Source organism: Quercus robur, chromosome 6 (assembly GCF_932294415.1).
Source record: "Quercus robur chromosome 6, dhQueRobu3.1, whole genome shotgun sequence".
Taxonomy (NCBI): Eukaryota; Viridiplantae; Streptophyta; class Magnoliopsida; order Fagales; family Fagaceae; genus Quercus; species Quercus robur.
The window spans coordinates 12,988,961-13,060,453 of NC_065539.1; the positions used below are offsets into that span (position 1 = coordinate 12,988,961).

The following is a 71,493-nucleotide window of genomic DNA, read 5'->3' on the forward strand; positions in this document are numbered from 1 at the left end:
GTGGGTACAAAAAGTGTGTATCAGATAGTACAGTTTGGCAGAACAGAATGTTTCACGGGTGTTTCGCGGGAAGGCCTTACCCGCGCGCTACTCACGAAACACAGCTGTCTCCATCTGTACTGACTCTTCGCATTCCAATCATGTGCAAGGTACATGCTTCACTTCGCGGAATGCTTAGTCGCGAGCTACCCACGAGAAATCTTCTGGCTTCAATTGCTTGAGTCTTCACACTCTCTCTCTCTATCACACAACCCTTACAATCAAATCTCATAATAAATACAGGGTACAAAAGATTGAATAAACTTACAATCAAATTTGGCACGAAATAAAAGCCAACAAAATACATATTTATAAATCACAACTTTACAGGCTCAAATCTAATAAAAACAAAAATAAAGTTCAAACTAAAGGACCACCTACTTTGATATAGTAATAAATTAACTATTCTCTTGAAAACTTAAACCGGTAGGAAATCATGAATTTAATCATTCAACAAGTATTCTAACAAATTTGATTATTAGATAAAATTGTGGGATTAAAGTAATCAATTCAAAAATTAAAATCTTGATTGTCGTATATGTAATTCTTATTATAAAAATGGGTTCTCTTGTAACATATCTTTATCTAGGTATGAATAAGATGAAGCCCTTTGAGCTCTTGTTTCGTGGATATAGGCTTTTGTGGCTGAGCCATGTAAATCTCTAATATCTTCATTCTTCTCTTTTCTCTTTAACATTATCACAAATTTCTACATATTATCAAAGCAAGTTGTCTTGAGTTTGAATTTTGTTTACATTTTATTGTCCATTTGAAAAATTAAAAAAAAAAAAAAAAAAAAAATCTTGTGTGTTGGGCACCATTTATTATGGGGAGTTTGTGCCCTTACGTGAGAGGAGTGTTGGAATATTTGGGACAATCAAGAATTTATTAGGAGCCCCGAAGGTCATCTCATTACATATGTTATATATAGTTTTTCTTAGGAAAAAATTGGCATTTGCCCTTTTTAAAAAAACAATCCAGCATTTTGCCTTCTTTTCCAAACTAATTAGGGAAATGCCCCTCTTTTGAAACTCGATTTTCTCAAAATCAAGTTAAACTCTATAGTGGCGTTTTTAAGGAGGCTATAGTGACGTTTTAAGGACCTATAGTGGCGTTTTGTAACTCAATCTCCATGAAGTTGAGTTATAGGTAAAAAAAAGAAAAAAATTTGAATGTAACTCGACTTTAAAGAGATCGAGTTAAAAAATGTCACTATAGGTCCTTAAAACGTTACTATAGGCTCCTTAAAACGCCACTATAAGGTTTCAGAATTTTTTTTTTTTTTATAACTCGATTTTGAGAAAATCGAGTTTCAAAAAAGGGACATTTCCCTAATTAGTTTGAGAAATGGGGCAAAATGCTATATTTTTTTTTTGAAAGGGACATTTGCCCATTTTCTCTGTTTTTCTTATATTAAATTATTTTCGTTCAAATATGTGTAATTATTATTACTTTCCCCGCTTAAGATGTACGACAACTATTTAAGAGTGCGTTTAAAGGAATTTATTTTCATTTAGCTTATTTGCATAAAAAATAAGGTGGATGAAAATAAGTTGTATATAGAAAAGTGAAACCTTCAAAGGGTATAAACGAATCAAAAATGCTACCTTGTTTATTATTAGCATTTTTCTTAAGGGAAAAATGCTAGTTAATAAAGCTACGTTAATAAAAAGGCTCTGTGCACATCGAAATATTAGAGTACTGTAGTCTGTAAGTTCTAATAAAATTCCTGATAAGCCTGATATGTTGAAAAGAACACGACACTCCCATTGTCTAGCCCACATCGTGACTGCTAAATCTTTAACAGTGAAAAGAAGAAGAAATATTGATTATATATTTATATCACTTCAGTTAATATTAAATGTTGGCGATGATGGCAATTATGGTAGCCTCTAAAAATGTACAACAAAAGACAATGATGAAACTAATGCAAAGGGCTAGAAAAGTTATGATGCAAGTGTCGGTCAGCTGGTCAAGGTAGTGAAATATTACTAATGTAATAACCTCGAAGATTTTAATGGAGAAGAAATTAAAAAAATTTCCTATAAAATTAATCATGCATTGTTTGTATGTTGAGTAGCGGTGTTTATGGGTTAATCTAGATTAGGTTTGTGCCCAACCTGCAATTGACCTGATAACATCGAGTTTTCAATTAAGAGACCCATTGTCAACCGTCTCTCTACTCAAATCAGACAATTTTCGATTTAGGTGGCTTAGGACAGGTTGGTTGGGTCTTCATTGGGGATGGACAACCCTAATTTTGAGAGTCACTAAACTTACTTTTTGGGTGGAGTTGAAATTCTCGTGTTAATACATCAGGTCTAAATTAACCATTATTTGGCCAATTGGCCTTGAGGCATGTTAGAAAAACCAATGTACCAAACATCATAGTTTTGCTCCTTTTGTTTTAAAGTAAAATATTTTTTGAAAAATGTTTTCCCATTTTTAGGTGTTTGTTTGCATGCAAAATGTGGTCAAATTTGTAAAATATTTTTTGTTGACTATAAAATCCTTTATAAAAAGTTGTAAAATGTTTTACCTTTAAAAAATTAGTAAAACATTTTACAAAACACACACAATGGCTTCCTTCCTTCCCTCATTTGGTGGCTGGGTTGCCGATCCAATGGGCTAGGCAACTAATGTTGATGGTCTAGTGGCTGGAGTTATCGTTCCTGCAACTAGTGCTAAAGGTTTGGTAGCTGGAGTCGCTGCTTCGACAACCAGTGTCAATGGTCTGGTCATCATCGGAGACATTGCTTCGATAGAGGTTTGGTCATCGAATGTTCGGCACCAGCAGCTCTAGTGGCTGAGCTACCAGTCTTAATGGTTTGCTTGAAAAAAATTGTATCAAACCAAAACTTGAAAATATTTTACTGAAATGTTTTACATGTAAAATATTTTACTTCGAAACAAACATCATACGTGCATTTGTATACATGAGAAATCCCTTTTTTTTTTAGCTTGAATTCAATTTTTATGATTTTCCATACCAAAAGAAGAATTATGTGAAATATTTTCAATTGAAAATATTTTTGGAAATACATTTTGTTTTTTAGCGTTTAATTATGTCTTGAAAATGCTTCAAAAAAAAAAAAAAATTACGGCCTTAGGTCATATGGGACAAAAAAATCCTCTGAACACAAAATTCATTATGTTCTCACAAAATCTTTGTTGGTTTGGTATTGTAATTTGGTGTTGGTACTTTCAAAAAAATTAGCTCAAATTAGACCTCAATAATCATACCAATCCTAAGAAATCATAAAAACAATTCTCCAAACCCACATAATTGATCTTCCTCTTGGCCACAATGCATGGTGCCCAAGTGACTTATAATGTGTAAAAGCCTGCCACAACACATCCATGAGCCCCTAGAGTCGTTGTCGATTAGGTCAAAAGAGAGATGTTGGGTCTTGGCTAGGTTAGAATGAGAAAGAGGGCTAAAGGGCAATGATGGGTCAAATTGAGAGAGAGAGAGAGGACATCAACGTTGATAAAAGAGGAGACCGTTGAGAGAGGGTTTGTTGATATAATTGTGCTCATCCAAAGGGGTTGGCTAATCAACCAGCTTTTGGGTGTTGTGGGAAGGGAAAGGAGGGTAAGGGAGTTGGGGTTGGCTTAAGTTTATTGTGTGTTGAGGCATAAATTGTTTTATACCCCTTCTATGAGGCTGTATTTTAGGATCAAATTGAAATTATTTTCAGCTTCAACCAGCATTGTCAGCCAAAACGTCCAAAAATAGCAAAAAAAATTTTACTTAGGGTCTGTTTGGATACCACTTATTTTGCTGAAATTGAAAATTTATTACTGAAAATACTGTAAATAAAGGTAAAAATTAACTGAAATAATACAATAAAACTCATAAATAATATCAAAAAATATAGTAAAACATATAAATAATAATAAAAATAAACTGAATAATAGTAAAAATATTAATATCCAAAAGGAGGCTGGAACAATTGGTTAATGGTTGATATAAAAAGGTGTGGGGGCTGGGGAATGGTTGATTTTTTTTTTTCTGGTAATTCTTACTGCTGAATTATTGTGCTCATCTACACCTGCAAGATCTAATGGTAACTTTAAATGAAAACCGTACGAAATGTTAAGGATGAGACCTAAATGGTTCATAACGCACCTACCATATACTATATTTAGAGGTGTACGTGATGGACAGCATTAAGGAAGAGTAATATATTAGCAGCCTAGCCGGTAGTGTATTTAATTGTTGGTGGATTCTTCATTCACTATGAAAGTAAATAACAAAAATAAAGACAGGGAAGAGAGTGGAATTGCAAAGACCGAGACAGAGGAACGGGGGACATCAAAGAAGCCGTACGGGTTATGTTTCAGGCAGACAAGACGGCAACACATATGATATGATAGAAAGATAGAACGAGGTTTTCCTAGGCTTCACCTGTTTTCGATGTTTTCAGTTTTCTACTATTTCTATTTCTTTGCGACCTTTCCAATACGACTCCCTCTGTTACCTTTCATGAATGGCCCCCTTTTGCATTCAGCAAAAACATAAAAAAAATTGCTCCCTTTTTTACCTTCCTACCTGTTACCTTTTAGGTGTTTTTCACAACATTTTTTGTTTTCAACGGCAAATTAGATAATAAAAGGGAAACAGTTAACAAATATTCTAAAAATTAATTCATTTGTTTTTTTTTTTTCATAAAAATTGCATCGAAATTTTTTAAGGACACCGGCTAATTGAATCTATAATAAAATGATGTTAATGCCTTAATTGTGGATTTAGATGAGAATTAATAACTTGACCACTTATGTAAGTAACATTGTTTATTACATTTTTTTGGATAAGTATTTCCCTTCCTATTACCAATGTAGTATTTTTCCTTCTTCTTTCTATTATATCTAAATCACTCTTGATCATAGGTTAAAATGCTATGAATTCAGGGACGGAGCTAGAACTTTGAGTTAAGGGAGGCAATTTTACTATTGGCTATGTGTGGCGGTTTCAACTTTTGATTTTACTACTTAGCTGTTGAGTTTTTTTTTTTTTTTTTTTTTTTTTGTGCGTGTGTATGGGGGTAAGAACAAAGTTATTTTGGATAAAATTAGTTAATTGAGCTTAATTTTGTTTTTAGTTTTACTAGTGATTTTTGTTGTTGAGTTTTTTTTTTTGGCTTGTATATCTTGTTTTAGATTTTAAATCTATAAATTTTTTATGGTCACTAAAATGAGGAAAATGCTAGAACTACAAGTTTTTTTTTATAAATTACTAATGTAATAAGTGTTTACTGGTAAATAAAAAAAATGATATGAGTGGTGTACTTATATGCGAACTAATAAAAATTTGCTATCAAAACAATTTGTAAAAATGTTATAAAAAAAGTTTGTGAGTATAATATTACACTTAAAAGAATCAATGATATTGTTAAAGGAAAATAAAATGTAATTTTATAGAATAAAATTGCTAAAATTAGTACAGACATATATATATATATATAAATATTAAAAAAAAAAAAATCTAGGGGGGGGGGGGGGGGGGCCATTGCCTCCCTAGTCCAAGGTAGTTCCGTCCCTGGCTATGATCAAGAATGATTTAATTGTAACTCTATCACTTGTCAATTGTTATTAAAGTGCTGGTCTAATAGGGACAGAAACCCCGCTTTAAGGGCACCTCTGTATCAAATCACTCTACAATCTTCTGTATCATTAACCCCCTAAAAGCAACTAGGTTTGGTTTAGGCCAGGTCCCAACATGGCAAGGCAGAACTCAATCCCTAAAAATTTGTTTGAATCTATAACGTTAAACTTTTGCATTTGTTTGTTTGAAACCCAGTAATCTGATTTAAAATATGAGAAGAATGCTAAAGTAATTATAAAATGCTTACTAACTTATCTATCAAAAATATGATTAGTTTCATTATAATATAATATTTGAATTACTTTATTGTAATTGATTACATATTAATTTATATAATAATAAAAATTAGTATCCCAATTAGTATCACTCAAAAGATGAACATATGGTTGACTTGATTTCCACTCGTTTTTGTCTGATCTCATTCATTTTTTTGTTCTGTTTTTCATTTGTTTTCACCAGTGAGCAATCTTTTGTGCTGTCATTTCACCAAAAGATTTGGCTATGTGCGAGTTGTAATGAAATTTCTTTGCTCTTTTCTATGCGATGATGCGGTTGGCCCTGTTGCACCTCCCAAGTCCATGGCCCATGCCACTAATAATTCTCAAGAAAACAAAACATACGAAGCCTGATCTTTGTAATGTTTATTTTTCATTTGTCCTTTATTGGTATTTTGATGGTAACATTTTCTTGATTTTTCAAGATATGCCATATAATAAAACGTACATTGCCTTCAATTTCATTGCAAAATTCCTAGCTGTATTCTACTCCACTTCAAAGTCCGTCTCTTTGTTAGAGGAAAATGCTAAAGGTATTACGGGTTTTACAACATAAAATTTATAAATTGATGTCACTTTCTCTTTTACATTTATATGTATCCCTACAGCAATCATTTTGCGACCATATCACTACGTGGAGAAGGGGTGTGTTGCTCATGTTAAGGATATCGTATCAACCTGGTATCATAGACAGAGATGGAGGAGCCATGCATTGAGCCATGGAGCAATTAGAAGCCTAGGTTATTCATAACTAACCTTGTGAATGTTTACCCCTTGTGAGTCAATTTATATGTATCATGCAAGTTATGGATAATTGGAGTCATCTTTTTCAATTTGTTGTTTTAATATATCTTTATTACTTTTTTTTTTTTTTTTTTTTTTGAAACAAACATACACACAAGGAAGAGAGAAAATAGTTCTAACACAAAGGCACACCACAACACCACTTAAAAGCCATGGTAACTTTTAAGGAAGGGTGAGACAAGTTATACTACACACAACACACTCTCTTAAACAATTTTATTTATATTGATCATTTTTATCCTAGTAGGCAAATTTAGGTTGGGCGAGGTGGCAGTCTAACACCTTCCTATATGATAACTTAACCCCTAAACCTAATATGTGGTATGTAGATTAGTACTTTCCCATGTACTTTTTTTTATACTTTCCTTTTAGTCTATAACTAGGAATTTATGCCTTGTTTATTTTTTATTTTTTAGATTGTATCTAAAACCAGAGCCTTGTTATTGTTCAAGTAAATTGAGGTAAATAAAAATATTTTATTTATCAATAATGATGTATTTTTTAAAGATTTTCTTAGCTTTTTTCCTCTTAATAAAGTTAAGTAGCTACTCAATTGTTAGTCCTTTAACTTAGGGGGATAATCATCGATAATTGAATATCCACCTTAAGATTTGGAATAGTTGCAATGGTGGGGGTTTCATCCCTAACTAGAATCACACAAAACAAAAATCGTCGTTTTGTTTTTAAACTGCTCCCAAGTCACAGTTCTCACACCCTTTGAGCATAACACCTCTTATGTATGATGTACATACAAGCATGATAGTTTGTTGGAGTTCCATAAAAAAAATAGGGAAATCCCCATCCGATTGTTGCCATAGAAGTCCATCCATACAAGCACAATTAGGGAAAAACCCCAAAGATACTAAGATACTAGCTGCCATATGATGGAACACATTATCTTTGAGGGGACTCTACCCATGATAATGAGATTTAGGACATGTATGAAGTCATGGACTAAATTAAAAACCCTTTTAGTGAATGATGTTAGGATTTTTAGTGCATTCTATCATTGCCTTGATTTATGACTATAGGTTGTAACTCTAGCTTTTTGTGGAGATTCAAATTTATCACCCTCATGTGAGAAATTGTTATGCAATGTTAAATATTAGCTATGATATATTTCATGTTGAATATAAGCGGAATAGGGAAGCATAAAATAAGAACACAAGAACACAAAGATTATGTGGTTTAATCTTACGACCTATGTCCACAGAGAAAACTCTTAAATGTTATAACTTTATTATATAAGAGTGTAATACAAAAACCTGTATTACAATGAACCATAACATGGGTACATATAGTAGAGTAAACCCTAAACTAATAGACTTCTAGTATAAGTAGGATACTTAACTTGCACACAAAGTAGAATTAGGTTTAGACCTATGCTAATGGGCTAATATATCTCAAACATGCAAATTTACTAGTTAAGGCAATAATTAAAATTAGTAAATCTTCTGTGTTGTATTCAAGATCTCCTATTTTTGTTGTAAAAGACACTTAGACCTTTTCTTAACCAAATTATTTCATGTTTAATTCCATCTTATATAAGCTTTCTTTTCAACCCAAAAAAAAGGGTTATTGTAAAAACTTCACAATGACTATAAAATGACGCAATCTCATCATGTTTGATGGTGCATTTCTCTCTCCCCATTATTTTCTCTCTCACACACTCTCTTTGTCAATGTTGCAAGCGACCCCTCGTAGAGAAAGAAACGAAGGTAATCAAAATTTGAAAATGGGCACAAGAGAGTGGAGGGAATCTGTAAACAAATGCCACACATTCAAACTGTTCGTGCCATCAAGCTGACCGATTTACTTGCTTTCCATTGGTACACGTGTCCGGATTTCAGAAGACCGTGACACGAGCTAGAGTGTGACCATATCACTGTCCAGTGTCCAACTATATACACCAATAAAGTATAACATCACTCTGTCGCGCGTCGCACATTTTTCCATCCCAACATGAACAATTCCGTTGGACACGGTCAACGCCTTTGCGGTCCCAAAAAAACACACACCAATCCCCACAACCCCCTCTTAAGCGCGTGCATTACACATATTTACATATTAATATGGTCATGTTAACATGTGTACTTAGCACAATTGTTAATAAATTATGGGAAATGCTAACGAGTACTCTTATTGGTTAATATGTGCACTTACTCAATTTTAGGAAAGTTTTAACACACTATTATATTAGAAAAGTTTTTCATGACCTATAAATTATATTAGAAAAGTTTTAACACACTATTATAGAAAATATAAAATATTGTCAAAAAAATTATTTATTTTATCGTTTTCCAATAAAATATTTATAAAAATAGTTTCTAAACATTTTTCTATTAATATTAAAGTTCGAGTGGCCTTAGAATATTTGTTTTTTTAGAGAGTTTTAATGTCTTTGTGGTCCCAAAAAACACACCAACCCTGTAACGAGAAATTATAAGGTTCTCATGTTGGACAAGTGACGTGGTCCACCATTCCACTTAAAGACTCTCACCTGTTTAAAATTGTTGAGTTCAAAAATTTTTTAAAACAAAAACTAATTATTGACTCAACAAATTTAAACAAGTGGAAATTTTTTAGTAGAATGGTGGACAAGTGACATGGTCCACCAAATGACTATATAATTTCTCTCCCGTAACCCCCTCTTAAGCGAGAAATTATAAGGTCTACATGGTGGATAAGTGGCGTGGTCCACCATTCCACTAAAAGACTCACACCTATTTAAAATTGCCGAGTTGAATTTTTTTTTTAAAACAGAAACTAATTACTGACTCAACAATTTTAAACAAGTGGGAGTCTTTTAGTGGAATGATGGACAGATGACGTAATTCACTAGACGACCCTATAATTTCTCCTCTTAAGCACGTGCATTACACATATTATATATTAATATGGGTCATATTAATGGATGTGTTTAGGAAAATTGTTAATGAACTATATTAAGAAAGTTTTAACACTACTATTATGGAAAATATAAAAAACTGTCAGAAAAATTAATCGCTTTTTTGTTTTTCAATAAAATATTTCTAAAAATTGTTCCTAAACCAATATCCTTAGAGTATTCATTAACAATTTCCTATTAGTATTAAGGTTCAAGTGTCTTTAAAATATTTGTTAATAAAGTATTTTAGAAAAGTTTTAATATCACTTTTTATAGAAAAGAAAAAAATAAGCTGTCAAAAAATCAAAAAAAAAATTTCTTGGGAAAAGGTAAGGAATGTCTTCATTTGTTAGTAAAATATTTTAGGAAAATTTTTATGGGAAAAAAAATCTAATATTTTGATAACTTTTTAAATTTTCCATAAAAGTGGTATAAATTTTTTCCTAAATGGGTTTATTAAAAATTGCCCTAAGAAAATTGTGTGAGACAAGAGAATGCACATACCAAAAAAAAAAAAAAAGGCAAATGCTCAAAGAGGTCTTGTTTTTGTAAAGAAAAATTTTGCCATGGCATCTTCTGTCCCACTTTTCCTACTCCACCAATAAAACCTTGCCACGTGTTAACATAATTAATTAAATACTATCATTATTGACTTATTAATATTATCACTATTAATTAATGGTAGTATTTAATTAATTAGGTAAATACATGGTAAGGTTTTATTGGTGGAATATAGAATGAAACAGGAAAAATGGGATAGAAGATTTGGACTTCCATTAATATAACTTTATTTTACTTTTCTAAAATGAAAAAAATGTAATTAAGGCATCTATTAACTTTTTAATTAATTTATTTTTTCAACGCCTTGAAACTCCTTTTGCTTTGGAGAGTGAGATTCAAATCAAAAGTGCTAGGCTAGAGCTTTTTTTTTTTGAGACGGTACAATATCCAAGTCTGCCAAAACTATATGATACGCTATGGTAGAGCTTTATTATTATCTACCCCAAAATACCCGATACTGATGATACGGGTATCCTTTTATAATATAATCTGAGGTGATGAACAGGTAAGGAGTGAGCGGGGCGTGCAGTGACTCTTTAATTTCTTATGGATAATATAAAAGGGATATTTGCTTATTTTCTTGCAAAAACTCGGCCAGTGTGCCGTTACAAATACCATACTTTACTTTTTAGTAGTAGTTCATACTTCATACCAGTAATATTCTACTTTCCTGCGCGCCAAACAACCCAAAAAATGGCTCTTTATATTTTATAAATCCAGAAAATAAAGACAGAAAAAGAAAAAGAATAGAAAAAGAAAAACCTGGAAAGAAAGGACAGGCGTGAAAGGCTTTCTCATAGGGAACCTTCGTCTGCTAACTCCATTTGGGTCTCTCTCTCACTCTCTCACTCTCTCTCTCTCTCTGCCTCTGTATTGTACAGTCGTTGGAGAGAGACACTTGCTGATGAATATGGATATGGGTGTCTGCACAAGCTTTAAACTTTTCATTGTATAATGAGCAGAGGCTTCAATCTCTTCTTCTCAGAAGAAGATGGCTCTGCAAGAAGAGGAAACCCAACAGCTGCTAAGTCCTGCAACGGTCATTGATGCTTTGTTCTGTGAGGAAGAGAGTTTAGAGGAAGAGAATGGTATTGGGGAAGAAGGGAGTGATGAAAATGTGAAAAAGCACTCATTTTTCCCTTCGGTTTTGCTAGAGAATGACTTGGTTTGGGAGGATGATGAACTTGTGTCCCTAAAATCCAAGGAGGGAGAGACCCATGTGTGTTTGAGCAGTCTGATCTCAGATGGGTCTCTAATGGTGGCTAGGAAAGAGGCTGTGGATTGGATTTTGAGGGTTAAAGCACACTATGGGTTCTGTGCTTTGACTGCTGTTCTTGCTGTGAATTACTTTGATAGGTTTGCTTCAAGCCCCACGTTTAAGAGGGATAAGCCCTGGATGACTCAACTTGCTGCAGTGGCTTGTCTATCTCTGGCTGCTAAGGTGGAGGAAACCCAAGTGCCACTTCTTTTAGACCTGCAAGTATGTGGGATTTATTTTATGCAGTCTTGGTGTTTGTTAAAAGTGTTATGCTCTGTGTGTGTGTGTTACTTGGACTTTGTCTATCATATTGTTATAATGTGGGATTCTGTGTTATGTTTAGGTGGAGGAATCCAAGTATGTGTTTGAAGCAAAGACTATTAAGAGAATGGAGCTTCTGGTGCTGTCCACTCTTCAATGGAGGATGAACCCGGTGACCCCAATTTCATTCTTTTATCATATTATCAGGAGGCTTGGTTTGAAGAACCACTTGCATTGGGATTTCCTGTTGAGGTGTGAGCGCCTTCATCTCTCTGTCATTGCCGGTAAGCTATCCAATGAGATTGATTGTTTTGAGTGCAATAGATATTGAAGGAAAGAGACATCCATTTGTGATCTATCTCAATTTCTAATCTTGTCTTTAATGTTGGGCTTTGGTTCCAGATTCAAGGGTAACAAGTCATCTTCCATCTATATTAGCAACTGCAACGATGCTTCATGTAATTAGGGATATAGAGCCTTATAATCCACTGGAATATCAGAATCAGCTTATGAGTGTACTTAAAATTAGTGAGGTGTGTATCTAATTACATTAATTTCTATGTTTTCGTGGAACTCCTGCTTTTGCAAAGATGTTCCAACCTTGATGATCTATTAGTTAATGTTTGATAATGTCTTTAAACAGGAAAAAGTCAATGAGTGCTATAAGCTGATCCTGGAATTATCTAATAGCCTTGGCCACATTCACGACCAAAGCCGCAAGCGCAAGCATCTGTCCATACCCAGCAGCCCCAATGGCATCATTGACGCATCTTTTAGCTTTGATAGCTCCAATGACTCATGGGCTGCAGCGTCGTGCATTTCATCATCACCAGAGCCTCCTTTCAAAAGGAGTAGAGCACAGGATCAGCAGATGCGGTTGCCTTCACTAAATCGTGTGTCTGTTGAAGTGCTTAGTAGCCCTCGTTAATCTTTCTTTGTCTTAAATGTCTACTATTAAACATGGTATCATACATTTTCTTATTCGCATATTATTGGCAGTATCTCTTTTTAAGGTGCAATTATGTTTTGTTAATGATTTATCGTTGCATTTCTGGCTGAATCTATGACAATGAATCAAGAGATCATATCCCAGTCCCCCATGGGTCTGATCTGAATTGGGAGGTGGGGATTGTGGTTTGAGAATAAAAAGAGATGAGGGCTTCTTTGTCCAAGTTCTTTAGTAGTTTTTCTTTTACTACATTTTCAGATTATGTATATATCACATGCTTATAGTCATAGATAAAGATAATTCCAAGACATGCCAGTTCTCGTTGGTTTAGGTGGTAGTGGAACTTTAATTGAGATATGCAACAAAAAGTCTCTGGTTGTTCTTCTTGAATGAACACTCTGATGACTTGAGAGACTTTCAAAAAAAGACAAGTGAATACTAAACAGTGATTGTTAACTGATTTATTAATTTTGGGACCCCCTTTGGGGGGTGGTTATGGTGATAGATTGAATGAAATTCTCAACCCCTAAAGTTTGAAATAACCAAATCTTTAAGTTAGGTAACTGAATTTGAAAGCTCTTTCAAAAGGGTCAACCTCAACCTCAACTGCAAAAGTCTTAGTAACAACTACTTCCATGCCGGTAAACATCTGTCTCTCTCAAAATTCCTAGAACTGCAGATCATAAGGAATTTAGTACATAAGGTAGTCTAGATATGTCTGCTGTGTTAAGCTATATGATATTAATTTCAATTTACAAATATTGGAGACATTATTTATTCCCTAGGTGATTTTTTCTGTTTATTACTGTTCTCCATTTATAAGGATCAATGTTGGTTATGGTGATAGATTGAATGAAATTCTCAACCCCTAAAGTTTGAAATAATCAAATCTTTAAGTTAGGTAACTGAATTTGAGAGCTCTTTCAAAAGGGTCAACCTCAACCTCAACTGCAAAAGTCTTAGTAACAACTACTTCCATGCCGGTAAACATCTGTCTCTCTCAAAATTCCTAGAACTGCAGATCATAAGGAATTTAGTACATAAGGTAGTCTAGACATGTCTGCTGTGTTAAGCTATATGATATTAATTTCAATTTACAAATATTGGAGACACATTATTTATTCCCTTGGTGATTTTTTCTGTTTATTACTGTTCTCCATTTATAAGGATCAATGTTCTCTGTGGATAACTGGTTCAAAACCTAGGCTTAATATGTTGGTATTGAATAAGCTTTAGTGGGAAGTGGGAACACTATACAAATAATTATAGTGCTGTATCTAGAATGTCATCTTGTTCTGAGTTTTGTGACCTCCATTTTATTTTTAATGAGTAGAATATGATAATATGGCATCTCATCCTGATTGATTACTTCAATTTGGATGAATTTGGCGTACCCTGTGAAAACATCATATTCCGCCTGCCAATTGTGTGTGGTATAGCTTGTTCTTCAATTTCAGATATGAATTGCTAAATGAAAGAACAATTGAGTAAATGAATGTCTTTCTCTTTGTTTTTGCTTTTGTTTGTTGGGTTAAAGTAAAGTGAGTTTCTTTGGAAGACAGGTCTTTTAGTTTGGCAATTAGAGTTGCATTTGTGTTTCGCTGCAGGTCTTTCAGTATATTATATGCTATTTTTGCAATCTCTTGTCCACATTTCTCCAATCTGCTTAGGGGCCTAATTGATTTGTGGAACTAACATTTAATATTCTCTGCAAAAGCAGAATTGGACTATTACTTATCCATTGTGATTGAGCTGTGTTTTATTGTTTATTGGTAGAATGCTTGTGATTATAAAGTGAAAATTTAAGAAAATTTAATTGTACAATAAAGGACAGCAATGAAAGAGATTTCTTGATTGAATTTTGATCCTTTCAACTATATAAATCCTGAAAAAGATAAAAGCCGGGAGGTTGAGAATTTAAGCATATGGGAATTTGGAGTATAAAGTTTGTGGGGATGTCCATTGTGAATAAATTTGTATTGGGAAAAGTGCTTATGAAATTTAAACAAGAACAACAGTCCAATGCAGGACAGGAGAAAGATATGTTTTCTGGAAGCATTTTTATACTTTGTACTATCGAGAAACCTGAAAAGATTAAAGATTGAAGAATACTGAAGCTTTTGGGGGTGGACTATGAATCTACCACTAACCTTTTGATTTTGTGGGGATGACTTTGTTCCTGTGTCCCGCTTTAGCTTTTACGCTTTAAGTTTCTTATAGTTGGCATAGATTAACAATTATCTCTTTCTTATCATAATTCACACAAAGAGATTTTCAACTCACTAGCTATGCTGGTTAAGCACTTATTACCCCACTCTTTTTTATGGGGGCTAAGAACCAAGAACTTTAGACTTGCAGCAAGCTAAATCTGGTTAACCACTTAACCCTGCTTGGTACTAATAAAATAGTAATTCTGGAATCATATGATGACAGTTCTGCTTTGAAGTCTCAAATGTTGACAAATGGTCTCCAATGAGATGGCTCACTGAAGCTCAGTAAACAGAAAATGAAAGATTGATTTTTTTCCCCATGTTTGGTAGAATGGAGTAGTTGAAATTAATAAAAAAAAAAAAGTGGTCAGATTATTATTTTCTATCTGGGTTCATACTTTTAATCCCCAAATGGGAAGCAAATGAGAAAAAAAAAAAGTTTTACATTTGTGATTAGATAAATCTTGTCCTTTTTTTTTTTTTTTTTTTTGAGAATATTCTAATTTATAACTATTACTAAAAAGTAAAAATAATTTAATATAAGAATACAAACCTCTCCCAAATAGTATATATATATATATATATATTATTATTATTAAATAGCACTAAGAATGATTAGGAATAAAACATTACATGATAACTTCTAGAAATAGAAGCTATAGTGAGAAACATTAGTCATAATCATAAGTGAGATAGGTAAGCATTTAGCATTCAAGCAAAAGCCAGATGGCATGCACCACACTAATGAAAATGACCATTCCATAATTTCCTTTGTCTCACCTATTATTAAATCTCAAGGGCAAGGGGCGCAGCCTGGTCCTAGAAACAGGCATGGGTAAATACAATTATGTGCCTTTTGATTAATAATTATTGCTTCATGGTGTGCGCCTACTAACTGCTAAGTACATGGGAATTAAAATATTAAAAAAACCAAAAATTTTGACATGAAAATATACTATTTTATATAATATGTGTGTCCTTAAGGCACACATTAACCATAAAACAGTTAATTACTTTTTCGTTTTTTTATAAAAAGTTTTCTAAAATGGTTTATTAATATATGTCCTAAGGGTACACGTTAGTAAATCCCTTTTATATATTGTAGGGTTCTAGTTAACTCAATTAGTAAAATCTTTTGTAAAATATTTAGAGTTCAACCCTCTTATATTATAAATCAATATGTATCTTAATCTGATGATAAAGAACAATCATTATAGAACAATTATAGAATATATATCATAAGTTAAAATTCTATATCATCTATCAAAAAAATTACTAGCTTATATGTTTGGAGATGTTACATCAATTTGCAAGGCTGTTGTTACAAAAGTGTTAATACCTTTACAGCTTTAGCATTATCATTCAAGAGCATGTAAAGCGAAAAAATTGCCTCAATGGTAGAAGTTTCAAAAGCCTTTCGGTAAGTTGGAGGCAGAGCCAGGGTGACATTGCAGTTGTACTTGCACGCATCATCTTGGGTTTTTATTACCAATGCAAGAGTTGGCACCCAAGGATCTGGACAGGGTATTATATGGGAAGTAGTGAGCAATTATAACCCATAAATGTATGCATCCACCAAGTGGACTTACGAGGATATGGTCTTGTTCTCATTGCTACACAGCTAGACTAGTCGCAAAGTGCAAACGCACCAACATAAATTTTCAACCATCTTCAACATCCCAGGCTGCACCCAACCTTTAATGTGTCTTCTCATTGTACATGCATCTAAATCCCTCCAGCAGAAAACTGTGTTTGTGATTTTTGGTTACAACTTCTAATCTAGTCTTTATTGTTTATCACCAATGATTGAATCCATTAATGAACCCAGCATCAATGAGGCCAAAAAAAAGAAGAAATTGTGTCAATTAAGCTGTCCAAAAGAGTCAAGCTGTAAATTTTCAAATTTACACTGATTATTATATGCACTTTGACTATTAAGGTTGGAAACTTTGGAGTCGATGTGATCAAAATAAAAGAAGATCTTTGTCTATCCTGTATTTCTTCATTGTCCTTTCTTGCTATAAAGGTCATACTCTCTTTCTCTTAAAATTTTTTTAGCTTTATTTATTTTATTTTAAAGAAACAAAATAATTGATGCAAAACAGTTAAAAGATGGAAATGATGGAATGGTATACATGGCACACGTGATACAACATAATTCAGAAGTGGTTGAGAACAGCTAGAAAGCTTGTTTTCAATATATTGTAGGTGAAAAAAAAAGCATAGTACTCTCTTGTTTGTTCTGATTTTGAATCTGAAATGGGCTGCAAAGCGATGGGTGAATCAGTAACTAATATCTCAGTCTGGTCTAGTCAAGCAGTAGAAACTCTATTCCTAGCAGAACTTGAAATATGTACTTTCATGTTCATGGGATAATTTAAGATGGTTAAGAAAAACATGTTAAAAAAAAAAACACTTAAAACTGTAAATAAATAAAAGAAACTGTAGTTTCAAGTTCACCATTTCAAATAAGTTAATTGGTCATCAATGACCTCACCACTGTCAGGCAAAAAATTAAAACATATTCACATGGTGAGTATTCAAACATTTTGTGACAACACCAATTTCCAGCCATAGGCCTTTAAATTGGAAATAAGTGCTAGTTTGGATACAAAACGTGTTTGCGTTTGTGAATGGGCTGTGTTTTTTGTGTGAGTCTCATGTACTGTTCATAAGACTCGTAAGTACGGATTTCAACAAATTTTTCTTTAAAATTTGGTCTCATGGCACTATTTACACATTTAAAAATAATTTTGCTATAGTATTTTCAATTTTCAACAATAAGCGATATTCAAACAGGCCGTAAAGCTCCTTGACATCCAGCTATCATTCGAAAGATCCTAATATCAAGATCTTCATAGCTGAGTTCGTAGATAATTACCCTGGTAGCTAACTATAACAAATACCCCATTTAAATGTGAACTAAATATTTCTCTGAGTTCTCAGCATAAACACAAGGTGTGACAGAGTGGCCTCTGTAAGTGTAAAACTTGAATGTAACATAGTTGTAGATACAGTGCATACTGTAAAGGCAATTATTACATTTAATAATGCTTGCACTCTTAACTATGGCCAAATTCTTATCACAGTAAGCTTCCACACCTCAACCAAAAGGTAAATTGTGCCATAATGAAAACATCCATTAATTTTGTCTAGTTGTTGATGATCACAAGCTTTCAAATTTGTGACTGCCTTTTCCCTAACTTCCCTTTCCCTATTAATAATTTTTCTTATCTTTCTCTTGGTGAGATATTTTTGTCATTAGGTACTAGAGTTGCTTTCAAATCCACACACCATTCTTCACACCTAATGTAGAATTAGAGGTTTCACACTATAATGTGTAATAGTTTGTTCACAATAGTAATTGAAAATTACACACGTATATAAGGTCCAGTTAAATGCTTTTCACTTGTGAAAGTATCAAGTTTAGTTGCACACTCGCTGGATTGATATGGCATAATTGCTTTAAGATAAGGTGCATAAACCTTTGATAGCTGCCTAAGTTATGCCTGTAAAGAAACACAAACAACAAGGGTAGGTTATAGAATTTCTCTGTGAGTATATTATCATTACAATCAAAATGTTGTAAGATGAGAACATTAGAAAAAGCCTGGCTTATCTTGCCTTGCTAGAGATGTTGCTGGATAACCAATCAAGACCTTCATAAAGTCCTTGGCCATTAGTGGCACATGCAGCTTGGATGTACCTGTAGCAGAAAACTTTTAGTTACACAAAGTGAAACCATGTAAAGGCAAACGAACTTAGATTCATCCATCTTAGTTCCTTAAAACTATATCATGTTAGTGACATTTGAATTAATTCCTCTATGGATTTAGAAATTGTGACACGATGTGAAAGTCATTTAGTCCCAACAATACGGCTTTGAAAATCTAGTAGAGTGATTATTTGGACATGAAATAGAATATACCAACGGCGTTGACGGAGTGAATGCAGGCCTAGTTTATCAGTGATTTCAGAAACACTCATAGCATTTGGAAGGTCTTGCTTATTGGCAAATACTAGTAAAGTTGCATCGCGAAGCTCATCCTGCAGCAAGGAAAGACATTCTTAGTGCTCCTTTCATGAGATTAAATTCTACTAATTTGACAACTGTTTAATAAGGCAATTCAAACAGCTTTTTCGATGAACTGTCTGGAAAACCAAAAAGAGAGATGGAATGAGTTTGAGAAATTTGAAGAAAGATATAACTGACCTCACTTAGCATCCGGTGGAGCTCATCTCTGGCTTCTGAAACTCTTTCTCTGTCATTGCTATCCACCACAAAGATCAGACCTTGGGTGTTCTGAAAGTAGTGTCTCCATAATGGTCGAATCTATATAGCATTGGATTAGTACAAAAAACACTTCATGTTTTGATTTACAATGTGGAACCACTGACTTGTATTCTTGATTATGGAACATAATACAATGCACATGTAACTTAATTTAGCAATATCTGACATCAATTAAAAGGCACCCCCGGACACCAATTCACAAAATGTCATCTTTATTGTTAGGTATTGAAAGAAAGAAAGATTTGAAACGATCAAGTTTTATACCTTGTCCTGTCCTCCTACGTCCCAGACTGTGAAGCTAACATTTTTGTATTCAACAGTTTCCACATTGAATCCTGCCTCATTAAAAAATCAATCCATCATTCAATATTGTTTGATTAAATTCACCATTTCCTAACAACTTAAGCTTTGAAACAACCGATAATTTATCAAATATCTTTGTATCATATCTGGTATTTCAGGAATATTTACATGCTTTTCTACAAGATTGAAAAGCTCACACACTCTCTCTGTATAAAGAAGTTGCTGATTTGAGTTATTTGCGTGGTTGAATTTTTTTTTTCACAAATCATAAGAATGAAGAAATTATTAACTAGCTTTGTTTATCTTTTCTACTAGCTCCTTTGGTAACACATGAATAGATCCACGTCTTTGAAAGAAAGGTGAATCTATCAAAGTTCCTGATAAATTAAAGGCTTTAACGAGATTAAAAGTAATGGCACACGATTATTACAACCATGTTTATGAGTGTCATAATCGCCTGAAATGTCTTTAAGCATTAATAGTTTATTTATTCATAGATATTAGGCCAGAATCAAGTCTTGAGGATAGAAAATATAAGCCAAGAGTAAGTACCAATAGTGGGTATTGTAGTAACAATTTCTCCAAGTTTCAGCTTATAGAGGATAGTTGTTTTCCCTGCTGCATCAAGACCAACCATCAGAATCCTCATTTCTTTCTTAGCGAAAAGCATCTTCACTAGTCGAGAAATTGCTAAACCCATTGCTGAAACTGTTTCAACCGAAAATATGGGTTCATTCAAAGGCTAAATAAACTCAAATCTATGAAGAAGAAAGGGAATAATAGTGGCTTTACCTGAACAGAAAGTTGGAAGAAGGAAATTCAAGTTATGCTTTCAAATGGCATTAGAGGCTAAAGAAATATATGCTTGTACATTAAATAATCTATACTAGAGTAGGACGTATCCTGAAGGCATAAAGTGGTAAGGGAATAGGATTCTGATGAAGATTGGAGAAGAATAAAGCAAACTAGCTTGCTTCAACTTTCGGTGGTTCCCATTGTCAATTTACATACATTTTGAAGCTGTTTTTACCGTTGGAATGGGCACTAGTGGAAGTCAGTGGACAAGTTGGGCGGGAAAAAGAATGTGTCTGGGTCCCAAATGTGAGAGAACAAGTTGTGTACTCCTCTTACATTAGTCTTTGATTTGGTGCATATTTAGGCTTTAAGCTTCTCATATGTCGGTTTCATAGTATGCATATAACATTTAGGCTTTAATCTTCTCGAAGTTAATTAGTCTTTGTTTTGGTGCATACTGTTATAGATTGATTTGCCACTTCATGATGTAGGCAGGTAATCTTTAGACGCAGCATAAGAATTTTAGGAAGGTTCTTAGTAGATAGATACGTATCTTTGGAAAAGGAGACTGCAGTATCTATTTTTCCTTTGAATTTAGAGTGTCCATCAACGCCAAAACATATTGCGGGATTGGGAGCTAGTTGATGTACATGTATTTGCCATGACATTCATGATATTTTGTAACAGTTTATACTCCTATGATACTCTGTAGTGAAAGATGCTCACCCAAAGTCATATCTTATAGTATGTGGAAGTGGAACCATTGGTCGTAATTTGATGATCTTTATTAAGCCTACTTCCAAGATTGTAATTCCAATGTGAATGACAAGCTATGAAATGAGTAATTTTAGACATATAATGTAGATCGTGCATAGCAACATGAGCTTTGGGTCACTAGGGGCAGAGAATTGTAACTTCCACATGGCATAGCAAATAAGCCATCAAACTCAAAACTAGAGATCAATAAAGAAATTTGTGAAATAAAATTGATGGTACAAAGTATAAACCATCCGATCAATGAAATTATAAACCATCCATAGGCAGGATTTAAAAAATAATAATAATAATGCCTATAGAATTTTCATATCATATTTTATACAAAGAATTGTGCCGCTATTTTCTAGAGATGGCATCCCTGGCGGATTGGAGAGTAGTTTCCAAAGCAGCAGCAGCAGCATCAGCCAAGACACCACCGCTGGTGGTTGAATTTCCAGAGGAATTGGGCTGGTGAATGACCTGCACGTTCTTCTGCTCTTGGCCTCCGCCTGCCAAAGACTGGTAATCCACCGTGTCCACCCTCACTTCCGTGGCCCTTTTTGCTCCTGTATTCTCCTTCCCCTTATAAAATTGAATTCAACAAGTTTTATTATGACAGATGAAATTAATTATGAGATCAGCCTCATCAAATTTCACATAAAGAAAAATATTTGAAATAAAGCATTATGATTATACCTCTGTGGCTGATTGGTTCATGTTGAAGATTACTCAGACCCAAAAACAAAACTATTGCAGGCAAATGCGATTTGCTTAAAATGAGCTTCCCAAGTGATCATGGAGAATTTATGTACTAGAAATTTGACTTTCCTTCCCTTCCTATTTTAAAGGAGAGTTCATTGCTTTTGGTTCTCAAAAGGACGTTTAGTTAGGCAGAAGATAAGGATCTGCATTGAGGTCAAAGTTCTCCAAGCAAACACATCCACGTGATACCCTTTCAGATCCAAAGATTTATAATATCAATATCGACCCCCAGAAGCTGTTTTGAACCACCAAGATATTCTGCATCTCTCTTGTGTTAGCCCACTGCAGGTTTTGAACTGTGCCTCTAAATGACAATTGTCAATACCAGGCACTAACAAAGAGAGAAAGATGGAGACAAGTCATCTTTCTCTAGATCTGCATTGGCCGTGGTAGCAAGGGATATCTGCAATATCTGGGCAAGAACCTCATTACAGCCTTCCCCTCTTCAAGCTGAATCTGAAGCTCTTCTTTGGGCAGCCCAAATCGTGAAAAGAGAAAGATGGAGACAAGTCATCTTTGAAAGTGACTCAAAAATCTGCATTGATGCCCTCTCATCCACCAATGCTGTCACTCATTGGACCATTCAAGCTACTATCACAAACTGTTTGTCTGTTACGGAGTCTATTGCTGAGTGTTCTTTTGTTTGGATTAAGAGAAGTTGTAATTCTGCAGCACATGAAGCTACAAGACTTGCTTTAAACTCTTAAAGTTTTCTTTCGCTTTCAATAAGGATAATCTTCCCCTAGCCTTAGCAGCAATCTGTAAGGAAGATGTCCACTAGTTTTCCTCCTTTCTTGTTCAATTGATTGAAGTTAATCAAAAAATAAAAAAACAAAGAGAGACCCCTGCATAGTCTGATTGCAGGATTTTGGCCATTGGAAACAGTAGTGATGTAGTTTCAGAATGACCAGCAACATGCAGCTAGTATTTTTTTTAGATATGGTATCAATATGATAATTTATGTAAAGGATGAGAAGGTGTTTTAAAGGTTTCAATATAAAGGACCATAAAATTAAACAAAGAATCAACTCCTTATACATTACAGTACTAATTCTCAACCCAAAAAAAAAAAAAAGGAGCAAGTTCTAGATTCTCAAATTTCAATTAAACAATTACTGATTACTAATTTTAAACCAATACAATTCAGCAATTCAGTCCTGCAGATGATACAACATCAATTGACCAATGAGAGCAACTAATTCTTATTTATTAAAAAATAATAATAAGAAGAATAAAAGGGCAATGCCATGGATAAATTGCATTCCAAAATACTGCATTAAGGTTCTCCCCATTGAGCAACATAGGGTAATGCAACTTACAAAAAATCCTAAAAGCAGAAAGGAGAGTTTCATTATCAAATCTCCTAGGTAGAGAACATAGAGCTTTGAAAGACTGAAACATATGTATAACCTGCACATCCATTTCATTACTTGTTTGAACTACAATTGACACATCGAAGGACTGGAAACATATAGGCAAGATATTCTATAGAACTGTTTTGCAGAGATGCAAATGAGATTACATCCACAAAAGGAGATAATCAGATCATAAGGGGTGACCCACTGCAATGGACATCAGAAACATCAGAAATCCTTTGCCTTGGAGATAATGTTGTAAGGCTGGCAGCATCAACATCGAAATTCACAATATTTTTTCTCTTCTGAGTTTCTGAACTGCTTTTCTCCTCCGAAATCTCAGCAATGGGACTCAATGGCTCTGCTTCCTTCTGCTGAGAGGACAACATGGCTTGAGCTTCTGCCATCACTGATGCATCATCATCTGTAGCATAAAGAATCTTCTTTATTGCTTCAACAACCTGCAAACATAGAGGAAATCGTCAATTTTAATAGTCAGTACTATTTCTTGTGAAGTAGTTTGCCCGCCACAAAATAAAATAACTAAAGAGTAGTGTACATACAAGTAAATGTTCAATTTCGGGACTTTGGCAGAGAATCTCAATATCCCTCAATTTCCCAAAGTAGAAATCCCTCTCCTTCTCAAGGCTATCCACAGACAGCTTCAACTCCGTGATCTGCATTAAGATTAGTATTAAAGTCTCAACATGCTGAATCAGAATTTCACTTATTACACTGACTAAAGTATTTAAGTACCTTTTCATCATATGCAGGGCCTCCACTAGAAGTAGGTCTCGGCGCCTTTTGTGACTGATTTGCAAGGTTTACAGAAGATACTTCATTCCTTCGAGCGTTGTGGGAGGACTGAGCTTTAGGGGCAGCTGTAGAACTTTTGTTTGAAGATTGGGACGGAGCAGCTTTCTTCGTTACTTCTTTTCCTCCCTTGCTAGCCTCTCTCCTCTCCGAAGGATTGTAACTAGCGGCATATCACCCATTTAAATATAAGCTCTTCTCAAAGTCAAAACAAACAAATCATCCAAATCCTACAAATTTTTTTCTACTTAGCTACACCAAAAGGCCTGTTCACCTTTAGCACCATTGAGTATAAAGTTGATAAAGGATGGACATATAACAACATTGACTACAAAATAACCCTACAATATTGTCTACAAAATACATCAACATTCAAATAATGAGAAACTTTATAAATTATAAAAGAGTTAGGAAGGTAATTATTATTCTTTTTTTTAAATGTGCAATTAGATTTAATTCTGTTTGTTATAACATATAACAACTGAACGGAAACTTTATAACAAGAGTAGAAGTCTATTTAATATAAAAAAATCTCTTATAATTCATCACAGAAATTGGAAAATATCACCATATTATAGAATAGTTGAAATTTATCGCATAAAATCATAAATTAGTTTCCTATATAGCCTTCAAAGAATCATTAAATTCTATGCGGAGCACCAGGTAGCTTTTACAGACCTCCAAATTACATTCCAATAACATTTCTCAATTATTAAAGGCATCATAATTCTTTTTTTTTTTTTTTTTCTTTTTGAAGGACAAAAAGCATTTGAACCAAATTCATCAATGTCACATACTAAAATGCAACGAAATAAGAATAAACGAGTAAATTTACAGCTCTCATATAACCTAACATCCAAACAAAGTGAAAGATATATATTAATAAAAACTCATCAGCTCCAGATAAAAAGAAATTAAAATTCTAATCAGCAAATAGTTGACACTGTAAAGTTCAAACCAAGCCAAACAGCACAAGGAAATCGAGATGATCGTATCAATTCCTATCTCATTGAAGAAAGTTGAAATTAAAATTACCTGTGCAGAGCGCCTCCATTGACGGAATCGCAGTACCGCTTCATCCATTGCATGAACTCCAAATTATCAAGCGGCCTTCCTTTTACGAGCTTGCTCACCTCAATGTGCTAATCACCACAAATTTCAAAACGTGTTCCAATCAAATTCGCAAATCAAAACAGATTAAAAAAATTTTCAATTTCCAGATCTAGAAATTGAAAAAAGAGAAAAAGGAAAAAGAAAGAGGTCAGAGAAAAACCTTAGTGATTTTGAGTTTGTTAAACACGTCCTGAAGAACCTTGTAGTTCTGGATCATCTCGTACTCGTTCTTGGCGTCGAAGTTAACCTTGTGCATCGGCACCATCCCTGGATGAGCAGCGTCCATTAGCTGGCAGTGAACCGCACCAGAACAAGCCTGAAATTCACAGATAGAGCATTTTTCCGTGTAGGAAAATTTGTTCGATTACATAAGGAAAAGAAATTTTGATAGTAGTAAAAATGAAGAATTTCGAGTTTAGGGTTTGGAGAGTAGGGAAAACAAACCTCTTCGACTTTGGAGAGGTTGAGTTGGAGAGTGGAGTTGATCCAGGCTAAGATCTCAGATCTGCCTACGAAGTAAGCTGAATCCATCATACCGATATTGGTCGCCATTTTTGCTCTCTCTCTCACTCTCAGTTTCTCTGCGTTGAAGAGAGTGCCTGTTTGTGTGTGTGTGATACTTTCTAACGGTTCTGAGGTCTATTTAGAAGAGAGAGAGAGAGTGTGGGGAAATTTTAAAATGAAAGAGGAGCGGGATTTTTTGAATTCAATTCAAAAATGAATGGACCAAATTAACCTTTTGGTCCGAGTCCGGTTTATTCGGGTTAAGGCTTTCTATGTAAGGGAAAGCCCAACTTTCTTTTACAGCCCAGATATAAAGACACCAATATTTGACCGGACTAGAGTTTTTAACTTTTTGGTCACAGCTCGAGTTGACCGTTACCAATTTTAAATTTAGAGTTTTTGGTCACATGCCCTTAAAAAATTTCACCATTGGTTACCTATTAGTCTCGTTATTAAGATGCAAAAAAATTTCACCATTGTTGAAGTAACACACTAACACGTTCTAAAAAAAAAAATTTTGAGCAACAAAAGTAAATATTAGTAGCAGCATATGTGAAAGTCATATTCTAATTACAAGTTACCTTGTTACTTGCTAGCAATAGTAAATATTTTTAAATTCAAATGTTAATATTTGACAAATGTCAATGAGTTGTATTTAGTTTGATGCTAGCTTGACATGTCTGTCTTGTTCTTTAGAAAATGCTGGTGTTGAGTTGGATTGATAATATGAGATTCCATTCCTAATTTAGGTTATTAAATTCATATAATTTGTATTATTTATAAATTCAAATGTTTTTAAATTCAAATGTTAATATTTGACGTTTCTCAAAAAAAAAAAATGTTAATATTTGACAAATGTCAATGAGTTGTATTTAGTTTGATGCTAGCTTGACATGTCTGTCTTGTTCTTTAGAAAATGCTGGTGTTGAGTTGGATTGATAATATGAGATTCCATTCCTAATTTAGGTTATTAAATTCATATAATTTGTATTATTTATAGAGAAATGATATGTTTACAACATTTTTATAATAAATCCTAAGTGGCAGGTCGTTACTGGTTGTTATTGTTAGGGTAAAAAAGTAATTTTACTGTTAGTTTCAAATTTAAACCAATAACAACTAACCACCTATGATTTGTTGTAAAAATGTTGTAGACGTAACATCTCTCTTATTTATAAGAGGATTTTCCTCTTTAAACTGGACTTTTATGTGGTTTAGAAATACCTCTAAACCTTAGAGCTCGTTTGGATGGAGGGGGAGTAAAATAGAATTTGCTAAAAATAGGCTAATTTTAAACTAAATCTACTCTACTCCCCCTCAATCCAAATAGACCATTAGGTTTAACTGGGAAAAAATTTAAGGACAACTCGGTAAAAATATATCTCAAATTTCACTTATAATGCTTACAAAATAGGACACTCTCCTACTCATCTATGTCTTCAAAACAAACTTATCCAAAATTAAAAATAAATAAATTAAAGAAAATTATGACACTTGACAAAAAAAAAAAAAAAGCATTAGGTTAATGAGTCATGAATTACTGATTGGCTAGGCTCTATCAACATTCACCTCTGATTGGCAGCATTAGGTTTTATTTTATTTATTTATTTACTGGCCAGCATTAGATTTACATTCACTATTGGTTAAAAAAAAAAAAAACAAAAAAAACAAAAATTCACTATTGACCCGTTGATTACAGATTTTGGGAAAGAGTACTAATTTTTTCAGGACATGTGTTACATGGACAATGCCACATTAAATGTATGATTAGACTAGGAGTTCATCATTATTAAATGTTGCACAGAAGCTGATTACCCGTTGGAGTATAACGATAGTAACTCTAGTTGTTGTTGTTGTTTTTTTTTTTTTTTTTTTTTTTTTGAGAATCTAACTCTAGCTAGAAGCCTTAGCTACAAGACAGGCGGCAAAATTTGTTATGGAATTGGGCATATCTTTATTGGAATTTGAAGGGGATTCGGAGGTTGTGTACAGGGCATTGCGGACAGTGGATTGGAGCCACCCGTCCATTGGTCAGATTATAAAAGACACTTTGTCTATTGTGGGTTCACTCAGAACCTTTTCTTTCTCTCATACTAGGCGGCAGGGAAACTATGTTGCCCATGCTTTAGCTAAGAGAGCTATTATTTCTTTTCCTTTATTAGTGTGAATGGAGCATGTTTCATCTGATGTAGAACAGCTTGTTGTTTTAGATTCTGCAACTAGTTAATAAAAGTTTTTGATGTTGATTCTCAAAAAAAAAATCTCGGAGTCCAACAAATTAATATAGTAGTACATTGTAAAATGACTTAATTATTTCACTAATATCGGGCCAACTCAAAGCCCAAAAACATACTTTATTTAATCAATTAACACGAGACAAGACAAGAGACTAGCATCATATAGTAATTTCTAGGGTGGAGAAAAAAAAAAAAAAAGTATCAATCCAAGGGTTCCTTCCTAGTTTCTAAAAAGGGAATGGACTGAAAGTGAGTCCAAAATTAGCAGGGAAAATTAGTGTCACACAACAAGATCTATTCAATGACCTCACGAAATTACAACAAGAACTTTGAACCAAATGACAACCCTATTAGTCAATCATACATACACTTCTCTCTACAAAAGTGTCCTATCTTCTTAGGGACCGTAATAATGTGATGATGAAGTTGGGGATGGGACTTTCTCAAGAACTTGTAGGACTTCTTTCATTGCTGGTCTTTTATTTGGGATTGGAGAGGCACAACCATACCCTAACTTGAAGCAAGCCAAGAGGGACTCTTCTTTGCCCTCCACGTCAGCTCTGATTGCCACATCAGCCATCCTCAAAGCCCTGCTCTTATCTTCAACCACAATCCCAGTTCCTTGGGTCAAGTCATCTAAAACTATAACCTTCCCAGTCAGAAGCTCAAGCAATATAACCCCAAACGAGTACACATCCCATTTTGGGTTGGGCTTTAAGCTCCTAAGCGATTCAGGTGCATGATAAGGGGATACCCCAAGTGAGCTAGGACTTGGGCTTGGGCTTGGCCCAATTGTAAGATCTTGAAAGCTGTCTCTTGAGGCCGTGGATCTCTTGCTTCCAAAGTTTCGGGCCGATATTCCGGCCTTATAGCTCGTGTCACCCGATACGAGCCTCTCCAGCCCAAAATCACCAATTTTGGGCTCCATATCATTGCCCAAGAGAATGTTGCTAGGCTTCAAATTTCCATGCACGTGCTTCTTCTCGTGGAGGTGTGCAAGCCCGCGGGCCACACCTTTTGCTATCTTGAGCCTGAACTCCCATGGTAGATGGCAAGGTGAGGAACCCACTTTCCCTGAAATTCCACTTTCCCATTATCAGTTTCCAATTGACATATCCGTGGTTGAGCAAAAGGTGTCACTAAAATAAGGTCATTTCGTTTTCTACTAAAGTAGCCACACACAAAAAAGACACAGAGAAAAGAGAGTTTATATCCATCAAATATAATTGGCAAAAAAATTTCACAAACAATTGATGTGGCAGATCATATTATTAGTGATCATATTATTAGCGAGGTAACTGGTAAGCAAATAAACAAAATAATTATTAGTGTTCATATTATTAGCGATGTAACTGCTAAGCAAAAGAAAAAAAATAATGTTAGTAATGAGTAAATGACCTAGCATTTGTGTGCAATTGGTATTATCAATTTTTGTGTGTATGGCTAAAATAAATGCAAATGCAAACTGTGTGTTTCGAATTACGACATTTTGGTACGTGTATCGCTATCAGACTTTGAGGGCTAAACATTGACTTCTTACGCATTAAAAACAGAGTTCAGCTACCTACTCCACCGTCAACGTTGTGTTCACTGTTCACAAAGTGCACCCTAGCAAACACCCATAATATCACGCTAACGTGCGCAACAAACCCAGACAGTCACACAGAGAGAGAATGAACTTACTGTAACGAGCATTGGCAAGGCTGCCATTGGGGACGAAGTCATAGATGATGAGCTTTTCATCGACCCCCCAATAGAACCCACGAATTCGAACCAAATTGGGGTGCACCAACTTGGCTATGACACGGACCTGGTTCTCGAAGTCCTTGAACCGTTCCACACTGCTCTCACCAATTCTTCGAACCGCAAGTGCAGTCCCATCTTCAAGCACAGCTTTGTACATTATACTCGAACCTGTGGCACCCAATATATAAGCCGAAGCCTTTAACAGTGTCTCAAGCTCAAGTTCTCTCTCCCCATCAACGATCACCAGCGTCCCTCCTTTGCTTTGTTCCTGCTCTTGCTGCCGTTGATTTTCTTGACTGATCTTTTGACCGCTTTGCCTTTCTTGTTCGTTGTCAGAGTTTGAGGCCTCTGAGCCTTCTTCTCCTTCAGTTGTCTTTCGCAAACACGACCACCTTGTGAACCCTCTTGACTCAGAGGATGAAGATGACCAATTATCCCTTGTAGCGTTAGCTTCATTCTTCAGTGCATTCTCGGCTTTCTTCTTTTTCTTTAAGTGGTACATATATAAGAAAATCAAAGCAAGAATTCCAAGAGCTGCAACATCTCCAAGTACAATTCCTATGATCGTTGCTGGTCTCAGCCCACTTTGCGTATTTTGCTGAGATGACCCGGGTGACATGGTATCTGGGGTTGGGTTCATTGTCTTTGGGATTGCAGCAATAGCAGGAGGAGAGGTAGGGGCAGAGGTATTATCAGGTGCTGATGAAGGAGAAGAGGGAATCGGACAAGGATTAGTTCGTTCCCCACACAGATCAGGATTCCCAGAAAATGATTGGGACTCTTGCTTCATGAAAACTTCAGAGTCCGGGATTCGTCCTGTGAGATTGTTGAATGACAGATCAATAGTGGCGTTACCTGGGATTTCCTGAGCAAACTCTGGTGGGATTTTCCCGGAAAGTCTGTTGTAGGAGATGTTTAAGTAACGTAGACTAGAACCACCAAAGTCAGGAGGTAAAGATCCATTGACGAGATTCGAGGACAGATCTAAAACCTGAACAGATTCAAACCCATTAGGAAGAACACCAGAAAAGTAGTTGTTTTTCAAAGAAACAGTGGTTAGATTAGTCAAAGAAGTGAGATTGTTGGGCACATTTCCCGCCAAGGCATTCTCTGAGAGGTCAAGGAATTGAAGGTTTTGAAGCTGGCCTATGGTCTCTGGTAACTCACCAGAGATCAAATTGTTTGACAAGTCAAGCAACTGGAGCTGGGTTGCGTTGAAAAGTGAGAAAGGAAGAGACCCATTGAGAGAATTGTTGGAAAGGTTGAGACTTTGGAGGTGTTCAATCATGCCCAGATTGGCAGGGATTGAACCTAGAAGCTGAGAATTTTGGAGAGCTAAACCAGACACCCGAGGGGAAGTAGTATTGGCTAAGCCTTGAGCTGCACATGCAACTCCTTTCCATGAACATGGAGTGTCATCGTTGGAGTTCCAGCTCTCTAGCACACTCAAAGGGTCACTGAGAACTGAGTACTTGAAAGAAAGCAACAGAATACCATCTGTGTTAAGCCCAAAAGATTCAAATACAAGAAGAGTAAGTGCAAGAATTCTCCACCATAAATGGAGATCAACACTATGGTGGCTCATCATTTTACACGGTGATAATACCACATCTCTCCTAAGGTGTGAGAGAGAGAAAGAAAGAGAGGTAAGTAACTGAGATTTATGATGACGCAGGGTCCATGTGACTATAGATTGTTTTTAAAGAAAATGAAAAAAGAAAACAAAATAAATGAGAAAAGTAGAAGAAATGAACAGCTCACCTAACACTTGGTACCAAAATGCTCTCTGTACAAGTTCAGCTCTGCACAACTATTAATTAAGGCTATACTTGAAATGATTAAATGTTTTCACCGCTGTTTTGTACTCTCTCTTTGTACTCACATTTATGTTTTTTTTTTTTTTTTTTTTGGGTGAAATACATTTATGTTTGATACTATAAATGATAAACAAGGAAAAATATATATATGATACTGCGAATAGCATCTTTGCTAGCGGACACCTATGTGGAGTTAGAAGTTGCAGGAACTCCAATCTTAGATTGACTTTACATTGTCTGCTTAAATTATTGTTTTCCTACTTGCAGCATAAAAAAATTGGTTTTGTTTTCTTTTACTACTTATTATTTTAATGCTAACTGTTACGTTTTTTTTCCTCCACATTGATCAACATACACCAGTTTCGTTGAAGTGTAATAGATTAATGACTTTGGTGAATCTCCTACTGCTACATCCTTGTCTATGAAAAAAAGAACAATTTTTTTTAAAGAAAAACCCTTATATGTGAAAATGGTACAACTGTCTTCCCTACATTGTTGATTGTATTAATTTCGTGAAATATTAAATAAAAAGTTGAAATTTGTATAAATTTGAAAGATTGTTTGATCAATTTCAAAATTGTAAAAAATATATATATATATATATATATATGAAAATACGTCTAAAAGAGGAAGACAGATTATACCCACTACCTTAAATAAAACTTAACATGTAGTACGAGCATTATTGTCTTGGGGGTCCCGATTGGGTCCTAATTCTATCTTATCACAGCATTCATTATTGGACTAGATAAGAAAATTGGTCTTTCATTCAATGCTCCACAGTTTCAATTTTGACTAGCAGGTATATTAATTTTGATCTGCTGTGGTTGCAGATACTTGAAAAATGCACCCAGAAAGTTTTGAGCTCTCAAAATTTATATGATCATGGCCCAGTAATAACTATAGACCAATGCAAACGTATATCATGGTTCAAAGTACAATGCTATTAATATAGTTTGAAAAATCTATATTAATCCTATTTAATGAAGTAACGGGTTAATTATCAAGTACGTAGAAAATCAACAACTTTAACAATCAACACAACAATAACGATATCCATCACAATCCAAATCAATAAAAAGAACACATCTTTCTAAAGAAAAGTCACTCGGACATAATCAGCCACATGTGAGTTCATTTTAATGATATAGATAAGTATTACAAAATCGAAGAATAGTTACCATTAGTGTATACTTTACAAACCTTTTGTAAATTAGGCACTGCTTGTGGGAGTTTCCAATTTAGACCCCGATGTTACAGCTAATGTTTGTTTTAAGCTAACTATCAAATTAAGGCATATTATTAATGTAATAATAATTAGCCAAATAACACATACATAAATACATAATCAAAACAACAAATTCCAAACAATCAATTATGCCCACAAGTGTTTGAAAGTCAACCTTACAAATTCCGAAAATTCACTCAAGTTGATGATCAAGTGAAGTTTTTGTCTGATATAGATGATTGCTTGAGCGAGTTTTCATGAATCTCGCAATCTTCAAATAGAAGTGTGGTTTGTTACCTTACTCAACTTAATTCACAATGAATAGATGCTACTTTTCTTTTCTTTTCTTTTTTTTAATTCGAGTGTTAGGGCTGCGAGAATTTGAAACCTTGATGTTCTTTTATTGAAAACACTAAACCATGTTTTTAAACATGTTTTAACATCTCAATTTTTCAATTTTAACTTAAATCTTAACGTAGTAGTTAATTACGTTAGTAGGCACTTTCTTTGTCCATTACTTGTAGCCTAACTGTATGGTTAGTAAAATACACTAAGATTATTATGGTGCTATGATTCTTCTCCAAGTTGTCTTCTGTTTGAAGGTGGACAAGATCAGGCTGCAGATTTGCCATTAGATTTATTAGCAAAGAGCATATTTGAGTTTTGAGGTTTGGTTTTGTTCCTTCACAACACAAAGCTGTTCCATCCCAGACACCCTGAACCTCTAGCCTCACACATGGGAAATGCATCATCTCATCCAACATCATCATCTAATTCTTTCTTTTTTTAAATTTCTATTCCTTTTTTTTAAAAAAGAATTCTTTGTGGCAGTTTTACTGACCTCAATATTATAAAATAACTCATCCATAAAAAAGCAGGTGAACCTCCTATAATAATAATATTCCCAGGGTTGAAAGATCTGGTACCTGCTTCTTCTTTTTTTGGGTGGACCATTCACATAACATTGATAACAAGCATAATTAAGATTAATTAGGGTCTACTTAGGAGAGAGTATCACTTTTTAAAACATCCATTAATTATTAAAGTCTCCTTTTCATTTTGGTCTTTATCACTCTCTCTCTTTCTCTAATGAAAGAGAGAAAAATGGTTGGAAAAAGCTCTTAAAGCAGTTTACTTTTTCTTTTTGTGAAAAGATGGTAATAGCTACTGAATAGAGGTTGAACAAGGAGGTTGGGCCATGGCTGTTCAAAGAATTAGATGCACCAAAAGAAGAAACTTTTGGAAAAAAAAGGTCAGCTTGGATATACCAAAGCCAACGATCAGGATTTTGACATCTTGATTATGCAAATGGTATCAGTACAAAGTTTACTATGACATCAACCACTAGCCACCAGAAATGCTAAGATGGGACTATATTATATATACCCTTTTAAATCTTTTCTCGCATGCACCATAAAACGTGCATCTTTACTCGAGTATTATTCTGTTCGAAGCTTTCCTCTAATTTTACATAAAATTTTGTATTTTACAGGCATAAACCTAGACATGCAAATAAAAGAGTTAGAAAGGTAGGTCACAATGCGAAAGAGTATATAGTATAGAGGATAATTTCAGTCAAGTCTACATGTACCACTCTAGTGTGAGAGAGAATAGAAGCCTATTCAAAAGGTTGAAACATAGTGAAAAGTGAAATCTACGGAATCCATAGTTGGGTGAGCCGACTTGAAGTCTAGAACGGAAGCAGGTTATCTATTTTCCTTGCCCCCGTTTGAACGGATCATGTTTCTTACTCCCTCTCTTTATGGGTACGTTTGTGGACAGTATGAATTCGTACAATAATTTTAGAGATCAAACTCAATTTCATCCCTTGTTGACTTGTGTGATTATGAGTGTTATAATGCCTACTCACAATCATACAAGTTAATAAATGGTAAAAGTGAGAGTGAGAATAATTACAGGCTGATTTATACAATGTTTTTCTTTTTCTTTTAAAATTCTTGCATGTAAAAAAAAAAGGGCTTAATTATATATATATATATATATATATAGAACTAAAGTGAACGAAAAGAGATTGTCTGGCATATGTCTTGAGTGCTCTTATATAGACAAAAATAATTCATAGATTGCGTGCATCCAATTACTGCCAAAATGTCCGTTACGCAGTTTCCCTCACAATACGACATACCATGAGTAACATGCAATCAGTCAATCGGCATTATTATTATGAAGAGATCTATATCTTCTCAACATATATATGACATGAGTTGATCCCAAAATCTGTATGAATTACCTTTTACCCTTTATCATCATTTCACCCTTGCTAGACTGCACTGACCATGATGATAATTAATAGGAGTTTAATTTGGTTGATTTTATCTTAGTGTGCGTACCGATGAAGAGGTCGATTCAATCGTAGTCAAATTATACATACACATCTACAAGGATTAAAAGAATTCGGAATGGCACCAGTGTGATTCCAGCCTATTAATTACTTTACTTAAGTTAGAAAAATGGGCTTCTAATAAGAATAATATGATGAAAGTCAGGAAAAATTATCTATCATCTTAGAGGATAATATGAGTTAGATAAGTAGATAGAAGAGTTTGGATCAAATTCAAAGTGTTTAAACTTTGTCATCTATAAATAAGTCAAGAATCAATAGAGAAAAGGATTTAGAAACTGAGAAAAAGCGCACATTGTAGAGAGAGATATAGGGTTGAATGCAAAACTTTTGTAGCTAACATCACTCTCTACAAGGTACTCGACCCTAGACTAGGAAAATACCATTTTCTATAGCTTTTTCACTTACCTCTCATTATACAATCCACCGTTTCTATCCAATACAACCTTAAACACTATGAATTGACAAAATCCCCAAAACATGTCACAATTAATCTCCAAACACTACAACCATTTAAAAAAAAAAATTCAAAAATTCATCACTCAAACCATCATAAGTTCCTCCAAACACATCCTTGAAGACATTTCTAAGGCACACGATTGACAAAACCCGAATGTGTTGGGTTGACATGATCGACACTCGAGGCGGTGAAGACACAACTCCCTCACTTGGAATAGGGTAAAGGCTCATGGATTATCAAAGGAGGAAGGAGCAATAACGTTTCCTGTGAAGTAACCTCCATCCTCAACGGTAATTTGCCATCAAATTCTTTAAGTGAGGTAGTGCATGCAACTGAGGCATGTAAGTTTCTAGCCCTTTTAGTTTTCTACATAATTTATTTATAACATGCTGTGCTTTGATGATATGGCTGAATTATGATTGAACGTCTGCTAATTAAAATTGAGATTACAACATGATGAAAAATGACCTGGTATGATTTTATTTGATAAGCACACATGAATGGTATGATGATTTTGTGATTATGAAAATAATCTTTAACATGAACCCAACAATATGATGAACAAGATTTATGTTTATGATTGTTAAAATGTATTTGTAATATGTTCATTGTAGGATGATGGCATGATATGGAATCTTTGTTTGAATATGTGTAACATAATATAGCTAGCTATTAAACCCTAGTCGATAGTCTTTCAGGTCAAGTGAAATGGTTGTCTAATACTTTCCCATTTCATAACTAATTAAGCCTTCAAATTTAGATTTCAAGTTAGACTAGTTAACTATCCATGTAACTTTTGTTTCTTATATTGCAACTAGGAAATTTGGCAATGCCACTTTTCATTAGAGTGTGACTAGTACCAAAAATCATGTAATTTTCGATTTTAATTTCTTTTTTGAAAGATAACATAATTTCAAATTTCAAATGAATAAAGATATAAAAATATATATATATATATATATATATTTGTGATTTTTGTAATTTTTACTTTTTATTTAAATAAAATGATGACTCCATATGTAAAACCTTCAATTTATGGCATAAAACATGATCAATTGAGTAATCATTTTAAGAATTCGCATTTGACCCTTTCCCATTGGGTCATGGTTCTCACAAGTGATGGGAAAGCCTTACATAGAATCTCATTTTAAGCTTCTTGCACATGCAAGAGGGTCAATACGCGTTGAGTGTATTTTTTAATACATCAAAGGTTTCCAATTGAGGCAGCTTGAACATCTGCCAATAATAAAAAGAACGTGGAATGGATTCAATGTGATACCAACCCAGCTAGTAGCTTTGATACTTAAAAAATTAGGGGAAAAAAAAAGGCTTCTGATAAGAATTATGCTATGAAAATCATGAGAGTTTTCATACTTGTTCTCCAATTTAAAGGCTTGATTAGAGGACATTTCCATTGCTTTCATCCACCATATAATATGTGATCGTAATGGGTGCATAATGAATGGTGCAACTGTCCCTATAGGTTAGAACCATTAGATGTTCGACATATTGTTAGTTATATACTTTTGAATATATATCTTCTATCATATTTTGAGTGTTTCATCTTATGGTCTTTTAAATTACAATCTAATGGCACGTTCTTTTATTCTATTTTTTCTTTTAAAATTACTAAAGTTTAAAAAAAAATAAAATAAAAAATTCTTAACACCTGACATACTATAATAATAGAATATGAAGTGAATGCGTACACCATATATTGAAACTTTCTCAAAAAAAAAAAAAAAAATATATATATATATATATATATATATATGAGGTGAACACTAAAAATCAGACAAGATTTTTTGCTTGGATATTTGTCTGTGTTGCTTGGATATTTGGATGCTTTATAATTTGTATGATCACATCAAGTAGCTTCCTACGGTAGGTCACAAATCTCAATCAACTTTTTTATGGCAAGTACCTAACTGTTGAACTGAACCTCTTGTTTTTGTTTTTGTGACTTTTTTATGGCAAGTACCTAACTGTTGAACTGAACCTCTTGTTTTTGTTTTTGTTTTTGTTCTTTTGTAATTAAACCATAGTTTGATGCGGCGGCAGTCTATTCAAATCCATATCAGTAAGCTTAAGGAAAGTTTAAAAATAAAATAAAGTTGTTATGAGGTACAGGTGAAATCCTATTTTTACACTCAGATTTAATTTGGGTAGCTTGGGTGAAAGGCATTTTTCAAGAGATTAGAGTTTTTAGATTGTATCAAGTCGTAATTGCTCAAATATAAAATAGATGGAAAAAAATTTGACCCAAAATTGATTTGAAGCTATGTTACTGAAGCATTACGCGGGAGGAGAGATACTATCATTGTTTTTAGCATAAATAATTGGCAGTTTATGCACCCTTATTAAAAGTTAGGGCCTACTTATTCAAAAGTTGTGCTACATGATAGCATGTGACATAGCTAGCTCAGATGTTGATTAGATTTAGATAGTTTCTTGAACAATAATGGCGGGTGAAAATATTTTCCTCCTCCTCATGTAAAATCTAGAATGAGTTGAGCGTATCTAATATTAACAAGGCCTATAGCTATAGGTCGCTGGGATCCCTTGGCTTTGGTGGGGAAATTATAGTCCACTTTCGTGTGCGCTTGTTCGAATTTTAGGGGTCCAAAAAGCGCTTTTTGCTACCAAAAATCTAAACCACGTGTTTAGTGTAGTTTTGGAAAAGTGTTTTAATAGAAGGATCTAGTTAATGTGTGTCATTAACTATTTATTTTGAGAAAGTTTTTATAAGAAGTTGAAAAGCTATCAAAACAGTGAAGAGAGATGTTACGTTTACAATATTTTTACAACAAATCACAGGTGGTTAGTTGTTATTGGTTCAAATTTGAAACTAACACTAAGATTATTTTTTTTCCCTAACAATAACAATTAATAACAACCTGCCATTTAGGATTTATTGTAAAAATGTTGTAGATATATCATTTCTCAAACAGTGAATTACTTTTTTCGTTTTTTCATAAAATGTTTCTTAAAATTGATTACCAATATATGCCTTAAGGACACATGTTAGTAAATCCCTTAATAGAAAGTCTATTGTTCCAAAACGCTAAGAAAGCCCAAATCTTGAGGGCAACAAGGAGCTCCATTGCAAAAAAGCAATGAAGCGCATTTCATGTTATTGTTGGAAGTTGCGCAAATTTCCAAATTGCCCACTAGTTTTTCTTAAAAACCCAATTTTATCCATTTGTTTATAACACAATTTTACAAAGGAACCCAATAATGAAATCAGAACCCAAAAAAGAAAAAATAAAATAAAAAGAAAAAAAACCGATCTAACCCATTTCTACCGCATGTCGTTGGTAGTGGGGAAGAGATCAAGCAACGGTGGGGAGGAAGACAAGCAGTGGTGAAGGCAAAGCAGATCAACAGACGACAAAGGGGATTTTCCTCCCTTGGCGATTTTCCCCTCTCTTTATCTTCGTCTGATGTGAATCAAATGGTATGGTTGTGTGTGACCTTTAAGTATGTGTGTTTTGATGGGATAGAAGGAAAGAAACTTGGAGACGAAGTGGTAAGAGAAAAGAGAGAAAGGAAGAAGGAAAATGAAAAAAAGAAAGAGAAAGAAATAGAGCTCTGTCTGGAGTTTGGAGGAAGTGGTGCGGAGAAAAGAGGAAAGAAGAAAAAAAAAAGAGTAAGGGTACGTGTGTGGAGGGGGAAAAAAGATGGGGAAAAAAGAAGAAGGAAATATAGATGAAAAAAAAAACAAAAGAAATAAGGGAAAAATAAAATAAAGAATAAGAAAATAAAATTGAGAAATACTATCACAATATTTTCACAATAAATCTTAAATGGTAGGTTATTATTAGCTAATGTTGATGAGAAAAAAATAATTTTAATATTACGTTCAAATTAAAATCAGTTTCAATTTATCACAAATGATTTTTGTGAAAGTGTAGTAAAAATATTATGAATGTAGTTTTTAGAAATGAATGAAGAAAAATTGATTTAAGTATGAAATAAACTCTTTTATATATACATTGTCATTTTTGATAATTTACTATTTAAACCGCTACTTTTATAAGTGCTAGTCAAACACTTAATTAATAGTTTTTACCAAATACTCAACTTTTTCAAAAAACTTAATTTTATAATACATTTTTAAAAAATTTTATCTTTTTTAAAAGTACAATATCAAAAATATAAAAAAGATAAACCAAGCTTACCTTTGTCTTAGCCTAAAACCTAAAAGCTTGAAAACACCCATTGAAAAAAGGGGGAAAAAAATCTTGAAAACTATTCCTTTCCTCACTCATTACTCAAAACCGTACTTCATTAATCAAAGTTTACATATAGAAGTAAAAGTCAATTGAGATCTCGTCAAAAAGTTTATGTCATCAGTAATTGCACGTGCTTCCCTTTAATTAAAAATGCTTTTGAGTACGAAAACCAATCAGGGCATCTTTACTAAAACAAAAAGTTCAGTAACACACACCAAAACAAAAAAAAAAACACATTTTTTATCACAACTTTTATTATAAATAAATAGATAAAAAGTGACAAATTTATGTAAGAACTATAAACAGTTAATCATAGACTGCTATGTAAGAGAATTGCAACAAAAATTATGAATTTATTTGTGGTAAGCTGCTACTAAAAAGAAGAGAGAAAAAGAAAGGGGGAGCATCGAAGTGAGGGAAATAGGAATGCAATGAACTGGTTGAGCTCCGAAAGGCGGAGTCAGCCCCGTGAACCCTAAGACATGAATGGGTCAAACATCTAACTATGAGCCTTAAACAATTCAACCGGGTTATTAGCCGGTGCTTATCACTTAAAAAAATCTGTAAAAGTCCCTTCGGATTTAGGCAGTTTGTCAACACCGTAGTTGTTTTTCTCTTGCATTTTGTCTTGATTTCTGTCCACAGATTGGGAGTATTAAAACATCTGTACTAGATAATCACATAATGGACATCCCTCTTTACTGCATCAATACTTTACTGGGTACAAAATGCCAATTGATAGAGAATAATAATGAGATTCAGATCTTGTAATGTGAATGTTATTAATACTTTTAATATGCCTGAAATTCCAACACCGACATGTTTCTTTGTAGCCAGAATCATTTCTGTATAACATTCTACATTTGGTTTGAATAGTATTTCCAAATCTGCTTCACTAAAAATATATGGTGGGAGTGAAGGAAAATAAATGGTAAAGTCTAAATGTTTTCTCTTCTGATCCATCAAAAAAAATTTTCTTCAAAATAGAGAGAAAATTGAAAGAAAGAAACTCATAAAATAAACTTATGTAAATACCCTTAAAATTCACCTTCAAATTTCCAATGCGTCAGCTTTTTATTTTTTCCTTTCATTTTTTCTTCTTTTGTTACTAACGTGTTGACTTCTTCTTCTTCTTTTTTCCTTGATTTTTTATTTTTTTATTTTTTTATCTTTGTTTTTGATGTGACGGTTTTTTTTCTTCTTCTTTTCTTTTGTCTGAACGTAGCTTCTTTTCTTTTCGTCTTTTATTTTCTTTGACTTTTTCTGGATGTGTAGCTTTTTTTTTTTTTTTTTTTTTGGTGCTCATATGTTTATTTTCTCATTAATTTTGGTTGGTTTCTTTTTGTTCTCTTTTGTTTTTTTGAAAACATTTTGTTATGCTTTTTTTTATACTTTAATTATTGTCTATCTATACATAATTTTATTTTTTTTATACAATACATAATTTTTTAAAAAAAAATTATAATGTGTTATCTTTTATTTTATTTAATAGGAACATGATGGTCAATTTATACAAATTTTATTTTCAACAAAATAAAAAAGTTTTATATCCTCTCTGCATTTTCTATCCTCCTACTTTTTCATCCTCTCAACTAATATTGTAAAAACATAACATGATTGTATATTCACCACAAAAAAAAAAAAAAATGAACAATATTATTGCATTTCAAATCCATATTCTTATCAAAGACGTGTAAACAACTATCACCAAGTTTTGTCTAAGCTAATGAACTCTATTGCTATTAAATAATCGACTTAGGCTCGAATTGCATCTACATAAAAAATGAAACACCCTAAATTTGGTATCTTTGTCTAATAATAAAGAGCATTCATTAAGGAGTTATTTTTTTTATTTTTATTTTTTCCTACAATGTTTCCTCAAAACTTTCAACCAAAGACTAATCACTGTTTGTGACGGGTGGGCCCTTAGCGAGATAAATCGCTGGTCCAGGAAGTTTTTTCAAAGTGTTGTTGCCCAGACTTGAACTAAAGAGCTCCTAGTTAAACTCAAGATAGCCACTTTAAGACCGAGTGTCCAACTACTCGGTCAACCCCACTAGGTTTCATTAAGGAGTTGGTGTCATAGATTTCAAATTCTATTGTATCTAAAAATTTTAAATAAAAAACAAAAGACTGAGGTTCAGTTTTTGGGGAACCTAGGCTAAGCTAGCATAAGACACTAAACTTATCACAAAGACGACAATGGTTTGTGGAACAAAGGACTCTACCAAAATATTGAAACCACAATCACAATGGCAATAGAATTTTGGGGCCTTAGCTAGGGATGAGCTCAACTTAGTAACATTCACAAAATTATCATAGAAGTAGATGCCAAATCAGCAATGGATATTCTCAATTGAGCTAGTAACCCAAATGATATATCTCAGCCATATAGTGCTTTGTTGATTTCCGATAATTAATTTTCCAACTTTTTGGCAAAGTTAAGAAATAGTTAATGTAGGGACACGTTTTGTAGCCCAAGTCCAAGGTGTATGAGATCTTGGACCAGTGAGTCCAGTACAATAAATTTGGAAAAAGTGGGTCAAAGAGCTAGGTTTTAGTGCATGGATAACAATTAATATGGTGTTCATGATAATCGAACAGAGATGAACTGAGTTTATCAAAGAAAGTTTGTTCTCGACACAATCCGAGGACCTTTGTTCTAGCAAATATTAAATGAGAATGGTTACAAGAGTTCTTAAGATTGCTACAGTGCTTTCACTGTTAATCCCCCGGGCCCTCTCTCCTGGTGGGTTTCTCCTATTATATAGTCTCATTTGAACGATCTTGGCCTTCTACTTGTTGTTGAAGGCTAAAATTTCACATTCCATGAAAAGTAAAGAAGGCCCAATTCAAGCAGCAAGAAGAATCAACATTAAGGCCCAATTTATGTTCAGATTTCCAGCAAAAAGGCCATTAAAAAATCCAGCAAAATCCAGTGAAAGAACTGGGCCGAGATACCCAGAGGCTGCTAGAGGCTCGGGATCCTCGGGACGTGCAGCACAGCTAACGTGGGATTGAGACAGCTCAAAAGGGTTACCACGAAATACAATAAATGAAGAACATATATGTCCTTCTCAAGCACCCAGTGGTACAGCAAAGAACCAGAAACTTGGAGAGTGACAATTCATGAATAAAAAGCTGGTACATCGAGAAACCCAGAATGAAGAACTATAAAGGGAAGCAACTGGAAGAGAACTTTCAACCCAGCAGTAAAAGATTCCAACTATTTGGGAATAATGACAACAAGGAAATAACACCAACGGCTAAATGAGAAATCTTGAAAGAAGAGAGATTGAAAGCTAATTGCTGAGGACGCCCCGGAATGGAAAGTCAGCAAATGACTTTTAGAGAAACAGCAATAAAAGATGAAAACTATGAGAAAAATGGAAGAGACCAGCCCTTGAGCAACTGTCACAGCACAAGCTCTGAGGGGCAAAAGAGAGAAATCACTAGTACCATGGAGCCCTAAAAAACACACTATAAAAGGAAGAGAAAACCCATGTTGAAAGGCAGAGGATTTTCAGTAGGAAGAATATCAAAAACAGAGTCGTTAGAACTCTGTAAAATTTAAGAGAAACAGAGGAATGTCTCCCGGTATCCCAGAAACAGCCACTATAGCACATACTTGGATTCAAAAGGATTCAAACTTTGCAAGTCTTAGAGGCTTGAATAGCCATCAAAGTCTGTAATTTTTGAGCTTATTTGAACCTTGTATCACGTCTTAGTGAGCACATTTGTAATCCACAATCAAGAAAAATAATGAAATATCTCATATTGATTTGAGAATTTCTAACAATTACTTTGCATATTTCTTTACTGCTTCTTGCTGCTCAATACATATATATTCTTGCTTGTAAAGCTGAGTCCCTGCCCAAGCAAAGCCACTCAGACTTGAGTTCCAAATCCCACAAGTCTTGTGCAAAAGCATAAGTCTGTGAGAATTGGGGCCAGGATCCTCGTGGCTGAATCATCCTTATGAAATTCATTTACATATATGTATATGTATTAATATATATATATATATATATAGTGCAGAGAACCAGAGATTCTAGGTTCTTACAGGCCTAGTACGTCCCGGGATCCCACGACAGTACGCCCGGGGTACTAAGTGAAGGAATTCTTTAAAATGAGGAATCGCATTTTTGCCTTGAGGAGATTTATGTGACTTGCGCACAACTTGGTTCGTAATCAGCCCCCATTTAGCTGCGGTGAACCAAGCCCAGTCCACCAAAACACAACTATTTGGCCTAGGATCCTTGGGCCTGTGTGCTAAAGAAAAGAGCACTCTCACATTTTGGCGACTTCACTGGGGACTGGGAAAAAGGAGAGGGAAAAAGCAGTCCCTTCGCAAGCACGGCTCCAAAGCTAGGAAACACCTAGAGGAAGGAAAGTTCCTCTTAGTGCATTCAACATCAAGATCCCAAAAATGCGGGTTCCTCCAACAAATGTTCTACCGAGGGACTCTATATAGAATTTTGGGGAATTTCCCAACACAAGATAAGTTTTATGCGTTATTATTTTCTCTGCTTTACAATTTGAACATAATGGATCATTGCCCTGCTTTTTAAAAGAAAAACAGGGGGTCATGTAGTAATATTTAAACAATCATAATATTGTCTCATTGCTTTAAAGAAAAATAGAGAAGTGAACAAATGAAATATATTGATGAAATGAAGATTCTATGAGCTACATAATAGAGAAATGGCCCCACATTTGGGGGCTAATGTATTCTTTCTTAAAAAAAAAAAATTCATGATATTGTTTCACTTGTTTAAAAAGAAAAAGAAGAAAGAGAAGTAAGTGAATCAAAGAGATCTGATGAAATGTAAATTACATAGCAAAGCAATTTCCTCACGTTGTGGGGCTAAATAATTTTGCAGCAACTTGATAATAATATCATATGGCGCAGGTTAACAAAATGGACAAGTTCCTTAGCTCCATGATCCCAGCAAAGTCTAGGAGATCCTTGACTCCAGGAAAGCAAAGCCTGGGAGATCCTTGATCCCAACAAGTTTGAGAAGATCCTTTATTCCAGCAAGGCTGAGTACACTCTTAATTCCAGCAAAGTCTAGGAGATCCTTGACTCCAGGAAAGCAAAGCCTGGGAGATCCTTGATCCCAACAAAGCTGAGGAGATCCTTTATTCCAGCAAGGCTGAGTACATTTTTAAATCCAGCAAAGTCTAAGAGATCCTTGACTCCAGGAAAGCAAAGCCTAGGAGATCCTTGATCCCAGCAAAGCCTAAGAAATCCTTGGTTCCAACAAATCTGAGAAGATCCTTTATTCCAGCAAGGCTGAGTACATTCTTAATTCCAGCAAAGTCTAAGAGATCCTTGACTCCAGGAAAGCAAAGCCTAGGAGATCCTTGATCCCAGCAAAGCCTAAGAAATCCTTGGTTCCAACAAATCTGAGGAGATCCTTTATTCCAGCAAGGCTGAGCACATCCTTAATTCCAGCAAAGTTTAGGAGATCCTTGACTCCAGGAAAGCAAAGCTAAGGAGATCGTTGATGCCAACAAAGTAGATGAGATCCTTTATTCCAGCAAGGCTGAGTACATCCTTTATTCCAGCAAGGCTATGTACATTCTTAATTCCAGCAAAGTCTAGGGGATCCTTGACTCCAGGAAAGTAAAGCCTGGGAGATCCTTGATCCCAACAAAGCTGAGGAGATCCTTAATCCTAACAAGGCTGAAGAGATCCTTGATCCCAATAAAGCTGAGGAGATCCTTTATTCCAGTAAGGCTGAGTGCATTCTTAATTTCAGCAAAGTCTAAGAGATCCTTGACTCTAGGAAAGTAAAGCCTGGGAGATCCTTGATCCCAACAAAGCTGAGGAGATCCTTAATTCCAGCAAGGCTAAGTACACCCTCAATTTCAGCAAAGCCTAAGAGATCGTTGGTTCCAGCAAAGGCGAAGTATTTCCACGAATCTAGCAAAGTAAAATGGTTATAAAAAAAAATGGAGGCATCCGAAAATGGATAGAAGTTCTATAATAACATCAAGAGAAAGTGGATCAAGCATGATTCAACAACCGCCTCATGTCTTGGGGGCTAAAGCCTATTATGCAGTGGACTTAAATATATTTTGAAGAAAATCAATAGAAACACTATATTGCAAGTCAGCAGCAAAATCAATATTATTGAAAACTCAACAACTATACAGTGCATCTATCATCTCTTGCAGCTCAATGATTGGGCTCACCCATGGAAATAACAAGATTTGGAGGAGATACAGAGACCACTGAAGAACACCTACAACTAGCTCTAAAGGCCAACCACAACATCACAAGTATTGTCTGATCCTCTCAATGTACCATTAGCACGTGAAAGAGGGACTGAATGGGAAGCCCATAAAAGTCGCTGCCAAGCTTAGTCCTTTCATCCAGCACATAATAAACTTTGTGGAAAATATACTTTATGATGAATCGGCTCCAGTTGAAGAATATCTCATTGTTAGGATCCCGAGGGGCTCCCATATCTGGGATCCCGGGGGCTCCTATCGCAGAAGAAGAAGAAACCTGGAGGGAAAGCAGAATATTACTTTATGATGAATCGGCTCCAGTTGAAGAATATCTCATTGTTAGGATCCCGAGGGGCTCCCATATCTGGGATCCCGGGGGCTCCTATCGCAGAAGAAGAAGAAACCTGGAGGGAAAGCAGACTATTACTTTATGATGAATCGGCTCCAGTTGAAGAATATCTCATTGTTAGGATCCCGAGGGGCTCCCATATCTGGGATCTCGGGGGCTCCTATCGCAGAAGAAGAAGAAACCTGGAGGGAAAGCAGAATATTACTTCATGCACGCGGGACTTGAATGTAGCCTACAAGAGGATCTCGGACCACCATCTTACATGATAGCCCAGGAAGAGATCCTGGAGGAACCTGGGGATACGATGAGTCAGAATTTCCCATCTCCAGGATGCCGAGGAGTTCCCATCCTAGAAGAAGGAAGCAATGCCCATGGTTTGAGGGATCCCTTGGACAGAAAAGAAAGAAGGAGGAAGGCTAATATACTGTTTACGAAGATCCTGGAGAAACTTACAGATATGGAAAGGAAGACATAAATCCTACCAAAGGAAAAACTAGAAGAGGTGAACTTGGGGGCTGACGCAAGGAACCCAGGGCCCATCCTAATCAGCAGTCAGTACAGAAAAAAAAAAGAGCAACTGGTGGAGCTATTGAAAAAATATGAAGATTTATTGGCGTGAACTCCTTCAAATTAAATAAGGCACGTCCAAAGGATAAATTTCCTTTGTCTAACATCGATTTCCTCATAGATCCAACTAAGGCAACAACAATATCAACCATGAAGAGGCATGCCACGATCAGGGAACTCAAGAGTTTCTTAGAAAGAGTTTCTTACATTAGGAAGTTCACACCAAGACCAACCTTGGTCAGTAGTGGACTATCCAAACTGTTGAAAAAGGGGAATATTTTCATATGAGGAGTTGAGCAACCAAATGTCTTTCATAAAACTTCAACAGATCATGAGTCATTTGCCTACCATATGGGTACTATCCATGGCAAAATCACTATTGTTGTACCTGGGATCTTGATCCCAAGCATACAAAGCATTGAAGAACACTGAAATGAGGTATCCCAACATAGAAAGGGCGTGTATAGCAGTTATGCATCTCAACAACTGAATCATTACTTTTCATCCCACCAAATCCTGTTGGTGACAAGCTCTCATCCAATAAAAAACCTCCTCAATCAGCCCTTGCAATCTTGAAGAGTAGCCCGGTGGTTAATATTAATTTCTCAATACAACATAGGTCTGAAGGATCCCCAGAGCTATCAAGAGCTAAGCTGTAACAAACTCACTAACCCAGTTCCTCGAAGAAGAGAAATACCTATTAAGTGAGAAGATCTCTAAAAAAGTAGTAGCGGTAGAGATCCTTGTAAAAAAAAAAAACAGACTATGAGATTTGTGAAGACAGCCTTCAACGAGCATGTCTAGAGGAAGTCATCCTCTTCCAGGATCCCCGTACGAAGATCCCCCACTTGAAGAAAACACCATGACAGAATCATCTTGGTGGAGCTCCTGGCCATCAGTCCACCAGTGAGAGCAATCTTAGATGACTCATAAAAGAAGATTATTTCCATAAAGGATTTGTTCACAGCTAAGAGAGGACATTTTAGAAGATCCTCGGAGAAGAAAACAAATCCTCAACCCTTTAAAGAAAAGAAAAGAAATCAGTTCAGTAAGCCCACTTGAAAATGAAAGGCTACGAAGGAGCTTTTTTCTGAAGATTGAAAAATTCAATGGTCATGAACAAATTTTCCAAGTGGCATGGCCTAGGACTTGGGAAAAGACAAATTTTCCATGTACCTAACCCAGGACTTGAGCAAAACAGAAATTTTCCAAGTGGCATGGCCTAGGACTTGGGAAAAGACAAATTTTTCATGTACCTATCCCAGGACTTGAGCAAAACAGAAATTTTCCAAGTGGCATGGCCTAGGACTTGGGAAAGGGAAAATTTTCCATGTACCTAGCCCAGGACTTGATCAAAACAGAAATTTTCCAAGTGGCATGGCCTAGGACTTGGGAAAAGGCAAAATTTCCATGTACCTAGCCCAAGACTTGAGCAAAACACAAATTTTCCAAGTGGCATGGCCTAGGACTTGGGAAAAGGCAAATTTTCCATGTACCTAGCCCAGAACTTGAGCAGAACAGAATTTTTCCAAGTGGCATGGCCTAGGACTTGGTAAGAGCAAACTTTCCATGTACCTAGCCAAAGACTTGGCCTAGAACAATTTTTCTAAATACATGGCCCAGAAATTTGCCAAGAGCAAAAGTTTCCAAGTACGACCAAGAAAATGGTCAAAAGCAAAAGTTTATGGGTACAAGCTGTAGCACATACCAGTGCAGATTGTAAGCATATCCCAGTCTTGGCTACAACTTGTAGCACATACTAGCACTGGGTACAAACTGTAGCACGTACCAGCAATAGGTACAAGCCATGGCAAGCATGTACTACAATGCATAGAATATCTTTGGCAAAGTTCATGGGGGGATCCCCTCATTCAACCTATTTTGTAAAACAAACAAAATCTTGTTGACAAAGCTGTGCTATCTTATATTAAGATTTAATATGCATTCAACATGATTTTTGTATGCTACTTTAAAAAAAAAAAAGCATATCCTAGAATTGCTAGCAAAAAACGTTAGTGCTAGAAATATACTCTTAGTATCAAATGCGATACCAATATAATTTGGTTATACATATATATCTGCTTATATTATTGATAGTTTGACAAAGTTGATTTATTGAATACCAATCTACAGCCTAATACTAATACGAAGGTGAATTCTAATCTTTCGCAACATGTTAGTACATCCCATGAAGGAAGTGTAGCAATTCCTTTGGAGTTTCCCTCAAGAATTATTTGATTTACACATTGGTTTTACAAACCAGAAAAGTGTCCAAAAACAATTTATTTTCTCGCGCGTGGGCTACAGGTAACCCACGAGCTCGGAGGGCTAATGTTGAAGGCTAAAATTTCACATTCCATGAAAAGTAAAGAAGGCCCAATTCAAGCAGCAAGAAGAATCAACATTAAGGCCCAATTTATGTTCAGATTTCCAGCAAAAAGGCCATTAAGAAATCCAGCAAAATCCAGTGAAAGAACTGGGCCGGGATACCCAGAGGCTGCCAGAGGCTCGGGATCCTCGGGACGTGCAGCACAGCTAACGTGGGATTGAGACAGCTCAAAAGGGTTACCACGAAATACAATAAATGAAGAACAGATATGTCCTTCTCAAGCACCCAGTGGTACAGCAAAGAACCAGAAACTTGGAGAGTGACAATTCATGAATAAAAAGCTGGTACATCGAGAAACCCAGAATGAAGAACTATAAAGGGAAGCAACTGGAAGAGAACTTTCAACCCAGCAGTAAAAGATTCCAACTATTTGGGAATAATGACAACAAGGAAATAACACCAACGGCTAAATGAGAAATCTTGAAAGAAGAGAGATTGAAAGCTAATTGCTGAGGACGCCCCGGAATGGAAAGTCAGCAAATGACTTTTAGAGAAACAGCAATAAAAGATGAAAACTATGAGAAAAATGGAAGAGACCAGCCCTTGAGCAACTGTCACAGCACAAGCTCTGAGGGGCAAAAGAGAGAAATCACTAGTACCATGGAGCCCTAGAAAACACACTATAAAAGGAAGAGAAAACCCATGTTGAAAGGCAGAGGATTTTCAGTAGGAAGAATATCAAAAACAGAGTCGTTAGAACTCTGTAAAATTTAAGAGAAACAGAGGAATGTCTCCCGGTATCCCAGAAACAGCCACTATAGCACATACTTGGATTCAAAAGGATTCAAACTTTGCAAGTCTTAGAGGCTTGAATAGCCATCAAAGTCTGTAATTTTTGAGTTTATTTGAACCTTGTATCACGTCTTAGTGAGCACATTTGTAATCCACAATCAAGAAAAATAATGAAATATCTCATATTGATTTGAGAATTTCTAACAATTACTTTGCATATTTCTTTACTGCTTCTTGCTGCTCAATACATATATATTCTTGCTTGTAAAGCTGAGTCCCTGCCCAAGCAAAGCCACTCAGACTTGAGTTCCAAATCCCACAAGTCTTGTGCAAAAGCATAAGTCTGTGAGAATTGGGGCCAGGATCCTCGTGGCTGAATCATCCTTATGAAATTCATTTACATATATGTATATGTATTAATATATATATATATATATATAGTGCAGAGAACCAGAGATTCTAGGTTCTTACAGGCCTAGTACGTCCCGGGATCCCACGACAGTACGCCCGGGGTACTAAGTGAAGGAATTCTTTAAAATGAGGAATCGCATTTTTGCCTTGAGGAGATTTATGTGACTTGCGCACAACTTGGTTCGTAATCAGCCCCCATTTAGCTGCGGTGAACCAAGCCCAGTCCACCAAAACACTCTCACACTTGTTAATCATCCAAGCCTATACTTGAGTGCCTGTCCCACCAGATATCCTCTCTGGCGTTCTGTGAGTTGCGATAATCGAGGTAGCACTGTTCAGGGGTCTTGTTCACATAAATGCAATGTTAGCAGCTTTCCCGTAGATATTCATGAGTTTCTATCCTTTAGAACCTCCTAAAAGGTCACTCTGACTATTTAGGTCTTATATCTGACCATGTTTTAGCTGGTTCGAGGAGATATTCCTCCTCAGACTCGAACTACCACACTCTTGACCAAAGCCTCATGTCCCATTGTATGATTTTGGGCCCATGACCCCACAATTAATATGGAACATTTGGGTTGTATTTTGGTCCTCTAAGCTAATTGACACATTTGGGGTGTTTTCGTAACTAAGGAACTATTTGGTATCAGTATTTAAATAATAATTTTTAGTGTTTAAACAACGATAATATTTCTAACATATAACACTAAAAACAGAACCACGAAAGTAAACGGGTCCTAAGCATTGTACCTCTTAATTAATGCGTTGAATGAATTTCCAATTAAAATGAAAAAGAAGAAGACATATAAACGAGATTATTCAACCTGTCTATAACTCGTGGACAAATAGGAAGACTTTTTAGTACTGATGGTAAGAATTTTATCCAAGATGGGTCATATTCGTTGAATTTGTCAGTCTTAATGCACTGTAAAAAGTCTGTATCTAGTACAGCCATAATGAAAATTCCTTTTTAGCACAAATAAAAACAAGGGTCATGCATTTCTTGTGTTGGGTACGATCATCATCCATTCGACCCAAGTTTGTTCTGATTAGAAGTACTTGTTTTCTTGGTTTAATTAATAGAATAAAAGTCTAATTTTAGCTTATTTCGTTTCTATTCAAAATTTTAGGCTTTGTTTTTGTCAAACAAGCACTTTAAAACTTTAAAACTCAAATTGCATATGTTTCAACTGTAAATTATTTAAAAAAAATTTATTTATTTTTGTATTTATAGTTACAAACCTGAAAATGAGTTATAAAAAAAAATACATTTTCTATTGTTTGACGTGTACAAAATATAATTAATATTTCCTATAATTTTGTTTGATTAAAAAATTAAATTAATTATTTCTTAACAACTTAATTTTTAGGGCAAACAAAATCCAAATAGGATTTTTTTTTTTTTTCTCTTTTTGGGGTCATTGGCCTCAAATTAGAGAACAAGCACCACATTCATAATTTGTGCAAAAAATTAAGTAAAAAAAATCAGTTTAAGTAAAAATAATAATTTGAACAAAAAAAATCAATGGTCAATCAATACTCGTCAATAGCCGATAAACAATTAATCCGTGGTGAGAAAAATAGTGTGGAGAGAGAGAGAGAGTAAAAATTGAATACGTTTTCCACTCTATTGGACTTGTTTTCCATTAGCAACATAAAATGTTTTCTATTGAACTACATTTTGAACATTTTGCATTGTACCAATGTCTAGAAAATGCAAATAATAAAAAATCAATTTTCACTTAAACAAACACAACATTAATTTTGTTTCAAACATGAGTTATGTTGAACTTCAATCTTTCTTCTTCCTTTTTTAAATGAAATTTCATGGTCACATTAGACTACATACATATTCACAAATGTATGATCTTCTTTCCTTAAATAAAGTAAATATTATGAATAATATTTTCCATGATCATGTAACTCCTTGATCATAGTTAAGATTATAGTATTCAAATATTTGATTAGATAGATTAATTTTTATTTATGAATTTATTAGTATTAAATTTGCCGACCATGTATTTGAAGCAAAACATATATACTTTTTTTTTTTTACACAAAATAGATTATTTGTATTATAAAGTAAAATATAGTGTGATAGTGATGGAAGAGGCAGAGTCGAAGATAATGTAGTAGTGGTGCATGTGTGGGCAATGGTAGTGATGGCGGTGGTGTCAGAATAGTGATTATGGCTGATACAATTGTGTTGGAAGGCACAGCACAAAGGAATGGTCCGAATGGAAGGCGCAAGTGTACAAAAGAACGATAGAAAACGTTTTTTTGCCTCTGAAAATGAAAAATGTTTTCTACCTTTTGGCTTGTTTTTGTATTGATCATAAAAGATCTTTTATGTTAGATTTTCATTTTCCATGGTACCAAACAACAGAAAAGGTTTTCCACTCATTTAAATAGAGCATAAGCTATATATTAGAAGCGGGTAATTGCTATTAGAAGCATTATCTCGAAGGGTGAATCCCATTCACTTACAACGGACTATTTTTCTATATTTAAAAAAAAAAATTCAAATAACCTATTTTATATATAGGTATATATATAATTACACATAAATATCTTAAATTAGGGCTTTCTCATTTGCATAATAGAATACAAACACATTTGTTAACAAATATATATATACACACACATACAAACACAACAAAATCTCACAATATTTTCACAACAACCTTGTTTTAAGTTATGGTAAATCCAGATATAATCCTATTTTATTTTGACTTTTAGTAGGCTTAGCTTATTATGAAAATGTTATGAGATTTTGTTGTGATTATAGAAAAAGTCTTTGCCAAATAAAGGAATTTATCAAGCGAGGCCAACAAACTGTTAATGAACACTATGTTGCCTCTTGGGCCAGGCTTAGAATTGCGATCTGAATAATAAGGCGGATGAGAGGCAACAAACTGACCTTCACAATAATGAAGTCCAAGGCATAATCGGCAGAGGACCCAAGCTACACAATTACTTGGGCCAGGACTAGAATTTTCTTTCTGCTAGCTTCTGTATTATTCATTTTATTTTATTTTTCTTTTAAATGTTATTTCAAAATTAAAAGTTTAGATTGTAATTTTTTTTTCTTTGTTTTTTCCTTTTAGATATGAATATTTAAGCTTGTGAAATTCACTCCATAATCATCCTCAATTAACTTTTGTGTGTAGGTCTGGATTAGAATCCACATCCCTTATTCAAGGTTAATTTTATTGTCAAAAGACGAAAGGATAGAGGAATCTTTAATTTAATCCAATTCCCGTTGGCCAATCAGACCTCCATTCTAATTGGCGCCATTGGCAAATCTAAGAAGTCATAAGCAATGATAATTGGCCAAGTTTCATAATTCTATCTTCTTCCCCTGTTGCCCCAATCTTATCTGGATTTTTTCTCCTTATTCCCCTTTTACATTGAGCAAAACTATAATTCACCCAACTGGTGCAATTTGAATGAAAATTGAACTTTCCAAATGAAGATATAGAACATGAGGACCTCTTCTCATTTCAATGAACAAATTGCCTACAAACTTATTCCAACCGTAAATCCCCGAATTGCATGTTAAGAATCAATAACACCTTCCACATCCACCAGCCAACACGATCATTCGAGTTTCATCTTTCTCCGAAGCACTGGAATGTTGAATGCAAGCATTTTGGTGCAAAGGGATAGTTAGTTACACAATAAAGGATGACATAAACAATTCATGTAAGAAGGCATCCGCAATATACTCTAGTTTTCAATCTATTGAAGTAGTATGTTATTATGTATAACATAACTGACCAAAGTGAAACTCCATGAGTAGTGTTGCACTTGTAGTGGCATTTTGATACAGACAAAACTGAAGATTTATTTAGAAACAATTACCACAACAGGATCATCTAATTATTTATGGTTCAACTTCAACCAACACCCAAATAAACAAAATAAAATCAAACCTTTCCTCTCCTGCTACGCCCAACAAATCTAGCAGGACTAAACACAGTAAGATCCACAATTGAAGCACGCCCATCCAACACAAGCTCAGCCATTGCAGCCCCAGTGGCAGGACCATTCAAAATACCCCAACAACTATGGCCAGTTGCCACATAACAACCTCGAATCCCCGGAACCTCCCCTATCACAGGCACACTATCATCAGTACAAGGCAAGAAACACGCTTGCTCCGCCTTCACTTCCGCCTCTCCTTCCCCCAATTGACTCGACACAGTCTTAGCCACCCTCTTTAGCACCTTTATCGCCTCCGGGTTCCCAACTATTTGCTCCGGATCATCCGGTACCTCTTCCTCCGCAGACATCCCACACAAGTACACCTCCCCTAACAACCCAAATCATAAGTAATTTCTTGAAAGCAATAAAAGTATTTTCAAAAAGTACATCTCAGCATGAATGTTCAAAAAGTAATTTCTTGAAAGCAATAAAAGTATTTTCAATATCAAAATAGTGAAAATAGTCAATACCTGTGGGACGAGGATACACTTCGGGGTCCAAGGGTTTTCCTCCTTGAGATGGATGGTAAGTTAGGAAAAGTGCATGTGGGGTTATAGAATCGGGGTTTTTAGGCTCCAAAACAATGCTATGAGCTTTCAAACCGTGCACTCTAAATATCGATGACAATAGCTCCAATTTACAAGACCAAGGTCCAAGCGCCAAAACCACCGCATCCGACTCAATAACTCGGCCACCTTCGAGCGCCACCGATTTGACTCGGCCTTCCTCCACCTCCACGCTCTCCAATTTCCCAATCACCACCTCCGCACCGTAATTCTCAACCGCTTTCGAAATCAGGGTCCGAGTGAATAACTGGGGGTGAACTTGGGCCGTGGTATCAGGGGTCCCAATGATTTTGGGGCTCCGAACCGGCCCATCAACCCAATTAGGCACACTGGAGGGTTTGGAACCGGAGGCGGAGGGAGTGGCTTGGGACTCGGTTTCGGCGATGGAGAGGCCGAGAGTGGTGAGGGGTCTGTAGCCGTAGGATTGGGGGCCGTCGAGTTCTTGGGCTAGTGAACGGTGGAGATCGAAGCTGGCGCGGGCGAGAGAAGAGAGGGCCCCACTGTCGCACCAGTCGAGAGCGAGAAACCCACCGGCTTTTCCGGAAGCGGCGCATGCCACGGCGGATTTCTCGACGAGCGTCACGGCGGCGCCTCTCTTCGCTAAAAAATAAGCCGTGCAGACTCCGATGACTCCGCCGCCGCAGACCACCACGCGCTTTGGATGCTCCTCCATGGTCGATGATTTTGATGAGGAGCACCGGATCAATGTGATGATGGGGAAGGTTCTAGCGTTTCGGGTTTGTCGGAGAAATGAAGAGATAGACACGGAAGGTACAACAGAAACCGTCATATCTATTTGCCACTATGTTTTTTGAAAGTACTAACAGTGTGACACGTGGGTTATGATTGGGCTCTTAGGCCGGTAGAATATAAGATTGAAATATATGGGCTTGTTAAGTATACGATCCATAAGTTTTGTGTTTTCTTAGCCAATAATAATAAAGGCCTTCTTTGATGAAAAAAGGTATTCAAAATCAACTTGGGTCTGTGAAAAACTCCTAAATCGTGCTGGGCTTTAACCTTGGCTAGACTGGACACAAAGAGAAAAATGAAACTTGGCTTGGACTACGTCAGTTTCTTATTTTTGCCCAGATATAAAATGGTAATACTCAGTGGCTGGGCTGGGCTCATAATGGCGAGGGTGAGGGAAGAAAAATTACCTCAGTCTGGACTCTGGCCTAAGAAAGAAATTAAAATAAATTAGATCAATTTCAAATTAAAAAAAAAAGGATCATTTTTTGCCTCAACCTTGCCTAAGGAATTACGACATAAACTTACAAAGTTACAATTTTCTCTAAATAATTTATACTATAATTTTATTTTATTTTTACTTAATGAGATTTCTTCATGCATTTATTCTTGATAAACTTCTTTTATATTATAACTAATGAAATGTTAATTAAAAAAAGAAATTATTGTTTTATTATCAGAATTGATAATAAAAAAAATTTTGAAAATAGGATCCTAAATCCTTTACGTAATAATTTATTATTTTTCAAAAAAATTGTGTAAAGAAATTATGAGGAAAAATTACATAATAGACTTAGTATTTTTTTAATATTATTTTTAGATTAAATTTGAATTTTTAGGCACAGAGATGCAATCCATGATGTAGTTTTAAAGTTATAACAATTACACAACTTATTGAGATGACAAATTGTGAGTGATAAACAATTACTTTCACATAGGTCCATCATTAATAAAAATTTTATTTTTTGCCACTTACAATTTATCATTTCAACAAGTTGTAAAAAGAGTTTTTGAACAAGTTGTGTCGTTATACTTATGTATATGGGTTGGTTCTTAATTTTGCCCCCAAAAATCAAATCTTAATTTGGCCACTAGCTAAGCTCCCCTATCATATAACTTTTGTAATCTAGTGGTATCTTTTTTATGAGGGTTTTTTTTTTCCCTTCCTTTTTTGCTTTTTTTTTTTAATAATTAAATTTAACTTGGTATTCAAGTGAGTGGCTTTTTATTTTTCAAATTATACCATGTAATATCAAATGTGTGTATATGCACCAATTATAAATCTCACCTCCTAAAATTATATCCTGACCTCGTCATTGGTTAGGCTCCCCTATCATATATTATGCCATTGTAATCTAGTAGTATCTTTTTCACATGGTGGTGCTTTATTTTATTTTATTTTTTTTGGGTATACATTACAAAACACCTTGAACTTTTTTTTTTCTTGAACCTATTATAATTGGTTTCTCTAATTTAATGCAACCTTTCTCATTAAAAAAGAAAAGTAAGAAAGAAATGTTGGTAAATTACAATTTAAATCTTATAGTTTAGGGGTAGTTTAAAAAGTTTCAATTAAACTATGAAGTATAAGATTGTTACAAATTAAACTTTACAATTTTAGTAGTTTAACATAAAATTAAAAAAAAAAAAAAAAAGATCATATTAGTTTTAAGTTCTACAATCTTATCCTATAGTATTCGTTTTATGATGATTGCTTCTTATTATTAAGTCAAGATACCGATTTATTTTTGGTGTAAGCAAGGTTTGAACTCAAGATTTCTTATTCAATGACAAGAGACATTACAAGTTTAGCTAATTGAAACCTATTATTGTATTGTTTATTTTATTTTAAAGGATTTGAGTTTTATCGGAGGAAGAAAAGTGATTTGTGAAGTGGAAGAAAGAAACTCTTGAATGCCTGATATGTTGCTTAGAATTACTGTTCCAAATTTAAGTCAACAACACGAAGTTGGAGAGAGACCAAATGCTGTATTGATCGTTAACTTAACGTATGATGGTAAAACATATTCTGATGTCTTAATCACTTGGAGTTGGAATCATTGAAAATCATGCCTAGCGGAAATGGGGAATTAGTGGGGAATGACCTGTCCATGAAGTTATTTATCTTTTCTTATGTACATATATTTATATGCAATCTGTCAGTCATTACATGCAAATTTATCTCTCTTTTTTGGGCTTTTGGAATCTCAACTTGCAGAGCTTTTGTTTCTATATGCAATTGGTGTCACAAAGGGTTTTAGCCATTTAGATAAATGTCGTCATTTGCAAGAACCTTGAGAACTCTATGTGCGCATTTGGGCGACAAAAACTGCCTAGCCAAGTAGCCTCGCCACCAAAATTGTGGTAGGTGAATTATTACTTTGGCCACCGAGCACTTAAAAAAAATGAGGAAATACTATAAAAACCAAAAACAAACAAAATTCTCCATAGTGCTAAGCAGTTAAGGCATTGAAAGTCTTAATGTATTTTTTTTTTTTTTATCTAATGTGTATTCTCATCATCAGTCTCCATTCTTCAATAGTCCAATTAGCAATGATGTTGAGAGGCTAGGACACTTTAGTTTTTCCTTCTTGAGCAAGACAATTTTTTTTATGTAGAATATAACTGCTTTATTTTTCGGAAGAAATCAAGTGGGAGTTTTCTTTATTTTATCTTAGATTTGGTTTTTTTGATCCCCTATAACTACGTTTTTGTTTTAATAGGTGCTAATGAGATGTAAAAAAGGGAAATTCTCTTTCCTTTAACAACTCTCTCTCTCTCTCATACATTGAACTTGAAACCTTTTTTTCAATATAGAAGTTGCAAGAGGTACCATTTCAAAAAAGAAAAAAGAAAAAAAGAATGAGATGCTAATTTTATTAGAAAGAAAGATTATATATATATATATATATATATATGTGTATATTGTTCCTTTTTTTGCTGAAAGATAATATTGTTCCTAAAACTGTGTACTATAATTCGTATGATAAAAGAGATACAAGAGCAGAAAAATACATTGATTAACTCAGTCAAATTTGTTGGAGGCTGAAATGCCAAATCAGTTTTCAATTATATTGTCAGTTGTCACACTTGCTTCCACATTAAGAACATAGAACAATAAAAAACATAATGCCCAACTCATAAATCACTAACAACTCCCAACATGTGTATTTTTTTATAATAATAAAAGATCGGATCAAATGGGAAGCGTTATACATTAAATATGCATAAAGTATTATACCATAGGAGTATTTATTATAGAAAACAAGGAAGTCATATCTGTTTAGCAGTCCATAAGATAAGATCAAGATGAGTCTGTTTGGTATTGCACTAACTTGAAAAAAAATAATAAACCTATTATACATTTGAATTTTATTAAAAAGGAGGTCAAAGTGATAGCATAGTTGTAATACTGTAATAGTATTTTTTGTGGTATCCTATGCCTGTGGTTTGAACTCTACCTCCCCCTTACTCTCGTCCATTATCTATTTATCAAAAAATAATTGTTAAAAAGTATGGTATGTTTAGAACCAAGGTAAATGGACAAAGAAAAAAGAAGAGTAGATGAGAATATACTAAAATTTAGTAAATTTTTATTACATTCCCTTCCCCTCTTCCTAATCTCCTTCCATCCAAACATAGGGTTATAACTAAAATTGGAATTTTGAATTTTTTTTTTTAAATTTTTTTTTCAATGGAAATTTGAACTAACATTAAGTTTTTGCACTATTAATTCAACTTTTGGTGGAAATAATGCTTTTTTTTTTTTTTTTTTTTTTTTTTCCGAATGATCATCAATGTCTACCAATTTTGAAGATATAATAATAACAATAATAATAATAATAAAAACAATGTTAGCCATTAATTGAATTGACTAGGATTTTTTTTTTCTTTTGCTAAATTAAAAAAAAAAAAAAAAATTTCCAATGTGGACTCATCGACCTCACGCTATGTGTCGATAATAAGTAATACCACATATACTACCAGAACCTTGATGGAGTTATTATCGTGATTTGTGGGTATGATACATTTGGTGAAACGCCACTACTCGAACCGCTTAATTCTTGCCAAGTATTCATATGAAGCAATATGAGAATTCTTACTACCAAACCACATACCGTAGTGGTTAATTGATTGAGTTCAAGTATGAAAATACAACACACTTTTATTATGTCAAATTCTTTCCAACCCACACACTGCGGTAGTTAATTGATTGTGTTCAAGTATGAAAATACAACACACTTTTATTATGCCATTTTCTTTCATTTGCCGAATCTAAAACTCTTATCAATTCTGTTTTGAACCAAGGATGCTTCAAATTAAATCACACATCACTATAATTTACCAAACATTTTAAATTTCAAAACTCTTTTGGACTCTAATTTTTCTTACTAGAAAAGACTACATCTAAAATTCTATGACAATATCAAACGAACCGATAAGAAGGGAAGACAATGTTCGTTACAGTAAATTTGTTAGTACAACATCGGTATTGGCCCTTTTCGGACATACGTGTTGAACTACCCATCTTCAAAATGCAAATATCTGGACTCTTTGTAAAAGCTACCGGCAAATCTGCAATCCAAAAGCAGAGAGAGTATTAAGGTGGAATCAAAATAATAATAACTTTTCAATATCAATATCAAATATCTAATCCAATAAGCATAAAAATTTCATCCAAAACATTTTTGAAGGAAAAAAAAAATTCTATATTAATTGACTACTTTCCTCAGGTCCCTACATACTTAAATTTAAAATGAAATCTGATCGAGCGGTTCAATAAATTTATTAATTAAGGGTCATCATCACATTGTTATATATTGCCCAACAAACTGAAGATTATTCATACAGATTTTCTATACGTATGTGCCAGACTGCCAGTAGGTTTTAGATAAAATTAATAAAGAGAACAAACTTGAGAAAGTTGAATGTGATATATAAGTTTCGTATTCTGATTCTAGTCTTGTGAACCAAGTTGGTACGATTACTTGCCTGAGTTAAGTTGGGTAACACAGAGAATGGAAGACTTCAAATTCCATTTCCCCATCTCTTGCTAGGGTCATAAAAAGAAAATAAAAGATTGGAAGGTGGGCTTTCATGGTTGTGGACCCAACCCAAATTTATTATCTCCAACTTAGGACCAAGTCAAGAAGAGTACCATCATTTAAACATGATAAAGATTACAATCACCATCGTATAATAAAGTTTCTTGTTTTTTATTTTCACTTTTGTTGTCAAGACTCAAGAGCCTTATAATTTAATGGACGGACATATTTTATTGTTTCCATCAAAAATATCTCGGGTTTAAATTTCTCTTTCCCATTATACGTATCCAACTATCATATAAAAAAAATTAAACTAGATAAAGAAAATTATACACTTTGGACAAAAAGATTTTAACAGTTAATAGTCATTATCAATGAAATGAAACGAAAAAAATTAAGGTCTAAAAAAAAAAAAAAAATCAGAAAAAGTATCCTAATGATTACAAAGGTTCGAATGTCACAAAGGCACAAACGAACAAGAAAGAACCACCTTAAAAAAAATGATTATAGTCCCTTCATTCTGAGAGAACAAAAATTGAATATAAAAAATAGAAAGTAACTATCAGGTATCAACTCTTTGCCTATCCATTCACACTCAGCGCACGCCCCACACGACCAAACCTACCATCGAGTAACTGAACGTTGAAATCATTACGTAGTTAGGTACTATTAGGCGGCTTCCTTAACTTGCTTTGGTTTTCAAGAAAAAAATCTATGGAGATAAGAAAATATGGAAGAAAAAGTGGTTATTTATTAACAACCTTGACATCAATTAAAGTATTAGATCACATTTTAAGATAAAACTTTGGAATTTTGGCTGCAAATTGCAATCATGAAATGTTGCTCGCTGACTAGAAATATATGAAAACCATTTGCCCATGTTACTATTTTAGCCAAACTGAAAAACCATGAGAATATATGGATATTTCTAAACGAACTACCACATTCATTAGAATATTCGGATAAGACTCTGGCCTATCTGATTTATGATATTAACTACTTTGAATGGACTTTTTTGGAGTATCTAGCAGCTTGAGTTAAGAAACTTGCAGAATTGGCCTAATTAAGCTCCTCTCAGACAGCTGGGGACAATGACCTCTGACCTAATCACAGGTTAGACGAGAAGATGACATGGGGTTCAACCCCTTTGTCAAACTTCATATCGTTGGGTGGCCAACGGTTACCTGAAAATCAAAAACTCATAACAGGTTTTGAGAAAGCCCTTTCTCACTATAAACTATAAAGCCTAAAGGAATTTTGTAGTTAATGTATAAGCTTGCTAAGTACTTAAACCTTACCAAACATGCGTCTATTGGTTGTCTTCTCATCCACTGACTATGACATTAAATATAATAGAATATTTGCACCGTAGAAATAAGAAATCATTGAAAAATATTACTTAGAAATGTCTGCCTAACTAATTCATTTGAATTCTTCTTTATTCAATTAATTCCCTTCCTATTTAATTTTATTATTTTCTAACAACTTTTATTTTTCTGTCAAAATTTACAATAGCAATAGGATTAAAGCATAAGTACTCCAGCCAATGTTAACTAAGTAATTTGTAAAGAAGAACACAAAATAAAAGAGAGTTTTTCTAGTATATAGCCTACACCTTAGAAAACCCTTTGTTCACATAAGTCTCTTTTTTTTTTTTTTTTTCCTCCTCAATGGCTAGACTAGAAAACTTTAACATTGGTTTCCTTCTAAACTAATTCTATCAAGAAGTTATTATTGACACTTTTTTATAAGTGACTGTTGCTAAATAAAATTACTTCATATAACCGATCACAAATGAATTCCTATGAGCACTTACATATTAGCCATTAGGCTATTCTAACTAAAATTGCATATCCAATACCCAAAAAAAAAAAAAAAAAATACTCACATTAAATTAGTCAACAAATAGGCCAAATGCATTTGAGTTACTGTCCTTATCCATTTTTGTCTAACACTATCGCTTAGCAATTTTTTTTAATTCAATTTTATCCATTTCTCTTTCTCTCATGTATTAAAATGTATGGTACTCTCTACGTGAGTATGATTTTCAAATCCAGACCATTTAATGAACTGTTAAAAAGAGAGGTTTAAGGTTTTGAAGGTTGGATCGAGGTTGAACCATAATGACGTCATAATTAATTTAAGAATTTTTTTAAAGATAAATAAATACATTAATTAGTAAAAGTAGAAAAATTGACTAAAATAGCCAAAACAAATATTGAGATTTATCTTTCAAGCGTATTTTTTATATCATAACTTTCATAAGAAAAATAAGAAATAGTAAATTATAAGCAAAAATAAATTAATTATGAAGTTTCTTAATCAAGGAGAACATAATGGAAATTCTTTTAATTTAGGGAAGAGATAAAATATATATATTCACACACATACATAACATTTTTGTGCAAGCCTATATTTAAATTAATCTTAAGTTATGCCCAACAGCCCAAGTCCATTTAAATGGTCAATTATTTATTAAATTTCAAAAAAAAAAAAAAAAAAAAAAAAAAAAAAAAAACTTAAAATCCGGAAGAGTGGCAGACTTGCCCATTAAAAAACTAGTTAACTAATAAATACTAATAAAAGTAGGGATAGCAATTTTACTTCACCCCGCTTGACCTGCCCCTCCCTACTTCACCCCACGTGGGTTTTCCTTATCCCGCAAAGGTGGTTGGACGGGGATGCGAGATTTTAGCCCCGCATCACAGGGCGGGGTGGGGATGGGTTTAAACTTTTTAGACCTAACCCGCCCCGCCCCACCCCACGTTAATAAGGGTTAAATTATAAATTTTTCATACCCTAAAACCTTACTATTTAAACACATTAGCTTATTTTATTCTACCCAACAAGGCTTTCTGCCTCTTTTTTTTTTTTTTTTCTTTAACAAGGTTGAAAATAAGGTACCAATTTTAAAATTTTCTTTTGTCTTTATTATAAACATATTTATATATTATTGAATCATTGATTTTGTATTATGAGATTTTTGTTTTTATTGTGATATTGTATTATTAAACACATTGATAATATTATTCAATTTTTGCTAAAAATTAGTTTGATTTGATGGGATAAATTTATTTGTAATTTCAAGTATATTTTTATTAACGAAATAGGTTTTATTAAAAACAATTGTAAAAATTGTGGGCAAATTAACAAGAAGTAGAGTTTTATGGGGTGGGACGGGGCTTCGCAGGGCCCCAAGGGACAAGGATGGGGCAAGAAAATTTTCTCTGTCATGGGAGGTGGGGCGATGATGGGGTAAGACAAAACCACGTGGGGGCAGGGATGAAGACTCCATCCTTCGGACCTGCCTTACCTCATTGCCATCTCTAAATACAATGCCCAAGTAAATGGTTGATAGCCAAAAATTTACTGACTTCATAGAAAAAATAAAAAGTTCGTTCTTCATAGAAAAAATAAAAAGTCCGTCTTCATCATCGCCAAACGGGCAAAGAATAGCAGACTTCAGAAAGAGCAAAAATGCAAAAATGACAAAAACGCAAAAAAGAAAAGAAAAGAAAGAGAAATGGGGATGCAAGCTTAAGGTCTAACAACATCTCATTGTGGTTGAGAAGCTTCAACAATGCCTATAAGTATCCCAAAAAAAAAAAAATCTGACTTGATGTTGAACTTCTGAGAACTGTCCACAGTTCTTTAAACCTGCAGGTTCAACTGCAGTTTGTGTGGTTTGCTGCTTTTTCTATGTATGCCGGTTTCGGAAGCTAATAGAACTGTTTTAATGAATGGTTCCCGGTTAACCCGGTCGAACCATACGGTCCATTCCGGGTTTCAAAACCATGTACATGAGTAGCCATTACAAGAAGCAGGGATGGAGGCATTCTTTGACTTAGGGTGGGCAATGAGTACCCCTCCCCCCAAATATATATATATATATATATATTAAATATTAGTAAATACATAGGTACTAATTTTAGTAATTTTGTTATATAAAATTACACTTTGCCCCCTCCTTAACAATATCATTGATTCTTTTATGAGTAATTTTTACAATATTTTTACAAACTGTTGAGATAGCAAATTCTTATTAGTTAGCATCTGAGCCTATCACTTACACCACTTTTCTACTTACCGATAATTACTCACTACATCAACAATGTGAAAAAAAAAAAAAAAAAAAAAAAAAAAAAAAATTCTAGCATTTTTCTCCTTTTAAAGACCATAAAAAAATTTATAGATCTAAAATCTAAAATAAAATATATAAAATTACCAATAATGGATTTTAAAAAAATTAAACTCAATCAACCAATTTTATCCAAAACAAACAACTTAGTCATTTAGAAAAATTTAAACAAAATAATTTTGTTCTTACCTAGTAGCAAACTCACAAGTTAAAAAATAAAAAATAAAAACCTCAACGGTTAAGCAATTAGAGGCCGAAACTATCATACACAACTAGCAACAAAGCTACCCGTAGCTCCAAGCCCTGCCTCTATATATTCCTGACAAAAAGGGGCATGTCAAAGACACTGTTCAGGTTCACACATTAGCGCCAAGCACAAATTTGGTTTTTATGAGTTTTTTGGGCTGAATTTTGTTGTATGAGTTGATCTTTGTTTGCTGATTGGTGGTGTAAGATATGCGTTGATAATTTATTGAAGATTAGAGAAGATGAGATCAGTGTTGATCTGTGTGATTGTTGGATCTACAACAACAAGGGAGCAAAGTAAAACTTTGCACGGAGAAACTGCAAGAAACAGTAAAAGAAAATAAGAAAATGATAAAAAAAAATTGTGAAAGAAGCAAAATATTTTTAAGAGTGCAGCCAGGAATACAAAATGAACCCTACAAAATGATTTGTTACCAATCACAAAAAAAATAAGTTAAATATCTATTTATTTAAATTGTTAAAGTGGCATCAATCATATTTTTGACACATTAGCTTGTAAGTTTTTGTAATGATTTTTGCATTTTCTAATTTTTAAATGTCGATGTGGTATTGCTAACATGGATTTATTCGGTCAGCTAAGCACTAATGTGAGTCTTTTAATTTTAGTATAATTAAATGACGCATATACAATCTATTAGCCAAATCAACATTTTTTGGTTACATGATAATAACTTCTTTTTTTAAGAAGCTTTCATTCTATAGCGTTTGCTTCTGATGATTACTCTTTATCATCAAACCAAGACATTAATCGGTTTTTGGTGTAGACAAGAATTGAATCACAAATCTCTTATTCAATTATTCATCAGAATAGTAACTTAGTAAGGATGAAATTGAAACCATCTTAATACAAGGATTAAAGTGAAAAAGGAAAAAAAGTTCAAGGACTAAATTGAAAAATACCCATAAGTAGAGAGACACAAATTAAATTTTTGTCTATAAATTTTCATAAATTAAACACATTAGCTTGTAAGTTTTTGTAATGATTTTTGCATTTTCTAATTTTTAAATGTCGATGTGGTATTGCTAACATGGATTTATTCGGTTAGCTAAGCACTAATGTGAGTCTTTTAATTTTAGTATAATTAAATGACGCATATACAATCTATTAGCCAAATCAACATTTTTTGGTTACATGATAATAACTTCTTCTTTTTTTAAGAAGGTTTCATTCTATAGCGTTTGCTTCTGATGATTACTTTTTACCATCAAATCAAGACATTAATCGGTTTTTGGTGTAGACAGGAATTGAATCACAAATCTCTTATTCAATTATTCATCAGAATAGTCACTTAGTAAGGATGAAATTGAAACCATCTTAATACAAGGATTAAAGTGAAAAAGGAAAAAAAGTTCAAGGACTAAATTGAAAAATACCCATAAGTAGAGAGACAAATTAAATTTTTGTCTATAAATTTTCATAAATTAAACACAAAGCAGAGTAACCTCCTTCCAAATAATTCGCATAAGAGTGAAACTTTGTATTGGCACTGTGAGGAGTGGAACAGTCACCTCTCGGATCTGAAGCTTAAGAAGCAATTGGGCCACGGGAAAGAATTGGGTCTGACCTATTGTTGAGGTCTAAAAAATCACAGTAAAAATAAGCCCAAGAAAGAATAAGCTAAGCCCAAGAAAGAGTGAGTTAAGCCCAGAAAAAAGAAAACTCAGACCAAGTCCAAAGGGATTATACGAAAGGCCCTGAGGATCCCGAAGCCCAGAAAAGGAAAAGCAACCAAAGAAAAAAGAGAGAGAACATCACAGCAAAGTATAAGACGCAAGGATCCTCAGGCACCATCAATAAGCGCAAAGAAAAAGAAGACCAGGACAGATCGATAGAAAGAAGACAGAAAAAGAAAACAAGAAAAACAAAAGAACGCAAGCGACCCTTCATGGCACAGACAGAAAAGGCGTCGGGGAACCAAGACAAGGAAGAAGAATGATAACAAAACAATTTCAAAAGAGCAGAACAGGATTCCGCCCAAATAGGAAAGAAACAGAAAGGTAAAAGACGCCAGAAGTGAGGATGCCGAGAAGGGCATACCTCAGCACATCCCAAAGAGGATGGCCAACCAGAAGCTTTCGAAGGAATCAGAACCAAGAGAAGGAAAGAATGAGAGAAAACGGAAAAGGGGACTTACCGAGATGATGAGGACAGAACATACTTTGTTTGCAAAAGACCAAAACAAGGGAACCAACGGTTCCCCAAGACGCCCAGAAAAACTCCACTATAAAAGGAGAGGATGGGTTGTGAAGAAGGCAGCGAGAAAAAAAAGAAAGGAACAATAGAAAGAAGAGATTCCCTAGAAAAAATTATCAGAAAGTCCAGGCAGAAAGAGAATACTAAGGGAAAACAAATACTGCTTCCCGATATCCTGTAAAAGCAACTATGGCACATACTCGGATCCAACGAGAATCAAACTTCGCAAGTTTTGAAGGCTGAAATAGCCATTCAAGGCTGCAATTTTTGAGCTTATTTGAACCTTGTATCACGTCTTAGTGAGCACATTTGTAGTCCACAATCAAGAAAAATAATGAAATATCTCATATTGATTTGAGAATTTCTAACAATTACTTTGTATATTTCTTTACTGCTTCTTGCTGCTCAATACATATATATTCTTGCTTGTAAAGCTGAGTCCCTGCCCAAGCAAAGCCACTCAGACTTGAGTTCCAAATCCCACAAGTCTTGTGCAAAAGCATAAGTCTGTGAGAATTGGGGCCAGGATCCTCGTGGCTGAATCATCCTTATGAAATTCATTTACATATATGTATACGTATTAATACATATATATATATATATATATCCTAATCTAAGAAACTAACAATTATTTGAAGATATGTGCCTTGTATGGTTGTTCTTGTGTAGGACCTATAGAGGTAAAAAAAGAAAGGACAAAACTCCATTGCATAACAAGCATGGAGAAAGATTGTATAGTGCAGAGAACTAGAGATTCTGGGTTCTTACAGGCCTAATACGCCTCGGGATCCCACGACAGTACGTCTCGGGATCCCACGACAGTACGCCCAGGGAAGAATCGCATTTTTGCCTTGAGGAGATTTATGTGACTTGCGCACAACTTGGTTCGTAATCAGCCCCCATTTAGCTGCGGTGAACCAAGCCCAGTCCACCAAAACACAACTATTTGGCCCAGGATCCTTGGGCCTGTGTGCTAAAGAAAAAAGCACTCTCACATTTTGGCGACTCCACTGGAGACTGGGCAAAGAAGAAGGAAGAAACAATCCCTTCATAGAGAATGCCTCCAAGACAAAGAAACAGTAAAGGAACCAATGTGCCACCTACGGCCTCTGAGCCTGTAGGAGAAAACGAGGAAGTCTCCAGGCAAGGAGGTGGGATACCCTTGGTGGAACAGGAGGTTGTGTCGGAACAAAGACACGCAAGACAGGAACCAGACCTAATGGCCAGGATGACAGCAATGTTAAAGGATTTGGAGCAAGAAGTTCGTCTTCTCAAAGAAGGCAGGACACAGGAAGTCAGAGACAACATTCCCCCTACTGGCCACCAAGATGGGACCCAGCCAGAAGGAGGGTCAGCAGTAGGAGGAAGAGCCAACCCTCAGTATTTGACACTGGCAGACGTCAATGCCCTCCTGGAGCAAGAAAGGGAAAAACTCTCAGGGATCCCCAAGCAATTCTCTCGGGATCCCCCGTTCCCTCCAGAACTCCTTGGCAAACCATATCCTAAGGGATACGAACCCCCAAAGTTCCATCCTTTCGATGGGAGGAATGGAAGTGCCGTGGAACATGTGAGCAGGTTTGTCCACACTATGGGCCCCTATGCAGGAGACAAAGAATTATGTCTAAGGGAATTTGCCAAATCTTTGGTAGATAGGGCATACACCTGGTACACCACGCTGAAACCCGGGTCCATCAAGACCTGGGATGAGATGATGGAGAAATTCTGCGCCAAATATTACCCTGGTGAAGACAAAATCACTTTCCAGAACCTGCAGATGGTGAGGCAGAGACCTGGAGAAGATCCTGTTCAGTTTATTAAAAGATTCGAAGATGTGTCTCTAGACTGCTATGGAGACCATGAAGAAAAGGAGCTCGTGGAAACCTGTATAGTCAACATGCTTTTTGATTACAGGCTCAACCTTGAAAATTTATGTATCACACAGTTTGCTGACCTGCTACAGAGAACCAGAAGGACAGCGCAAACTATGAGAACAAAAAGGCTGCCCGCGTCCCAAGCTATGACAGCATCAGCAGGAGAGAAAAGGCAGAGACCAGATGGGAAGGTGTTTGAGGAACCACCAGTGATCTCATGCACAGCTGAGGAGCTAAGCCATGTCCTAGACAAATGGATTGGAGATGGGGTTGTCAGGCCATTCACTGTGTCCAGGCCACCAACCGAGGAAGAAAGGAAGAATCCTTTATTTTGCAGAATCCATTATTATGTGAAGCACTCCACTAAGGACTGCTGGACCCTTCGCAGGCTCTTCCACAAAAAGTTGAGGGAAGGAACCTTGGAACTCACTCAGAAGGAACCGGAATTGCAGAGGAACCCCTTACCTAACCACAAAGGAAAAGGGGTGGTAGCAGTAGTAATACATGGGAACCCAGCAGAGGCAGGAGAATCTGAAGGATCCTTCCACCCGAGTACAGTTAAGACCCTCCAGAAGAATCCTAAGTTCAGGTCACTATTCAATCAATTAGGATTCGGACCAGAAGCAAGAAGAGTAGCCACAGAGTCTCTAATGAGTATAGCAGCAGATTCAGGGATGGAATGTTTTACAACTGAGTCACATGCTAGTCGAGCTTTCCTGGAGACAACCAATGCAATAACTTTCACTGATGAGGACATGGAGATTGAGCACCCAGACCACCGTAGACCCCTTTATCTAATGGCCACCATAAACGGCATTCAAGTCAGAAGAGCACTGGTGGATACAGGGGCATCACTCAACCTCATAGCCTTGAGTACCTTGGAAGCTGTTGGCTTAGCTGACAGAAGGATCCTGGGGACCCCCATGGAGATAACAGGATTTGGAGGATCGGTGGAAGCAACAGAAGGATACGTGCAGCTAGCCTTAAGGGTAGGGCCAATAGTAGCTTTGACAAGGTTTCATGTGATTAATGCAGAAGTTTCTTATCACGTGCTGCTGGGAAGCCCGTGGCTTCATAAACATCGCCTTATTCCATCCACGTTCCATCAATGCATTAAAGGGAGACTGAATGGGAGGCCCATAAGGATCCCTGCCAATCATAATCCTTTCAGCCAGGGAGAAGTGAACTTTGCAGAAACGATGTTTTATGATGAGTTGGAGCCAGATGATGAGAACCCCACCCCGGGGACCCCGGGGGCACCTATCCTAGAAGAAGAAGAAGGAGGAAGGGGCACCCGTGACCTGAGAAACCTTTTAGAAAGAAAAAGACAAAAGAGGGAGCCCAGCTCTTCAGGATCCCGAGAATGTGTGGTGGTGTGGGAACCTGAGGGAAGGCTAATTTATCGTTTGTGAAGGTGTGCGGGACCCGAATGCATTGTGCAGGAAGGTCCCGGACCACCAAGCTGCATGATGGCCCAAGAAGAAATCCCAAAAGAACCAGTTAAGGAGGCCCAGATTCAGCCCGAGGAAGAACTGAAGGAAGTAGACCTGGGAACAGAACCAGGATCCCGGAAACCTGTTTTCATTAGCAGTCAATTGGTGGCTCAAGAAAGAGAACAACTGGTAACCTTACTTCAAAAATACAGAGATGTGTTTGCATGGACTTATGATGAGATGCCTGGTCTAGATCCGGAGTTGGTAGTCCATTCTCTTAATGTGGAACCAGGGGTGAGGCCAGTAGTCCAACCAGCCAGGGTCTTCCACACTAAGGTAGAAGCTCAAATAGTCCAAGAAGTCAAGAAATTACTAACAGCTGGTTTTATCAAACCCATCCAACACCCAAAATGGCTTTCCAACATTGTACCTGTGAAGAAGAAGAATGGTCAAATCCGCTGCTGTGTAGACTTTCGCAACTTGAACAAGGCATGTCCTAAAGATGAGTTCCCCTTGCCCAATATCGATCTCCTTGTAGATTCAGCTGCAGGAAACTCAATGTTCTCGTTTATGGATGGGTACAGTGGGTACAATCAAATTCGCATGGCAGCCAAAGATGCAGAGAATAAGGCATTCAGAACTCCGATTGGGAACTTTTACTACACTGTAATGCCCTTTGGCCTCAAAAATGCGGGGGCTACGTATCAACGGACCATGACAGCCATTTTCCATGACATGATGCATGAGGAGATGGAAGATTATGTAGACGATATTGTGGTCAAGTCAAAAACCAGAACAGGACATTTCCAAGTACTTGAGCAGGTCTTTGAAAGATGCAGGAAATACAAGTTACGTATGAACCCCATGAAGTGCGCCTTTGGAGTGTTTGCTGGAAAGTTCCTTGGGTTCCTGGTACATCACA

General features: G+C 35.0%; 6 protein-coding genes across 7 annotated transcripts; 1 reads left to right on the forward strand and 5 right to left on the reverse strand.

Annotated features, from left to right (window-relative positions):
- The first annotated feature begins 10,818 nt into the window (after positions 1-10,818).
- On the forward strand, positions 10,819-12,865 carry LOC126732826 (cyclin-D3-2). The gene is made up of 4 exons (XM_050435859.1): positions 10,819-11,654; positions 11,776-11,977; positions 12,096-12,226; positions 12,337-12,865. The coding sequence occupies exons 1-4, from the start codon at positions 11,166-11,168 to the stop codon at positions 12,619-12,621; spliced, it is 1,107 nt and encodes a 368-aa protein (XP_050291816.1). The 5' UTR covers positions 10,819-11,165; the 3' UTR covers positions 12,622-12,865.
- Positions 12,866-18,164: 5,299 nt separating this feature from the next.
- LOC126732827 (ADP-ribosylation factor 1-like) lies at positions 18,165-20,330 on the reverse strand. 2 transcript variants are annotated; one of them, XM_050435861.1, is made up of 7 exons: positions 20,242-20,330; positions 20,002-20,157; positions 19,411-19,481; positions 19,066-19,185; positions 18,781-18,899; positions 18,477-18,558; positions 18,165-18,361 (listed from the first exon to the last, which is right to left on the reverse strand). In XM_050435861.1, exons 2-7 carry the CDS (start codon positions 20,147-20,149, stop codon positions 18,356-18,358), a joined length of 546 nt encoding a protein of 181 aa, XP_050291818.1. In that variant the 5' UTR covers positions 20,150-20,157; positions 20,242-20,330; the 3' UTR covers positions 18,165-18,355. The 2 variants fall into 2 exon arrangements, with proteins under 2 accessions (XP_050291818.1, XP_050291817.1); XM_050435860.1 differs by lacking the exon at positions 18,165-18,361 and having other exon boundaries at positions 18,468-18,558.
- An 876-nt stretch (positions 20,331-21,206) lies between these two features.
- On the reverse strand, positions 21,207-22,156 carry LOC126689649 (uncharacterized). Its single transcript, XM_050384873.1, has 2 exons — positions 21,697-22,156; positions 21,207-21,582 (listed from the first exon to the last, which is right to left on the reverse strand). Exons 1-2 carry the CDS (start codon positions 21,715-21,717, stop codon positions 21,358-21,360), a joined length of 246 nt encoding a protein of 81 aa, XP_050240830.1. The 5' UTR covers positions 21,718-22,156; the 3' UTR covers positions 21,207-21,357.
- An 838-nt stretch (positions 22,157-22,994) lies between these two features.
- LOC126732828 (microtubule-associated protein RP/EB family member 1C) lies at positions 22,995-25,676 on the reverse strand. Its single transcript, XM_050435862.1, has 6 exons — positions 25,488-25,676; positions 25,204-25,359; positions 24,966-25,072; positions 23,874-24,093; positions 23,681-23,794; positions 22,995-23,578 (listed from the first exon to the last, which is right to left on the reverse strand). The coding sequence occupies exons 1-6, from the start codon at positions 25,593-25,595 to the stop codon at positions 23,303-23,305; spliced, it is 981 nt and encodes a 326-aa protein (XP_050291819.1). The 5' UTR covers positions 25,596-25,676; the 3' UTR covers positions 22,995-23,302.
- Positions 25,677-28,045: 2,369 nt separating this feature from the next.
- On the reverse strand, positions 28,046-31,208 carry LOC126732829 (probable LRR receptor-like serine/threonine-protein kinase At4g37250). Its single transcript, XM_050435863.1, has 2 exons — positions 29,468-31,208; positions 28,046-28,858 (listed from the first exon to the last, which is right to left on the reverse strand). Exons 1-2 carry the CDS (start codon positions 31,116-31,118, stop codon positions 28,182-28,184), a joined length of 2,328 nt encoding a protein of 775 aa, XP_050291820.1. The 5' UTR covers positions 31,119-31,208; the 3' UTR covers positions 28,046-28,181.
- A 22,818-nt stretch (positions 31,209-54,026) lies between these two features.
- On the reverse strand, positions 54,027-55,682 carry LOC126732831 (putative oxidoreductase TDA3). The gene is made up of 2 exons (XM_050435864.1): positions 54,778-55,682; positions 54,027-54,635 (listed from the first exon to the last, which is right to left on the reverse strand). Exons 1-2 carry the CDS (start codon positions 55,661-55,663, stop codon positions 54,250-54,252), a joined length of 1,272 nt encoding a protein of 423 aa, XP_050291821.1. The 5' UTR covers positions 55,664-55,682; the 3' UTR covers positions 54,027-54,249.
- Between the last annotated feature and the right edge of the window lie 15,811 nt (positions 55,683-71,493).

Excerpts from the sequence above, each read along its gene's own strand:
- LOC126732826 (XM_050435859.1), top strand. The coding sequence starts at position 11,166 with ATGGCTCTGCAAGAAGAGGAAACCCAACAGCTGCTAAGTCCTGCAACG. Across the intron at positions 11,655-11,775 it reads CACTTCTTTTAGACCTGCAA|GTGGAGGAATCCAAGTATGT; the intron begins GTATGTGGGATT and ends TGTTATGTTTAG. Across the intron at positions 11,978-12,095 it reads TCATCTCTCTGTCATTGCCG|ATTCAAGGGTAACAAGTCAT; the intron begins GTAAGCTATCCA and ends CTTTGGTTCCAG.
- LOC126732827 (XM_050435860.1), bottom strand. The coding sequence starts at position 20,149 with ATGGGTTTAGCAATTTCTCGACTAGTGAAGATGCTTTTCGCTAAGAAA. Across the intron at positions 18,900-19,065 it reads TCCACCGGATGCTAAGTGAG|GATGAGCTTCGCGATGCAAC; the intron begins GTCAGTTATATC and ends TCCTTGCTGCAG. Across the intron at positions 18,559-18,780 it reads TCACTCCGTCAACGCCGTTG|GTACATCCAAGCTGCATGTG; the intron begins GTATATTCTATT and ends TTTCTGCTACAG.
- LOC126689649 (XM_050384873.1), bottom strand. The coding sequence starts at position 21,717 with ATGAACCAATCAGCCACAGAG. Across the intron at positions 21,583-21,696 it reads TGAACCAATCAGCCACAGAG|GGGAAGGAGAATACAGGAGC; the intron begins GTATAATCATAA and ends CAATTTTATAAG.
- LOC126732828 (XM_050435862.1), bottom strand. The coding sequence starts at position 25,595 with ATGGCGACCAATATCGGTATGATGGATTCAGCTTACTTCGTAGGCAGA. Across the intron at positions 25,073-25,203 it reads ACAAACTCAAAATCACTAAG|CACATTGAGGTGAGCAAGCT; the intron begins GTTTTTCTCTGA and ends TGTGGTGATTAG. Across the intron at positions 24,094-24,965 it reads AATGGAGGCGCTCTGCACAG|TTACAATCCTTCGGAGAGGA; the intron begins GTAATTTTAATT and ends ATATGCCGCTAG.
- LOC126732829 (XM_050435863.1), bottom strand. The coding sequence starts at position 31,118 with ATGATGAGCCACCATAGTGTTGATCTCCATTTATGGTGGAGAATTCTT. Across the intron at positions 28,859-29,467 it reads CCTTGCCAATGCTCGTTACA|GGAAAGTGGGTTCCTCACCT; the intron begins GTAAGTTCATTC and ends GTGGAATTTCAG.
- LOC126732831 (XM_050435864.1), bottom strand. The coding sequence starts at position 55,663 with ATGACGGTTTCTGTTGTACCTTCCGTGTCTATCTCTTCATTTCTCCGA. Across the intron at positions 54,636-54,777 it reads AGTGTATCCTCGTCCCACAG|GGGAGGTGTACTTGTGTGGG; the intron begins GTATTGACTATT and ends TTGGGTTGTTAG.